Source organism: Pleurodeles waltl, chromosome 7, assembly GCF_031143425.1.
Source record: "Pleurodeles waltl isolate 20211129_DDA chromosome 7, aPleWal1.hap1.20221129, whole genome shotgun sequence".
Taxonomy (NCBI): domain Eukaryota; kingdom Metazoa; phylum Chordata; class Amphibia; order Caudata; family Salamandridae; genus Pleurodeles; species Pleurodeles waltl.
In genome coordinates, this window is record NC_090446.1 from 502,799,054 (window position 1) to 502,871,142 (window position 72,089).

A 72,089-nucleotide genomic window follows, 5' to 3' on the forward strand; every position below is an offset into this window, starting at 1 on the left:
ACGGCAGGCTGACAGTCTCGCTCTCGTCGCGTTTCCCCGGCAACGGGGAGACGCGGAAATGACGTATCGGCACTGTCCGATACGTCATTGGGAGCGTTCTGTGCCGGGGACACCCGGTCACACAGTGACATAAGGCCTACTCTCGGTCTGACCTTTGCATACTTTGAAGTTGAATAATATGTATCTAGTTAGTCGTACGATTTCCACCCGTTTAACTTTGATGCCTCTATCTACCGCTCTGACTTGGTTGTCACACATGCATCTACGCATGAACACCAAACTACTCCAAACACACAAGCTCAAGCATTTATTTCCTTTTCTTACCCCCTGCTACAAATGAGCACTTCTGTGTTTGGCTGGCTTTTTGGGCAACCTGGCACTGCCAGGTGGGCCATCTTGCAAGGGCCAGTGCATGAGAAGGTATTTTTGGTCCCAATATGGAGCAATGGGTCGAACAAAAGGGTCCTACACACTGGACCTTTGAAGGTGGTCCTTCTGGGAGACTGCTCAAAAAGCTTGCTAACCCCAGAGGCAGTGCAAGAAAATGCTTTGAATCCCCTGCTACCATATTCAGGCATGACACCAAGGTTCCATACTCTATGCATATTTTTTGCATACTCTGGTGTGGAAGCCTCTACCAAAGTCATTGCAAAGTATTTTTTCAGAGAAAGCTTTTGTGCCTTCATCAAAATTCATAATTATTAACAATGTGTAGAATAGTAATTTACACTCAAAGCCACATGTGTACAGTTATTTGATGGCATTGCATTTGAAACAATTTTGATGTTACATGTTAAAATGCTTTTTCCTGGCTTAGGCTAACTAGGCCTCAGCTAGGACTCAACACCATCTTGTTCAAAGAGGATGTCTCATTGTGCTTGTACTCTGTTTATTATTTCTGTTGCACGAAGAAAATAATGTTTTGTTATTTCCGAGTGATACATTGTCCTTGAAGTAGGCTCTCTACCATCGACTAATGCTTAATTTCTTCAAGGTTTTGCAGCCTTGTTAGAAACGGGGTTCCTGGTTGATTGAGTATCGACCTTGTACAAGCAGGAAAGCCTACTCTAGTCAGGATAGGTCAGATATACACTTTAATTTAACCTGTGCTCACCCTCTGGTAGCTTGACACAGATCAGCAGACTTAAGAGGCAATGTGTAAGGTATTTGTGCAACACTCCCACAGTACCTCAATGAAAACACCACAAAAAGACTCCACGCAGGTTTAGAACACTAGCAAATACTTATCTAAGTAAAACAAGACCGAAACAGAAAAAATCCAATCAATAGAAGTTTACATAATAATGTTCAAGCAAATAAACTTAGTGCTTAGAAGTCACCAATGGTCAAAAGGTTACTTGAGAACACAATGGACTGGTGCAAATCCAAAGTTCAGGCCGACCGCAATGGAGGGTAGTCCCGCTACAGTACTCAGACAGGTCCAGCTGACAAAGTACCTTCGATGGAGCAATTGTTGATTTCGAAGGCTTTATGCGAGGAGTTGATGAGGCTTCGTTGTCGATCATGTGGATGTAGGTGAACATCGGTGCTGATCCACACAGTTGATGAAGGCTTCAGCATTGAATCCTTTTACAATGCAGCACTGTATTGATCTTGAGCTGCCGTGGCTCCAATGTTGGAGGATGATGCATCCGGTCCAGTCAGCGCAAAGCCCCTGCTACGCTGAGGTAGAAAGAAATCTGCATAATCCCACTTCTGAGTCCGTGGACTTGAGGGGGTACCTCAGGCAAGGGAGGGACTCACAGAGAGCAGATTCTAGAAGCATCAGGAGGGTTGCAGGCAGTCTTTAATGCCCCTCAAACTGAAAAAGAACAGGGGCAAGCCATTGGGGTCATTCTGGGTTCAAATGAGATGGATCCAACCATTGTCTTCAGCAGGGCAACAGTTTTTACTCCAGCAGAGTTCTTCCCAGGTATATTTTTGATCTGATTTTAGGGAGTCCGAGACCCAGTACATATACCCAAAAGTGTCTTTAATGTAGGGGATGACTTCAAAGGAACACTCTGAAGTGCACAAGGATTCCTATCAGCCAAGCACTGTCTGCTGGGCTATCTGTGGGAGGTAATCAGTCCTTTATGTGGTGTCAGGCCACTACCCTTTATAGTGTAAGTGTGAGCCCCTGTCATCCTTGCTGACCTGGAAGACCTATCAGTATGCAGATGCATGCAGATGCAGTGGAGTGTCCTGTGTTGTGGCTGTCTAGAGAGAATGCACAAATGTAGCTGTCACCCAGCCCAACCCAGACATGTATTGGAGACAGACTGTTACACACACAGAGCAGTAAGAACAGAGAAATGCCCACTTTGTAAAATAGCAGTGTTAAAGCCAACTTTACCAGTAAAGAGGATTGATCATTACCATTCCAATGATATGAAACATGATATAGCTACTTAAGAAATTCCCAGTACTTACCTACGGAGAGGAGTAGGCCTCACAATAGTGAGAAATGACTTTGGGACTTTTTCACTACCAGGACGTGTACAACTTTAAAGTACATGTCCTGCCTTTTACTTACATAGCACCCTGACCTTAGCGTTACTGAGCGCCTACCTTAGAGGTGACGTATATGTAATAAAAGGAGAGTTTAAGGCTTGACAAGAAGGTTTAAATACCAAGTGGTAGTGAAACTGCACACACAGGATGTACAGTGGTAAGCCTGAAACATGTTTACAGGGCTACAGTCAGTGCTGCAGGCCCACTAGTAGCATTTAATTTACATGCTCTGGGTGTATGGGATACCACTTAACAGGGGACTTACAAGTAAATTAAATATGCCTATTGTGGATACACCAATGTTACCATGTTTGGGGAAGCAGTGCATGCAATTTAGCACTGGCCAGCAATGGTAATGTGTTTACAGTCCTAAGGCCACCAAAAAGCTACAGCAAATCCAGGAGGTGAAAGTCAAAAGGTCTGGGGTAAGACCACCCTAAGGATGCCAGATCTAGCGAGCCTGCACACAGTATTGCATTAATTCACAATGGTTCACTCTTGTTTTGTACCTAATTTGTTAAGAAACATCTGAATGACATTAGTACATAGGGAGCTGCATAAATACTCACGTAGTGAGATTGTGCTTAGGTGGTAAGCGTATACAATGCTCTTTAATTGAGTGCCCTGATTTGGTGAAAATGCTTTTCCCTCACACCATGATAAATCTGCAGTTTTCATTCTATTCTGTAAGTAGATGTCATATATAACCACATATAACCCTCAAATTTGAGGTGAGCCATGATGACTTTCTGATGCTACTGGGGATGCTGTCAGATTTCTTACTTATTTTGCTGCTCATTGGGACTTCAACTATTTTTAATTTTGCCTATTGCTCTGGAGGTTCCTAAAGCTGAAAGCCTTCATGGTAGCAACTGTATACGTTTGCAGTTCACAGTTTCTGTAATGTACCTTTAATTTTTTTTAAATAAATCTTCGTGTATTTTCTAATTCCACCCTAGAAATCACTTATTGAGTCTGTCCTTCCATATGTGTCTCTGGGACACATTGCATCCTGAAATTGAGATGTACATCATCCCTGATCCACCCACCCCCTGGGTGCACTATTGAGGTGACCTGAGGGGTGTACACCCACTAATGTTTAGCAGCAGAAGATGGGTGTAGACATAAGGGGTGGTTTTAGCCATGTCCCTAGATGGGTTTTCTGTCTACATTTGTGAGTCCACTTTTGGATTATCTACTGTTCCTTAATATTAGTAGGGTGGAATGATTCTTGAGATTGAGTGTGTTTAGTGTGTTAGTGATCCTCTTTGGGATATATATTGAGGGTGCGGTTGGTATAGAGTGATGGACTGTTATGCCGCATGTGAAGTTTTTGGTTAGACGCTATTGATTCATAGTTCAGTTGGTGGTTTGACCACTGTGATTTTTATATACTTGTCAAATATGAGATTGGTGTTGAAAATATGTTAGTTTTATTATTTGTGGATTAGGTAATTGGGTTAATCGTAATCCAAGAGCTCAATTTACTCTGATATTATTGCTGAAGTTATCTGCAGGGTAATGTGATTTGTGCAGCACCGCATTTACACAGGTAGGGATTTTCTGAAATAAACAAATTATTTCCAGGTTTCATGCATCTAATTAGGTCGGTGTTATTTGATCCTTGGTGTACATGAGTAAATGCACTAATCAGATGTGGATTACTGCTGGACGGAGTCTGCTTTAATGTGAATTGTGTTTGACAAGTACTGCAAAGGTACTAGTCTTCTTTCTTTTGATTGTGAGATTATTTTTATCTAACATGCTTATTTTGAGCTGTTTAAGTTGAGCAGACAAGAATTATTTTGTTTTCCTGTCTATGTTCAGTGACAGACAAGACCTGTGTGTTGTGTTCTCGTTCATGGGAAAGCCGAGCTAAAATTTCTTAGCTGATACTGAGAGTTGCACTTTGATTAGTGAGATGTCACCACTGAGTCCTCCTGTCATGAGTTGATTGCTTCTAAGTTGCACCATGATTTGTTGACCTTTGGCATAGCGGCACTGGGATTGGTTGTTTTTCATTTACTTTTTTAAAATCTGTTTATTGTATAACATAAAGTGTGAAAAAAGAGAGTACAATAACACACCCTATTTCACCACCGTCACAGCAGTCGGGCAGCAGGCACATTTGGTAAGAAAATTATACAGAACTCCAGGCATTTGCCATACTTCGTAGTACATGTAAGAGGAGGAGAGGGGAGGAGATAGGATATATACACATAACTATGGGTTCTTTAGTAGAACCAACCATCTCTGTTAGTGTCTGTCATATATTCTTCCTTGGGCTTCATATTACGGTTTTATCAATGAATTGGTATCCCATTAAAAGGATGTCCATGTAGCGCGTTTGTGTTTTTAAATGCCATAAAGTTTGTTTCTGGTTGATCGTAATTATTCCTCTGCCGTTTTTCTATTGATAAATGATGCTGCTGCTACATATTGTGATTTATGGCAGCGCAGTATGGGGCAATCCTCACTGCTGTGTTATACACACTTCCACTACGACCCAGGTACTGTGCCTATTCTGTGTGGGTTGCGTGTCCTGATGTCCAACCTCCCACGTTCATGGGGGTTTAATGTCATCTTTAGTTTCTATTGATACTATGTATGCGTCCCAAATGTCAGCCCCTTTTACTTGTATTCCCTTGCCCTGCAGCGCATGGAGACCCTGTGCTTCTGCCCTGGCCCACTTTAATAGGTCACACAACCAGCGCTGTGTATCTGGTACTGCTGGCGCCTTCCACTGCATCTCCAACAGGCGCTTGTATAGTATAAACGCTAAATCACAACACTTGGGTAATTGCTTTCCTTTAGGTGGCCTCTTGCGAACTCCCAGAAGGCAAAACTCTGGCGTGGTTAACAGCGAGCATCCCACCAGTTCAGCCGTCACAGAGGTGATGGTGTGCCAGGAGCGAAGGACCCGTGGGCATTCCCATTTCATATGATAAAAAAGTGCTTCTTTCTTCCCACATCTAGGACATTCGTGTTTATTCTGAGGGAACATGCGTGATAACCTATGCGGGGATAAGTAGGTTTGGTGCAAGTAATTAAATTGGGTATAGCGGAAGCGCGGATTGCGTGATGCCATTTTGATCATGCTAGGCGCCATGGTCCATTCCGGCTGTGTCAGCGGTTTCCCAAGAACCTGATCCCATCTAGCACGCGTCTTGACATATACGTCTGCAGTGTTCCCCAGTAAGGCCCTATATAATTGGGAGATAGTATATTGTAGTCCTAAGGTCGCTAGTAGTGTGTGTAGTAGATGGTGAACTGTGGGTTCGCTATCACCGTTATTCCATATCCTGCGTGTGAGTTGTTGCAATGCATTATAGGTTAAAAATCGCCCTGGGCCGGCATCATGAGTCAATGCAAGCTCAGAATAGGACATCTGTTTGCCATCCTTGTATATGTCACCTATTGCTTGTATGCCTAACATGGTCCAAAATTCTAGATCATGATGTACGCTCAGTTGCCCTATTCCCTGGATGGCCAATAATGGGATTCTGGGAGTGTAGGGAGGGGTAGGTCTCTGTAAGGAAATGCCTCCTTGGCATGGTTACCCCCTGAACTTTTGCCTTTGCTGATGCCAAGTTATGATTTGAAAGTGTGCTGAGGCCTGCTAACCAGGCCCCAGCACCAGTGTTCTTTCCCTAACCTGTACCTTTGTTTCCACAATTGGCACACCCTGGCATCCAGGTAAGTCCCTGGTAACTGGTACCCCTGGTACCAAGGGCCCTGATGCCAGGGAAGGTCTCTAAGGGCTTCAGCATGTCTTATGCCACCCTGGAGACCCCTCACTCAGCACAGACACACTGCTTGCCAGCTTGTGTGTGCTGGTGGGGATAAAATGACTAAGTCGACATGACACTCCCCTCAGGGTGCCATGCCAATTTCACACTGCCTATAGGTATAGATAAGTCACCCCTCTAGCAGGCCTTACAGCCCTAAGGCAGGGTGCACTGTACCATAGGTGAGGGCACAAGTGCATGAGCACTATGCCCCTACAGTGTCTAAGCAAAGCCTTAGACATTGTAAGTGCAGGGTAGCCATAAGAGTATATGGTCTGGGAGTATGTCATACACGAACTCCACAGCACCATAATGGCTACACTGAAAACTGGGAAGTTTGGTATCAAACTTCTCAGCACAATATATGCACACTGATGCCAGTGTACATTTTATTGTAAAATACATCCCAGAGGGCATCTTAGAGATGCCCCCTGAAACCATACCCGACTACCAGTGTGGGCTGGCTAGTTTTAGCAGCCTGCCACACACCAGACATGTTGCTGGCCACATGGGGAGAGTGCCTTTGTCACTCTGTGGCTAGTAACAAAGTCTGTACTGGGTGGAGGTGCTTCTCACCTCCCCCTGCAGGAACTGTAATACCTGGCGGTGAGCCTCAAAGGCTCACCCCCTTTGTTACAGCACCCCAGGGCACTCCAGCTAGTGGAGTTGCCCGCCCCCTCCGGCCACGGCCCCACTTTTGGCAGCAAGGCCGGAGGAGATAATGAGAAAAACAAGGAGGAGTCACTGGCCAGTCAGGACAGCCCCTAAGGTGTCCTGAGCTGAGGTGACTCTGACTTTTTAGAAATCCTCCTCCTTGCAGATGGAGGATTCCCCCAAAAGAATTAGGGATGTGCCCCCCTCCCCTCAGGGAGGAGGCACAAAGAGGGTGTAGCCACCCTTAGGGCTAGTAGCCATTGGCTACTAACCCCCCAGACCTAAACACACCCCTATATCGAGTATTTAGGGACTCCCAGAACCTAGGTAACTAGATTCCTGCAACCTAAGACAAAGAAGGACTGCTGAGCTGAAAAACCTGTAGAGAAGACGGAGACACCAACTGCTTTGGCCCCAGCTCTACCGGCCTGTCTCCCCACTTCAAAAGAACTGCTCCAGCGAAGTGTTCCACAGGGTCCAGCAATCTCTGAAGCCTCAGAGGACTACCCTGCACCTAAAAGGACCAAGAACTCCAGAGGACAGCGGCTCTGCTCCAAGGAAGAAGCATCTTTGCAACAAAGAAGCAACTTTGAAAGAACAACGTTTCCCGCCAGAAGCGTGAGACTTTGCACTCTGCACCCGACGCCCCCGGCTTGACTTGTGGAGAACCAATGCTACAGGGAGGACTCCCCGGCGACTGCGAGCCCGTGAGTAGCCAGAGTTGACCCCCCTGAGCCCCCACAGCGACGCCTGCAGAGGGAATCCAGAGGCTCCCCCTGACCTGCCTGCTTCTAAGAACCCAACGCCTGGTAAGGACACTGCACCCGCAGCCCCCAGGACCTGAAGGATCCGACCTCCAGTGCAGGAGGGACCCCCAGATGGCCCTCTCCTTTGCCCAGGTGGTGGCTACCCCGAGGAGCCCCCCCCTTGCCTGCTTGCATCACTGAAGAGACCCCTAGGTTTCCCATTGAACTCCATTGCAAACCCGACACCTGTTTGCACACTGCACCCGGCCGCCCCGTGCCGCTGAGGGTGTACTTTTTGTGCTGAATGGTGTCCCCCCCGGTGCCCTACAAAACCCCCCCCGGTCTGCCCACCGAAGACGCAGGTACTTACCTGCTGGCAGACTGGAACCGGGGCACCCCCTTCTCCATTGAAGCCTATGCGTTTTGGGCACCACTTTGACCTCTGCACCTGACCGGCCCTGAGCTGCTGGTGTGGTAACTTTGGGGTTGCTCTGAACCCCCAACGGTGGGCTACCTTGGACCCAACTTTGAACCCTGTAGGTGGTTTACTTACCTACAAAACTAACAAACATTTACCTCCCCTAGGAACTGTTGAAAATTGCACTGTGTCCAGTTTTAAAATAGCTTATTGCCATTTGTGTGGAAACTGTATATGCTATTTTGCTGATTCAAAGTTCCTAAAGGTCCTAAGTGAAATACCTTTCATTTAAAGTATTGTTTGTAAATCTTGAACCTGTGGCTCTTAAAATAAACTAAGAAAATATATTTTTCTATATAAAAACCTATTGGCCTGGAATTGTCTGGGAGTGTGTGTTCCCCATTTATTGCCTGTGTGTGTACAACAAATGCTTAACACTACCCTCTGATAGGCCTACTGCTCGACCACACTACCATAAAATAGAGCATTAGAGTTATCTCTTTTTGCCACTATCTTACCTCTAAGGGGAACTCTTGGACTCTGTGCATGCTAATTCTTACTTTGAAATAGTACATACAGAGCCAACTTCCTACAGTCTCCCTTTAAGGACATAGCAGTGCCAACAGCGTCTTGCCACTACTAACAAGATATTTGTGTGACATGGAAGCTTTGTGTTGTCTTGTAGCCAACCTAATATACTTGTGTGCCCCAGTGTTTCGCGTATCGGCATAAGTTCTATGTTAGGAAGGTTTTGCATCCACATTAATGGCCATTTGAGTTGCGCTGCCGCATAGTAGAGCTCGTAATTTGGTGCCCTCAGTCCACCCTGCGATGGCGGCATATATGTGGCAGTAAGAGCCACGCAGCTACGACCTCCTTTCCATATTAAATCCAACAATAGGCCATTCAAGAGTTTGAAAAAAGATCGAGCAATAATGATTGGAAGAGCCATAAAATAGTAGAAGAGTCTGGGTAGCACTAGCATCTTTGCTATGGCCATCCTGCCCATTGGTGATAATGGTAGTGACTTCCAAAATGTTAATGGGCCTTTTATGGATCGGGCTGCACGTCCTAGGTTGCCTTCCCTCAGATCAATTAGTTTATGTTATACATGAATACCAAGGTATTTGAATGTCGAGTAGCACCAGGTCATTCCGCAAACACTGGAATGAACTCGTAGGTGCACTGGAATCACTGTCATCGGGAAGACACAGGACTTTGACCAGTTCACACGTAATCCAGATATGTCTCCGAAGCGCTCCAGGAGCTTTAGTAAGCCTGGAAGCGAAACTGTACCTTTACGTAGGTATACTAGCGCATCATCTGCATTTAGAGATACTATCTGGTATCGATCCAGTTCATATACACCGGGCCAAATCCCATGGACTTCAAGGCTGCTCCTAGGAATGACCAACCAAGAGTGTTGAATGCTTTCTCAATATCTAATGATACTGCAGCCCTGTCATAGTCCGATTCCGGGGTGGCTGAAATAAGCCGCATTAACTTGCGGATATTCAGAAAAGTGCTCCGACCAGGGATGAATGCCGACTGGTCTTCATGTATGAAGTGGGACATTAGCGGCAGCAGCCAGTTTGCCAGTATCTTGCCTAATATCTTGCAGTCTAGATTTAGTAGTGATAAGGGCCTGTAGGATCGTATATCTAGTGGGTCTCGGCCCCGCTTGTGCAGGACCACTATTAACGCTTCGCGTTGGGAGTCTGGCAATCGCCTCCTTTTTTGGGCTTCTCAAAGCATCTCTTTGTTCGGCTTGATCAACTGTGGCGCAAAAGTCTGATAGTATTCCACAGGCAAGCTATTGCTGCCTGTTGCCTTATTGTGTGCTATTTGTTGCAGAGCAGACTTTATCTCCTCAGCATCAATGGGTCTTTCCTATACTCGCTGTTGCAGTGGAGATAATTATGTGAGAGGGAGTGAATTAAAAAATCCCCCATCTGTGAGTCAGAAGGATCAGGAGTCGCCTCATATAGTGTGCTATTGTACTGTCTGAGCGCATCATTTACGTCCTCCTGTGAATTGACTATTGTCCCATTACTGAATTGAATAGCCCCAATAGGTGTGCGTGGCATATCACCCCTAACCAACCACGCTAGCAATCTCCCTGACCAGTCACCTTAGGAGTGCAATGTAGCTGTGTAGTGACGATAATCAAAGTTCAGCAAGCGCATGTCTGCTTAAGTCCTGTGTTTGCGTGATCGAGGGAGGGTGTCAGGTACTGCCATACCCTGTGCCACTGCGCATTTAGTGTCACGCAAGTCTGATTCTGCTTGCATCAGTTCCCTTGATAGTGTGCGGCGCAGTCCCCCCGATGCTGATAAACAACAGCCTCTTACCACAACTTTATGTGCATCCCACTCTGTTTCTCGATCTGCCGCTGTTCCTGCATTTGCATTTAAATCAGAGTATGAGGATATATGCCTTGCCATTTCAGCACTAAAAGGAAGATCCTGCAGTGGCTCTGGCTGCATCCTACATGTGGGTATGCGGGTGCGTAGTCCCCCCCATTGTTCAGTGATCTGAAGTAGATTTTGCTAAATAGGCTGTCTTACAAAAAGCGCCAACCAACTCTGTTGAGCTAAGCAATAAGTCAATGCGAGTGTATTGTCTGTGTACTGGGGAGCAGAAGGAGTATTCCCTATCCAGGGGGTGAGTAAGGCACCAAACATCCCCTAATCCTCTTTCGGATATCCACTTCTGGAGCACCTTTGTGGTTTGCCTACTGGGAGCTCCCACTAATGGCGGATGAGATCTGTCCATATCAATGTCTGGTACACAGTTTAAATCTCCGCCCCATATTATGGTGGACATTGGATCATTAAATAGGGTAGGTTGAATCAACAGCAAGAATTTGCTTTGCTTTATGTTGGGGGCGTATAATCCCGCTATAGAAAGTGGTTTACCTTCTAATGTGCCCTCCAACAATACCTACCTACCATCAGTGTCTACCTTACGGTGCTCTATGACATATGGGACTGTTGGTGCCACCCATATCATTACTCCTCTAGCGTATGAGGACCTGGTTGTACCGTGTAATTGCCAACGCCATTTATTCTCCAGAATATGTAAGTACGTTGCAGTGAGGTGCGTCTCTTGTAATATTGCTATTTGTATTTTGTAGCGCTTGAAGTAGGTATAAACCCGATGGCGTTTAGTGGGATTAGCCATGCCCCTCACATTCCATGGTAATATGTTATAAGTATCAATACCCATGTAATGTAATTATAACGACTAAATATATGAGAGATATTACACATAGCTTATGATGCATCCTACCTCCCCACTGTGGCTGTTACAATGCCATGTGGCGTGTATAAATATCAGAACAACAAATTAAATGCGAACTCGCCAGGTAACACCTAGCACATTGAATATATGCACAACAGGTGCAACTTAGGGCAATGGTGCCAAACTTGTCTCTAAGGGAACCCATAGGTTGTGGGGTGTAGTGGGGGCGTATGTAAAGGGAACAGAAGTAGCGTGATCCTATGGCCCCATCTGTTACGTACTGCGCTGGACTTCTCATCTCTGGATTTCAGATTGGCAAATACACCAAGGCCCTCATTCTGACCCTGGCGGTCGGCGGAGAGACGGCGGTCGGACCGCGAACAGACCGGCGGTATTAAAAATGGCATTCTGACCGCGGCGGTCCCCGCCGCGACCGACCGCCACTTCTCCACTCCGACCGCCACGGCGGTCATGACCGCCGGGCTGGAGTTTGCGCACTCCGGCCCGGCGGTCGTCCCAAGACCGCCAAGGGTATTATGACCCTGCCTACCGCCGCGGTTTCTTGCGGGCGGGAACCGCCATGCGAACCATGGCGGTAAGCACTATCGGGGCCAGGGAATTCCTTCCCTGGCACTGATAGGGGTCTCCCCCACCCCCCACTACCCACCCAAGTCCTCCCCCCACACCCTCCACCCCCCTGCCACCCCCCAGAGGTGGTACGAACCCCCTCCCCACCCCCACCCCGACATGCACATACATGCACCCCGACATGCACACACCCCCAACATGCACATATACACACCCCCTACACACACATACACAACGGGGACACATACCCGCACACATACATGCAGACACGCGCACCTGCCGAACAGCACACATTACCCATAGACACAGCAGCACCCCCCGCCCGCATACACGCACTCACACACCCCCTCTACACACTCACACGCACACCCCCATGCACGCCCACATCACACAACACCCCCCCACCCCCTCCCCTCACGGACGATCAACTTACCTTGTGCGTTGGTCCTCCGGGAGGCGACGGGAGCCATGGGGAGGTGACCGCCAACAGAAGACCGCCACACAGAAATGTGGGTCGTAATTCTGTGGGCGGTGTTCTGCTGGCGTGGCGGTGGAGGTTGACCAGTCTCCACTTTCCCGCCGACCGCCAGTGTGGCTGCTGGCGGTTTCCCGGCGGAACGCTCCCAGCGGTCAGAATGCGCACAGCGGCATACCGCCGCGGTCGGCGGTCTTCACCGCGGCGGTAACTCGGCGGTCTCGCGAAAAGACCGCCAAGGTCAGAATGAGGGCCCAAGTCTTCTACAGGTCGTGGATACTCCCAGATAAGGGCGACCCCTTCTAGTAGCCACGGTGCCGCTTGACAGGCTACGCCAAAGCAGACCTACCCTCCAGAAGGAGTCCCAGAGGGAAAAAACCCCAACACTGGGGAAAAAACCTCTAACAGGAACTCCTGAAGGAAAACAAGAAAAAACAGGACTTGACAACAGGAAACGAAAATAGGCAATATCCAGGGTAAAAGGCAGGAAAAAAGGAACAGGCAAAAATATCCCAAGGCAAAAGCAGGAACAAAGAACAGGCAAAAATCTCCCAAGGCAAAAAAGCAGGAACAAAGAACAGGAGGGAACAGCACAACCAGAAGGAAGTGTTTGCAACGCAAGGAGGAACAAGACTGACTGACTTATATACTGAGAAAAGGGAAGTGACATCACAGGAAAAGGAAGTAACACCATCTTGGATTGGGAAAAGCCCATAGACCAGTATAGGAAAAAGAAAGTAGTGTAAAAGAAAAACAGAGCATGCTGGGACAAAAACACAAAGAAGACAAGATGGACACAACATGGATAGAGACAGGGAAAAGGACCAACAAAAACCCATCACCAACAACAAAAGAAGAAAAAAGGGCTACAAGTAAGTGTAGCGTGACCGGGAGCGAAATATATGCTTCCCAGAAAGCATAGTCAAGAAACGCGTGGAACGGCGCTCCGAATATCAGTAGCGCGTTCCACCCGCGAGGACAGAAAGAGACGCTGCGTCAGAGCGCGGCGTTACACCATCTACTGGTCCATACTCCTGCACCATCCTGTCTACTGTATATAATTGATCATCAAGCATGCGGCTCGGTGGTGGACCTCCTGGGGAACAACAGGTGAGCTGATGGCAAGGCAACACTGATGGGAGATCGCGTCCACTGCAACAGACCCCCGTAGAGCTTTACTGCTGCACTTGCAATGACTTAGTCAGAGAGCCCATGAGACGATAATCCAGGTTTGGCTAGCCCAGCTAGGCCTATAAGGCCACTCATGACACTCATCACTACAAATCGTCCGCTACACGTGGGGTAAGTTCAGGGCCAAGAACCTACGGGGATGCTGGCAAGCTGGAGCCACCCAGCGACGAGCCCGAGCTGGCGGATGCATTGTCCTGGAAAGGGGCGTAGTGATTGAAGGAAAACTGGTTGGCTTCCCTCAGGGCCTTCGCTTGGTTCGCAGCTCCTTGCTCCCTGAATGGTCTTGCTGTGAATCCGTTTTATTTTTGGCGACGAGGTTGATGTTTGATCCATTCATTAGTTTTGGTTTCGTCATTTAGTGAGGATACCAATCCTTTAGCATGCCCCCAGGTCCATGCGTCTTCCATTGAGGAAACAATGTGTGTCTTTCACCCGTCCACTACTCAGAGGCGTGCCGGGAATAACAGTGAATAATTGATACTGCAGTTACGTTGTTTAATCTTCACAAAGGAAGCATGCTTACGTTGTACCTCCATGGTGTAGTCAGGGTATGCAGTGATGGCGGTATTTTCAAATTGCCAAGGGCCTTGCGATCTGAACCTCTGAAGGACCTGGTCTCGGTCACGAAAATTAAGGAACCGTGCTATCAGGGGGCAGACTGGAGCCCCCGGACGCGGCGGTCTGCCCGGAATCCGATGGGCACGTTTGATCACCATGTAGGGCAATGTTTGGTCTGTGAGCACTGTGTCCTTTAGCCATCTCTCCAGAAATTCCTCCGCAGTAGGCAGTTCAGTTTGCTCCAGAAATCCTACAAAGCGAATGTTGTTCCTCTGTGACCTGCCCTCTGCATCTTCTGCCCTGCGTTTCAGCATTGTTACTTCTGCTTCCAGGCTTTGTTGTTGACTTTGCATTGCAGTAATATCTGGTCGAACCAGTGCAATAGAGGTTTCATTAGTTGACACTCTGTCTGCTAGCTTCCGTTGATCCACTCTCAAAAGATTCACCTCAAGTGTCAGTGAGTCAATCTTACCTTCCAGTGTTGTCTTAGTGTCTAAGATAGCTTGTAGAAGTTTGTCAAATTGAGATGAGTGAGATCGCAGTGTATTGCTCAGTTGTTGGAGAGACGATGTTTGATTCAAGGTTGCATGTTTAGCGCTTAGCATATCCTCTGGAGCAGTCGTTGATGGTCGCGCCTGTTTTGGCTTGACCATGGTGGTGAGTGGCCGTGTTGTTGAATTGTGCTGTGCCTTGACGTAGGGGACCACTGCTGTCCTTCACCACTTTGCAAGCCGTATACCCACACCTGTCCACATGCGTGCTGCTCCGTCCAGCGTTGTGAGCGCCAGTACCAGCATCTGGGTAGTGCTTTAAAGTTTATGGTAAATACCCTATGGGCTGACCAGATTAAATTTGCGCAGGCTGCTCTCTACGCTACACGGTTAAAACTGCTCTACGTTGTGAGGTCTAGAGCTCGTAGTATTACCACCCCGAGATGCTTCCCAGTGTTGGCCTGTCCTCTCCAGCGCCTCGTCAACAGTAACCAGTTCCAGGTTCAGTAGGTTGACACGTACAGTGCACTGCCACTTGTTAATTAGTGTGTCCTTGCGCTATAATGCGATGCCAGTAAAGGTCCCTCGTAGCACTCCTTCATCCGCTCACCTCGTTTATGTGTATAGTAACTTCGGCCTTGCAGGTCCAGCATCTGGGGTCGCCGCGTCAGAGGAGGGCCACGTCCCACTGCTGCTGTGTGGTGGGCAGCACCACGTGGGTGGATCACACAGCGGCACCACTCTGTATCTCACGGGGTCTCACCCGCCACACAGCCGATCATGCGCCATTTACGTCCAAATGTAGAGACACGCCTCCTCCAAGGCCCAAATCACCGGCCGCTGCACTCCTCCTTCGAGAGACACGTCGCTCTGCCAGGCCTCACAGCTGCGTATTCACCGCCCCAGCCTGCGTGCAATGTGTGTGCACTTCAATCTCCTGCTCGATTCCTCAAGAGCCACCCCGAATCTCTGCGGAGGTGTCAGGAGAGTACTGGCGATGGTATAACCAGAATTATTGAAGGGTCGAGAGCGGAGCGCACTATCGAGCGCGCACTCCGGTCGCCATCTTAGCCACGTCCCCTCCGTGTTTTTCATTTACTTGTTTGTGAGATTTTTATATTATTTTAAATGAGAATAATGGGTGCAGTATTGAAAAAGCCTAAAATCCTTTGATTACCTGCAATGAAGGTACCGAAGATTCCTCCTGCATGCGAGAAGTTGATGGGCTTTTTACTTGTACATGGAATCAAGTCTGGCATAAGTATATCCCTGGTGACAAGGATCTGCAATTAACTTCAGAGGGTGTCTTTAATATTAGAAAGCTAGATTTCCTAAGATCTAAAATGAATAAGAGAAATCTACTACATAGACCTACACAATTTAAAGCATTGAATAAATAGGACTGAATGGCCACAAAGAAGGAGGGGAAAAAAAAGAAACAGTTAAATGGTTTACTGAGACAGTGGTTAGAGTACAAGTTGGTTAATCACGGGAGATTTTAGTGGGAGGATATCGTGAAGGAGTGAGAGCTTTCCTTGTAACAGTTAGTGAGACAGCCAACAGAAGCAAAGGTGATGGTGCTGTAGATGACACAGAGAAATAAAATAAGGAAAAAGATTCAGATTAGAAAATAACTTTTAAATTACATTTTTTTATTTTAGACCACTTGTTTGCCCACATAGCACAGAAACACAGGCTCAAGTGGTCTCTATGCTTGCGGTAGCTTGCACAAGCACAACAGTGAGGGCAAGCGCACACCTGAGAATGCAGTGCTAGTTTTGCCCAGCACTAGTAGGGAAACTACTACTGTTCCTATTGCTGGCTGCACTGCTGTGTCTACTGCTAAGTCTGATGCTAAATCTACTCCTGCCCCTGCTGAGGTTACTGCACTTCCTACAGAGAGGAAGATTAATATTCAAACCTAAAGATTGAATTTGTTGATAATTTTCAGAGAAAAGGGAATAATGGCATATCATGTGGATGAAATGGAATACCCCATCAGGGAAGTAGCAAGTTGTGCCAATGAAGCAAGTAATAAACTTGAGGCATTAGCTGAAAAATAGGAGGTTGATATAAGCAAGACAAAAGGTTTCCAGAGGAAATACAGAATGATTTTGAGTGAAGCAGAAATAACGGAGATGGATTTAGCAACTTTGCAAGCAAACATTAAAGAATTGCATTAAGGACTAGTGAAGTTTGAAGAAATGTAAGGAAAAGGAGAAACAGCAAGTTAAAAAGAAGAATGCAGTCAAGGAAATTGGACACAGTTTTGAAGGTGCTTTGGTTTGATTTGGATACATTATTTGGCATTGTTTTTCCTACTTATTTATAGACAGAATGCAAGACTACAGTTGCTTGGCTAATGGACGGACCGGCTGGAGCTCCACCTACCAGTGTTCCAGCTGAAGTGGGTATTAAAAAATTCGGAGCGGTGACAGAGCATTTGTAAAAGAAAGTGGAAACAAAGGACGTGAACTAGGCACAAATGAAAGCTACACAAGAACTGAAGGAGTCAGTACATGCTTATTATGAAAGATGTATGCAGATTTACAGCAAGTAAGGCAAAGTTAAAGAGCCCGAAAAAGAAGGCATGGTGGATTTGTATTGGCTTTCATTTTTGGTTTGTGCCCAGAGCTTAGTCCTCATATTTAGCAGATTGTAATGTGCTGGCAGGCTAAGAGTGTTAATGACATCATGAGGTATGCCAAATATTGCTGTAATTGTTTTGATGCACAGCAGAAAAAGAAAAAGTGGAAATTGCTGATTGCACAGATGAAGCAGACTCACGGAAACAAAATAAATCAGACAGTGAGTTCAAATTCAGATTTTGTACAGTCTCAAAAGTTTGAAATGAATCAGACACATGAAATGCAAGGTGTTGGAATGAGAAATGAGGTGGTACAGGGTCCTGAAAGATGGAATGTGAATAATTCTCTAATGAAAGGCAAATAACAATTTGCTGAAGAAAAGCATTGCTTGTCATATCTGTGGTAAAAGTGGCCAATTGAACCATGAATGTAGACCAAATCCAGATCTAATCCAGAATTGTTTCTTTCCCCGGATGCAGCGAAACACAAATCAAATGCAGATGATATATCCTGCCCCAATCCAACAAACTCCTGTGCTGAATGTGCCATAAGAGTATGCGTGTAGGTCCAGTGATGCAACATAACATGAGAAACACTACACAATATAACCCAAATGCCAACAGAATTCACAGGTTTTAAACAATGATTTTCACAACAGACAAATTCACAATGACTGTGTCTGAGGGGGAGAAAGATTACAAGCTTGATGCAGTTGTAAATGTAGACCAGAGTGGCACATATGTAGATGGTGATGTGAATGGTCCACCAGTATCATTTCTGATCGACACGGGTGCTACCCGTTCTATGGTAGTTCTGGGGTGGTGCCAAACCTACCCCTCCATGAAAAGCAAGACCAATCAATCAATCAATCAGCATTTGTAAAGCATGACTTATCACCTGGGGGTCTCAAGGTGCTAAGTCCAAGTTGTAGGCATTAGCAATAAACATAGTATTAACAAAATACTCCAAATCCGTGGTTTCCAGTTCTTACAAAAAAGAACCTGCCTCTGGATGTAAGACATAATTGTAGGAAAGTCCCCTCTTTTTGGCATGGTTACCTCTACTTTTTGCCTGTTGTCAGTGTGCTTAGACTGCTTGCACTGGGATCATTCTAGCCACAACCCTAGTGATTGTGCCCTCTCCTATAAATTTGGTTGTCTTGGTACCACATATACCCCTGATTTGGCATACTGGTGCACCCCTGTAAGTCCACTATAGATGGTAATTAGGTACCCATGGCACTGGGACACCAGGGATCTCCCTTGGGCTGCAGCATGTATTATGCCACCCATGGGAGCCCATGCAAAATGGGTCTGCAGGACTGCTATTTGCAGCCTGCTTGAAAAGGTGCATGGCTGTTTTCACTACTGGTCACCATACCAGATCACTGTAAGTCACTCCTATATTAGGCCCTTTCATCCCAAAGGGCAGGGTGAAGGTCCCTGTGTGCGTGGGAACCCCTGCATGAGCAATTGGCGCCCCTACAAACATTAGTTCCAATTCCTTGCATTTCATAAGTGCGGGGAAGCCATTTTAGACATGTACTGGCCACAGATCACTAAATGTGGTCCAGCTACATAATGGTTAATCCGAACCTAGGCATGTTTGCTATCAAACATGTCGGAATCATACCCCAATACTGATGCCAGTATTGGTGGCATGATTCCATGTACTCTGGGGGCTTCTAAGAGGACCCCCCAGTACTCCTCCTACCAGTCTTTCAGGGACTATGGGCTGCCCACGCTGTAGCAGCTCCTCAGACAGGATTCTGCCCTCCTGCTGCATGACCAGCTCAAGCAGGGAAAGGCAAAACTAAGGATTTCTTGTGGGAGTGGGATACAACCCCTTCTCCCTTGGAAACAGGTGTTACTCGACTGGGGAAGGGTGGCCTTCCTACGCCGCCGGACTGCTTTGAAGGGCACATTTGGTGCCCTCCTTGCATAATCCAATTTGTGCCAGTCCAGGGACCTCCGGTCCCCACTCTAGCGCAAATCTGCACAAAGGAAAGAGGAGTGACCACTCCCCTGTCCATCACCTCCCTAGGTAGGGGCAGTGCCCAGAGCTCCTCCAGGTGGCCAATTGATTCTGCCATCTTGGAAACAAGATGTGTAGTGGCCCCTGGGAGCATCTGAATGGTCAGGATAGGTAGCTGATGTCAATGACCCCCTCTAATAGGTGGTCACCTCAGAGAGTGACCAAGCCCCTTTTGGGCTATGGAGGGACTCCCATGTGGATGGGTCCCCAGATTCGTCATCCAACACTCCACCAGGACCTCTCTGCAAAGACATCTCCTGCTCCTGGCCACCAGAACCACTGCTGGACTCCACAGGAACCAAACAAGATTGAAACGCCTGAGACGACTTCTACTTGTAACATTATTTCCGCGGCTCCTGTCAGCAAATTGCACCATTTCCATGTCTGTGCATCCTCTGGGCTTGGCAAGACTTCAGCCTCACCAAAGAAGCAAGAAGGAATCACTCCCCTGCATCCGCAGGCACCTAAGGCAACATCGTCCGGCTGCTTGGATCTGATGTCCTCCCGGCCTGCAAAGATCCTCCAACACAGGTGGTGGTTTTTAAGGGTCCTCTGAATTCTCTCTGCCTTCTGCCCAACATGGGAGACGGTGAGTCCTTGTCTCTTCCTCCAAGACAGAACCCATGTGCACCATGACTGTTGTAGCAACCAAGGCTTGTTGACCCCTGTTCTGAGGGATCTTCAGGTTCCCAGTGAACCCAGCCCCCAGTACTCTACCTTTCCAAGGACAGTCTCCTCTCTGCTGCTCCAGCAATGTGGTACCCTTCCCGCAGGTGTGCTGACTGGGCCTCACTGTGACTTACTGTGCTTGCTCCCAGTGGGTTCATCGTGGGGGTTTTGACTGCTTCTGCTGGCATTCCCATATCCTGAGGATCAGCTGGGATTCTCCTCCAATGGTCAAGTCCACAGGACCTTGCTGATCCTCTTCAGCTTTGCAAAGCTCCAACAGCTCCATTTGCATTTGCTTGTGCTTGTTTGCAGTCCTCCTGACCACTGACCCATCTGCAATCCAGCAATCAACAAGGGACAGCTCCTTGGTGACTTCAGGGTCTCCACTGCAGCTCCTGGACTCCTCACTTGGACTTCTTCCATCACCGTCAACCAGGATCTTAACCCACATAAGGGTGGGCATTGCCTCTTGCCCCATCTGGACACTCCTGTGCGGACTGGACTCTGTCCCCTTCTTTTGCAGGTCCTCTTCATCTAAAATCCACTATTGGGTTCCACTGGCCTTGTATTGTTTTTGCAATATTCTATTTACGAGTCCGCCTTGTTAGCCTATGGGACGACCAGGTAACTTACCTCTCTTCTCCTGGTCGCTGAGGATCTTCTAAATACTTACCTCTTGGGGTACTCCCAGCCCTTGGCTAACTACTCCATATCCTCTGGTGGGGTACCCATTTCTACATTATACTTTTTTAGTATATGGTTGCCCCCCAACCCTTATAGGGGACTTGCTATTTTATGCTGTTTATTAGAACTTACCTCTGTATATTTTGTGTGTACCTACCTCCAGAAGGGAGTTTTCCTATAGTAATCTAGTTGGTGTTCCTGTAATAAAGTACCTTTATTTTTGCAACACTATGTGGTTCCTTTCATGTGTGATAAGTTACTGTGTGATTACTGTGCTTCACATGCCTCTCAGACAAGTCTTGGCTGCTCACCACAGCTACCACTAGAGAGCCCTGGCTTACTTGACACTGTAAGACTATCTAATAAGGGTTGCCTGGACCCAGTAAAAGGTATAACACCATAGTTGTCCACCACACACTGGGCCAGCCTCCTACAATACTGTCAAAGAAGAGGTATTACATTTTACATGTAAAGAGATGGGACTGAAAGAAAGAGCAGGAAATGTGAAAATACATGTCATACTAAATGCAGTTTACCCCATAGTTCTCCAATACAAAATTTCAAGAGAAACAAAAGAGGGAATGAAGCCTAGCAAAGAAATAAAGTTAGAACTAGGGATTACAGGGGAGGTGTTTGGTAGTCCTTGCAATTCTTCTGCAAAGGGCATTACAAAAATGAACAATAGGTAGGGGATTGTGCAGGACCATAAAAAAGTTAATCAGATAGCAGTTCCATGTCGTCAGGTGGTACTAAATCCTGTTTTACTCTTGTTCCAGATTCCTGTGGATGCATAATGGCATAGAGTCACTGACTTATGCCAAGCCTCCTTTTCTGTTCCTCTTCATGGAGACAACCAATGTATTATGTTTTCCGGTTCCAAAATAAAATCCTCGTTTGGTGTAGGATTCCAAAAGGGAATGCTGAAAGTCCCTCAATCGTTAGTCAGATCCTAACAAAAGATTTGTTGGAAGGTGTGCATCTACCTTGTAACCCAGTTTTGGTTCTGTACATTGATGACCTATTGGTGGCATGAAGTTCAAAAGAAGTCTACAGATTATATACATTTGCAATCATAAATCATCTTGCTGACAAGGTTTCTCCTACAAAGAAGTAATAAGATAACAGAACATTGATTTATCTTGGTCATCACATTAAAAAAGGGACAAGGGAAATATTAAAAGAACTTGTTTCTGCAGTCTTGAAAATGAACTCTCCAACCACCCAGACGTAGTTGAGGATATTCCAGGGAATAGTTGGCTACAGTTACCAGTGGATTTCAAACTTTTGCATGAATTTAAAGCCTTTTAAAAGACTTACTCAAAGTGATATGAAGGATCTAGTACTGTTGTAAAGAAATGGCTCCCTGTTGCAGTTACCCCCCACTTTTTGCCTGATACTGATGCTGACTTGACTGAGAAGTGTGCTGGGACCCTGCTAACCAGGCCCCAGCACCAGTGTTCCTTCACCTAAAATGTACCATTGTATCCACAATTGGCACACCCTGGCATTCAGATAAGTCCCTTGTAACTGGTACTTCTAGTACCAAGGGCCCTGATGCCAAGAAAGGTCTCTAAGGGCTGCAGCATGTCTTATGCCACCCTAGAGACCCCTCACTCAGCACAGACACACTGCTTACCAGCCTGTGTGTGCTAGTGAGAACAAAATGAGTAAGTCGACATGGCACTCCCCTCAGGGTGCCATGCCAGCCTCTCACTGCCTATGCAGTATAGGTAAGACACCCCTCTAGCAGGCCTTACAGCCCTAAGGCAGGGTGCACTATACCATAGGTGAGGGTACCAGTGCATGAGCACTGTGCCCCTACAGTGTCTAAACAAAACCTTAGACATTGTAAGTGCAGGGTAGCCATAAGAGTATATGGTCTGGGAGTCTGTTTTACACGAACTCCACAGCACCATAATGGCTACACTGAAAACTGGGAAGTTTGGTATCAAACTTCTCAGCACAATAAATGCACACTGATGCCAGTGTACATTTTATTGTAAAATACACCACAGAGGGCACCTTAGAGGTGCCCCCTGAAACTTAACCGACTATCTGTGTAGGCTGACTGGTTCCAGCAGCCTGCCACACTAGAGACATGTTGCTGGCCCCATGGGGAGAGTGCCTTTGTCGCTCTGAGGCCGGTAACAAAGCCTGCACTGGGTGGAGATGCTAACACCTCCCCCAGGCAGGAGCTGTGACACCTGGCGGTGAGCCTCAAAGGCTCACCCCTTTGTCACAGCCCAGCAGGGCACTCCAGCTTAGTGTAGTTGCCCGCCCCCTCCGGCCACGGCCCCCACTTTTGGCGGCAAGGCTGGAGGGAACAAAGAAAGCAACAAGGAGGAGTCACTGGCCAGTCAGGACAGCCCCTAAGGTGTCCTGAGCTGAAGTGACTCTAACTTTTAGAAATCCTCCATCTTGCAGATGGAGGATTCCCCCAATAGGGTTAGGATTGTGACCCCCTCCCCTTGGGAGGAGGCACAAAGAGGGTGTACCCACCCTCAGGGCTAGTAGCCATTGGCTACTAACCCCCCAGACCTAAACACGCCCTTAAATTTAGTATTTAAGGGCTACCCTGAACCCTAGAAAATTAGATTCCTGCAACTACAAGAAGAAGGACTGCCCAGCTGAAAACCCCTGCAGCGGAAGACCAGAAGACGACAACTGCCTTGGCTCCAGAAACTCACCGGCCTGTCTCCTGCCTTCCAAAGATCCTGCTCCAGCGACGCCTTCCAAAGGGACCAGCGACCTCGACATCCTCTGAGGACTGCCCCTGCTTCGAAAAGACAAGAAACTCCCGAGGACAGCGGACCTGCTCCAAGAAAAGCTGCAACTTTGTTTCCAGCAGCGTTAAAGAACCCTGCAAGCTCCCCGCAAGAAGCGTGAGACTTGCAACACTGCACCCGGCGACCCCGACTCGGCTGGTGGCGATCCAACACCTCAGGAGGGACCCCAGGACTACTCTGATACTGTGAGTACCAAAACCTGTCCCCCCTGAGCCCCCACAGGGCCGCCTGCAGAGGGAATCCCGAGGCTTCCCCTGACCGCGACTCTTTGAACCTAAAGTCCCGACGCCTGGGAGAGACCCTGCACCCGCAGCCCCCAGGACCTGAAGGACCGGACTTTCACTGGAGGAGTGACCCCCAGGAGTCCCTCTCCCTCGCCCAAGTGGAGGTTTCCCCGAGGAATCCCCCCCTTGCCTGCCTGCAGCGCTGAAGAGATCCCGAGATCTCTCATAGACTAACATTGCAAACCCGACGCCTGTTTCTACACTGCACCCGGCCGCCCCCGCGCTGCTGAGGGTGAAATTTCTGTGTGGACTTGTGTCCCCCCCGGTGCCCTACAAAACCCCCCTGGTCTGCCCTCCGAAGACGCGGGTACTTACCTGCAAGCAGACCGGAACCGGGGCACCCCCTTCTCTCCATTCTAGCCTATGTGTTCTGGGCACCACTTTGAACTCTGCACCTGACCGGCCCTGAGCTGCTGGTGTGGTGACTTTGGGGTTGCTCTGAACCCCCAACGGTGGGCTACCTTGGACCAAGAACTAAGCCCTGTAAGTGTCTTACTTACCTGGTTAACCTAACAAAAACTTACCTCCCCTAGGAACTGTGAAAATTGCACTGTGTCCACTTTTAAAACAGCTATTTGTGAATAACTTGAAAAGTATACATGCAATTTTGATGATTTGAAGTTCCTAAAGTACTTACCTGCAATACCTTTCGAATGAGATATTACATGTAGAATTTGAACCTGTGGTTCTTAAAATAAACTAAGAAAAGATATTTTTCTATATAAAAACCTATTGGCTGGATTTGTCTCTGAGTGTGTGTACCTCATTTATTGTCTATGTGTATGTGCAACAAATGCTTAACACTACTCCTTGGATAAGCCTACTGCTCGACCACACTACCACAAAATAGAGCATTAGTATTATCTATTTTTACCACTATTTTACCTCTAAGGGGAACCCTTGGACTCTGTGCATGCTATTCCTTACTTTGAAATAGCACATACAGAGCCAACTTCCTACATTGGTGGATCAGCGGTGGGGTACAAGACTTTGCATTTGCTGGACTACTCAGCCAATACCTGATCACACGACAAATTCCAAAATTGTCATTAGAAATTCATTTTTGCAATTTAAAATTTTTCTAAATTCTTAAAAGTCCTGCTAGGGCCTTGTGTGTTAAGTCCCTGTTTAGCATTGTCTTTTAGAGTTTAAAAGTTTGTTAAAAGTTTGAATTAGATTCTAGAAACAGTTTTAGATTCTTAAAAAAGTATTCCATCTCTTAGCAGAATAATGTCTGATACAGAGATGCAGGTGGTGGAACTCGACACCACACCTTACCTCCATCTTAAGATGAGGGAGCTAAGGTCTCTCTGTAATATAAAGAAAATAACCATTGGCTCCAGACCTACCAAAATTCAGCTCCAGGAGCTGTTGGCAGAGTTTGAAAAAGCCAACCCCTCTGAGGATGACTTCACAGAGGAAGAAATTAGTGACTTGGAGGGCAATTCCCCCCTTCCAGTCCTAAATAGGGAGACCAGGGCCTCTCAAGCCCTGTCTCCAAAAATGATAGTCAGAAATGTTGCTTCCCTCACAGGAGGGTCCAGCATTTCTGAAATCACTGAGGATGCTCTCAGTGAAGATGACCCCCTGTTAGCCAGGATGGTCAAAAGATTGGCTTTGGAAAAGCAGCTCCTAGCCATAGAAAGGGAAAGAAAAGAGATGGGCCTAGGTCCCATCAATGGTGGCAGCAACTTAAATAGGGTCAGAGATTCTCCTGACATCCTAAAAATCCCCAAAGGGATTGTAACAAAATATGAAGATGGTGATGACATCACCAAATGGTTCACAGCTTTTGAGAGGGCTTGTGTAACCAGAAAAGTGAACAGATCTCACTGGGGTGCTCTCCTTTGGGAAATGTTCACTGGAAAGTGTAGGGATAGACTCCTCACACTCTCTGGAAAAGATGCAGAATCTTATGACCTCATGAAGGGTACCCTGATTGAGGGCTTTGGATTCTCCACTGAGGAGTATAGAATTAGATTCAGGGGGGCTCAAAAATCCTCGAGCCAGACCTGGGTTGATTTTGTAGACTACTCAGTAAAAACACTGGATGGTTGGTTAACTGGAAATGAAGTGTGTGACTATGTTGGGCTTTATAATTTGTTTATGAAAGAACACATTTTAAGTAACTGCTTCAATGAAAAGTTGCATCAGTATCTGGTAGACCTAGGTCCAATTTCTCCCCAAGAATTGGGAAAGAAGGCAGACCACTGGGTCAAGACTAGGGTAACCAAAACTTCCACTGGGGGTGACCAAAAGAAAGGGGTTACAAAAACTCCCCAGGAGAAAGTGGGTGACACTAGAAACAAAGAAAAAGAGTCCTCTGTAGGCCCCCAAAAACCAGAACAGGTGGGTGGGCCCCAAGACACAACCCAAAACAAAGGTGGGTACCAGGGTAAGAACTGGGATGCCACTAAGGCATGGTGCCACAACTGTAAACAGTCTGGGCACCACACCAAGGACACTTCTTGTCCCAAAAACAAACCCCAGAACAAAATTCCAGGGGTAACCAGTGTAGCCATGGGAGATGACTCCTCAGATGAGGAGGTCTTCCTAGCCTTCAACTGGAAACAGGGCCCAACAGGTGAGTTGGAGATTCCAGAGGGAAGTAGACACTTCCACCACCTACTGGTGAATGGAATCCCAACCACTGCCCTGAGAGACACTTGTGCCAGTCACACTATTGTGCATGACAGGCTGGTGCTCTCAAACCAGTACATCCCAGGTGAGACTGCCAGGGTAAGAGTTAGCCTAGACAGGGTCACTAAGAGGCCTGTGGCTTTAGTGCCCATAGAAGTGGGTGGCACTCTTAGCTGGAGAAGGGTAGTAGTCAGTACAGACCTCCCCCTTGATTGTCTCCTTGGAAATGACTACCCAGAGGTTAGTCAGAGCCCAAGAGAGAAACTGGTCCAGTGCCAGTCCTCTCCCAAGGATTCTGGAAGTCCTGCCTCTGCAGTAAATGCAAGCAGGCCCCAGAAGAAGAAGAAAAGAAAACAGAGTAGGAAGGGTGGACAACCTTTAGCCAAGGTTACAGCAAGCCAAGGAGATTCTGCTCCAGTAGGGGAGAACTCCAAAAATGGCCCTGATAAAGTCCAACCTGACCCACAAGAAGTCCTGGCTAGTCAGGCAACTGTTAAACCTGAGTGGGTGGCTCCTCAGCTAACAGAAGGAAGAGTGGAAGAAGGGTGTTTACTACAAGATGTGGTAACCCCCCACTCCAATACAGCAGACAGGCAACCTGAACCCAAAGAAGCCTGTAACTTAGCCCCTCCCCTTTTAGGTGAAGAGCTAAAGGTGTGGTTCTGGGCACTGACAGCTGTCAGTGGCCTCTGCTGGGTGTTAGCCTTTATGGCTGCACTATCCTTAGCATGGTGGTCTGACCCCATGCCAAATAGCAAGTTAGGCCCCCTGACCATATTGGTCATGGTGGGGTTACTCCAGCTCTGGGTAACCTCTCTGGGTAAGCTAGGGGTGACCCTGGCCAAGATAAGGTTAGCAGAGGTGGACACCTCTAAGACCAAAATAGAAAGAATGGGTGGAGACATTGAAGAGGCAGACAAGAGGCAATTCAGACTAGGTCCTATCACTGTGGAAGTGGGTCAGTTCCCCAAAGGGAATGACCTGAACAGAAGGATGTAAGGCAGAGTAGGCCCTGCAACTAACCAGCCTATTTCTCCTACTCTTCCTCGCCTGACAGACTAGGAAGACTCTCCCAGCTTGGGCTGAGTCTCCTGGCCTGTGGGCTGGGGGGGGCTTGTGTAAAGAAATGGCTCCCTGTTGCAGTTACCCCCCACTTTTTGCCTGATACTGATGCTGACTTGACTGAGAAGTGTGCTGGGACCCTGCTAACCAGGCCCCAGCACCAGTGTTCCTTCACCTAAAATGTACCATTGTATCCACAATTGGCACACCCTGGCATTCAGATAAGTCCCTTGTAACTGGTACTTCTAGTACCAAGGGCCCTGATGCCAAGAAAGGTCTCTAAGGGCTGCAGCATGTCTTATGCCACCCTAGAGACCCCTCACTCAGCACAGACACACTGCTTACCAGCCTGTGTGTGCTAGTGAGAACAAAATGAGTAAGTCGACATGGCACTCCCCTCAGGGTGCCATGCCAGCCTCTCACTGCCTATGCAGTATAGGTAAGACACCCCTCTAGCAGGCCTTACAGCCCTAAGGCAGGGTGCACTATACCATAGGTGAGGGTACCAGTGCATGAGCACTGTGCCCCTACAGTGTCTAAACAAAACCTTAGACATTGTAAGTGCAGGGTAGCCATAAGAGTATATGGTCTGGGAGTCTGTTTTACACGAACTCCACAGCACCATAATGGCTACACTGAAAACTGGGAAGTTTGGTATCAAACTTCTCAGCACAATAAATGCACACTGATGCCAGTGTACATTTTATTGTAAAATACACCACAGAGGGCACCTTAGAGGTGCCCCCTGAAACTTAACCGACTATCTGTGTAGGCTGACTGGTTCCAGCAGCCTGCCACACTAGAGACATGTTGCTGGCCCCATGGGGAGAGTGCCTTTGTCGCTCTGAGGCCGGTAACAAAGCCTGCACTGGGTGGAGATGCTAACACCTCCCCCAGGCAGGAGCTGTGACACCTGGCGGTGAGCCTCAAAGGCTCACCCCTTTGTCACAGCCCAGCAGGGCACTCCAGCTTAGTGGAGTTGCCCGCCCCCTCCGGCCACGGCCCCCACTTTTGGCGGCAAGGCTGGAGGGAACAAAGAAAGCAACAAGGAGGAGTCACTGGCCAGTCAGGACAGCCCCTAAGGTGTCCTGAGCTGAAGTGACTCTAACTTTTAGAAATCCTCCATCTTGCAGATGGAGGATTCCCCCAATAGGGTTAGGATTGTGACCCCCTCCCCTTGGGAGGAGGCACAAAGAGGGTGTACCCACCCTCAGGGCTAGTAGCCATTGGCTACTAACCCCCCAGACCTAAACACGCCCTTAAATTTAGTATTTAAGGGCTACCCTGAACCCTAGAAAATTAGATTCCTGCAACTACAAGAAGAAGGACTGCCCAGCTGAAAACCCCTGCAGCGGAAGACCAGAAGACGACAACTGCCTTGGCTCCAGAAACTCACCGGCCTGTCTCCTGCCTTCCAAAGATCCTGCTCCAGCGACGCCTTCCAAAGGGACCAGCGACCTCGACATCCTCTGAGGACTGCCCCTGCTTCGAAAAGACAAGAAACTCCCGAGGACAGCGGACCTGCTCCAAGAAAAGCTGCAACTTTGTTTCCAGCAGCGTTAAAGAACCCTGCAAGCTCCCCGCAAGAAGCGTGAGACTTGCAACACTGCACCCGGCGACCCCGACTCGGCTGGTGGCGATCCAACACCTCAGGAGGGACCCGAGGACTACTCTGATACTGTGAGTACCAAAACCTGTCCCCCCTGAGCCCCCACAGCGCCGCCTGCAGAGGGAATCCCGAGGCTTCCCCTGACCGCGACTCTTTGAACCTAAAGTCCCGACGCCTGGGAGAGACCCTGCACCCGCAGCCCCCAGGACCTGAAGGACCGGACTTTCACTGGAGGAGTGACCCCCAGGAGTCCCTCTCCCTCGCCTAAGTGGAGGTTTCCCCGAGGAATCCCCCCCTTGCCTGCCTGCAGCGCTGAAGAGATCCCGAGATCTCTCATAGACTAACATTGCAAACCCGACGCCTGTTTCTACACTGCACCCGGCCGCCCCCGCGCTGCTGAGGGTGAAATTTCTGTGTGGACTTGTGTCCCCCCCGGTGCCCTACAAAACCCCCCTGGTCTGCCCTCCGAAGACGCGGGTACTTACCTGCAAGCAGACCGGAACCGGGGCACCCCCTTCTCTCCATTCTAGCCTATGTGTTCTGGGCACCACTTTGAACTCTGCACCTGACCGGCCCTGAGCTGCTGGTGTGGTGACTTTGGGGTTGCTCTGAACCCCCAACGGTGGGCTACCTTGGACCAAGAACTAAGCCCTGTAAGTGTCTTACTTACCTGGTTAACCTAACAAAAACTTACCTCCCCTAGGAACTGTGAAAATTGCACTGTGTCCACTTTTAAAACAGCTATTTGTGAATAACTTGAAAAGTATACATGCAATTTTGATGATTTGAAGTTCCTAAAGTACTTACCTGCAATACCTTTCGAATGAGATATTACATGTAGAATTTGAACCTGTGGTTCTTAAAATAAACTAAGAAAAGATATTTTTCTATATAAAAACCTATTGGCTGGATTTGTCTCTGAGTGTGTGTACCTCATTTATTGTCTATGTGTATGTGCAACAAATGCTTAACACTACTCCTTGGATAAGCCTACTGCTCGACCACACTACCACAAAATAGAGCATTAGTATTATCTATTTTTACCACTATTTTACCTCTAAGGGGAACCCTTGGACTCTGTGCATGCTATTCCTTACTTTGAAATAGCACATACAGAGCCAACTTCCTACAACTGTTTGATGACAAATGCATGGAGGCCTCCTAAGAATTAAGAGAAAGTTTACCTAGTGCACCCACCCATGGATGCCTGGTTAAGACAAGGAATTTTATCTTTTCTGCCATGAGTAGAGTGGGTGTGCTTTGTCTATGTTAACCCAAAAACATAGAGGAGTAATGCAACAGTGCCAATACAGTGCTGCTCACGTATGCACCTCAAGTAGATTTTCTACTCGAGAAGCAGGTTAATCTACTCAAAAAGAGGTTTTCGAGGGGATTTTCTTCTACAATGGACCGTTCGAGTTTGGTTTAGTGCGTAAAGCCATTTAAAAAAAAAATTCCCAACTGGAAGGAAGTACCCCAGAAACTCCAACTTACTGTTTCTGTCCAGCAGGCTCCTCCCACTGCTTTGTCCATCTACTGGTAGCTTTTCTCTCTTGGATTTCGAGGTGAAAGGAGCACTCTTTGTCTGCTGGATATATACCTTTAGATTTAAGGACTTTGTAAGAAAGTTCAAAAACTATTGTATAACGGTGTTGTTTGTATGATAGGGCATGCACCAGTATTTCTCTGTACTTTTATATGATTTTTAAATTTCATTGTGGTGGGTGGCCTGTAGTTTTAGTAGGGGCCTAGTTATTTTTTTTGCATTTCATTTTTCATCTTATGTAAAGGGAAAATGTAGCACAGTTCAATACCTTTACTCCATGTTTCATACATTTGCAATATTCATTTGTTTTGACATTTGGCCTAGAGTTCTAACAGGCCATCTAGTCAGTAGGCTGAGTACTAGTAGTAGTCATCAGTGCATGAAAGAAATGTTCCTGTGGTATATGTGTTTAAAATTTAATTTAGGACAGGGATGGCATTAGATTAAATAAAAAATGTTGGTTGTTGTTTGCATTTCATTTTTTTCTGCAAAAAGTGTATATGTGGGGTACTATTGAATGCCATAGGAGGATGTGTATTGTTGTAAAATGTTTGGAGCTCAGTTCATGTTCATGTTTTGCATCACTGGATAATTGGTATTATTTTCCTCAGGGTTACCACCATGCCTCCTTTTTCTGGCCTGTGTGTGTATAAGCGAGTCAAAGATTTGTGCAGAAAGACTGCTGCATGTCGAAGAGGCTTGGTCTACTAAAAGGTAGTGTGTAGTGGGGAACTAGTTGTTTAGGGGGGCAGCTCTATATACAGGAGACCCAGCCTAATAAAAGTAGGTATATGTCGCATGGGACAGATCTCTTAGTATTGATCTTTGTTTAGGGGACAGCTATATGTAGAAGAGCATTTACATACTAAAAGGTGGAATATGTGGTGGTGGACTGTCCACTTAATACACAGCTTTGTTTAAGGAGCCAGCTCCATGTGGAAGAGGTTTGGCCTACCGGTATATGACATATGTGCTGGGAGAATCAGAGTTTTCAGGTTGAGCTGTGTTCATGAAAACATTGTATGTAGAAGAGACTAGGCCCATTACTAGGTAGTATTTCTGGTGGAGAACTGCTCTCCTGATGCACAGGGTTGTTTAGGGGGACAGCTGTATGTAGGAAAGGCTTGGCCGTTACAGTACGTGCTATGTGTGGCAGGGGATTTGAGTCTTCATGCTGAGGTTTGTTCACTGAGGAAGTTGTATGAAGAGGGAACGTCAATCAATCAATCAATCAATCAATCAAAGCACTTGTAAAGCGCCATACTCACCCGTGAGGGTCTCAAGGCGCTGATGGGGGGGGCTGCTACTGATCGAACAGCCAAGTCTTCAGGTGTCTCCTGAAGGTAAGTAGGTCCTGTGGCTGTCATAGGTGGGTGGGAAGAGTGTTCCATATCTTGGCAGCGAGGTGGGAGAACAATCTGTATGCGTGAGATGGTGGTGAGGGCAAGGTCAGCGGAGCGAAGCTGTCAGGTCGGGCTGTAGAAGGAGAGCCGTCTGTTGAGGTATTCTGGTCCGGCATTGTGTAGTGCCTTGTGAGCATAGGTGAGGAGTTTGAACGTGATTCTCTTGTTGACGGGGAGCCAGTGCAAGCCTCTAAGGTGGGCTGTGATGTGGCTGGGGATGTACAGGATGAGACGTGTGGAGGCGTTCTGTACGTGTTGCAGTCTTTTCTGGAGCTTGGCCGTCTTTCCTGCGTAGAGGGTGTTGCTGTAGTCCAGTTTGAGGCTTATGAGGGCTCGGGTGACCATCCTTCTAGTTTCAGTGGGGGATCCATTTGTAGATCTTCCAAAGCATGCAGAGGGTGTTGAAGCAGGAGGAAGAGACAGCGTTGACTTGCTGGGTCATCAATAGCGATGAGTCCAGGATGAATCCCAGGTTGCGTGCGTGGTCGGTGGGTGTCGTCGCGGTTCCTAGTGTGGCCGGCCACCAGGAGTCATCCCAGGCAGTTGGGGTGGCGCAGAGGATGAGGACCTCAGTTTTGTCAGAATTAAGTTTCAGGCATCTGTTCTTCATCCATTTGGTGATGGCCTACATTCCTTCGTGGAGGTTGGCTATAGCTGTGGTAGGGTCCTTGGTGAGGGAAAGGATCAGCTGGGTGTCAGCAGTGTATGAGACGATGTTTAGGTTGTGAGATCGGGTGATGTTTGCGAGCGGCGCCATGTAGATGTTAAAGAAGGTCAAGCTGAGGGACAATCCCTGGGGGACGCCGCAGATGATTTTGGTGGCTTCAGAGCAGAATGGAGGGAGGCGGACTCTCTGAGTTCTGCAGGCGAGGAAGGAGGTGATCCAGTCCAGGGCTCTGTTGCGGATCCCTGCGTCACTGAGGCGTGTGTGTACGGTGTGGTGGCAGACAGTGTCGAACGTGGCCGAGAGGTCCAGGAGGATGAGGGCCACGGTTTCCCCTTTGTCAAGTATGCTCCTGATATCGTCGTGGCAGTGATAAGGGAAGTTTTGGTGCTGTGGTTGCTGCAGAGTCGGGATTTGGATGGGTCCAGAGTGTTGTTCTCCTAGAGGAAGCAGGTCAGTTGTTTGTTGACAATTTTTTCAATGACTTTTGCCGGGAAGGGGAGCAGGGATATGGGCCGGAAGTTCTTGAGGTCTTTTGGGTCAGCCTTGGGTTTCTTGAAGAGGGCGTTGATCTCTGCGTGTTTCCAGCACCCCGGGAAGTTGGTGGTGTTGAAGTAACTGTTAATGATCTTCCGGAGTTGGGGTGCGATGACGGAGCTCGCTTTGTTGAAGATGTGGTGAGGGCAGGGGTCAGATGGTGAGCCGGAGTGGATGGTGTTCATGGTTTTGATGGTGTTGTCGTTGTTGATGCGGGTCCAGGAGAGCAGGAGGCTGGTGGGCGGTGAGACGGGAGGGTCTGGGTATTAAAGCTGTTGAGGATGTCTGCGATCTTGCAGTAAAAGGAGGTGGCTAGGGAGTCGCATTGGTCTTGATGTCGTTGATGTTGGAGCCAGGGTTGGAGAGTTCCTTCATGAAGTTGAAGAGCTCCTTGTAGCTGTGTGCGTTGTTGTTGATGCGTTCTTTGATGGTGGTTCTTTTGGCAGTTCAGATGAGTTGGTGGTGTCTGCTGATGGCGTTCTTGAAGGCTGTGTGGTTGTCAGGTGTCCGTTCTTGGTGACACTTTTTCTCTAGTCTTCGGCATGTTTGCTTGGTGTAAGGAAATGCCTCCTTGGCATGGTTTCCCCCTGACTTTTTGCCTTTGCTGATGCCAAGTTATGATTTGAAAGTGTGCTGAGGCCTGCTAACCAGGCCCCAGCACGAGCGTTCTTTCCCTAACCTGTACCTTTGTTTCCACAATTGGCACACCCTGGCATCCAGGTAAGTCCCTTGTAACTGGTACCCCTGGTACCAAGGGCCCTGATGCCAGGGAAGGTCTCTAAGGGCTGAAGCATGTCTTATGCCACCCTGGAGACCCCTCACTCAGCACAGACACACTGCTTGCCAGCTTGTGTGTGCTGGTGGGGATAAAATGAGTAAGTCGACATGGCACTCCCCTCAGGGTGCCATGCCAACCACACACTGCCTACAGATATTGATAAGTCACCCCTCTAGCAGGCCTTACAGCCCTAAGGCAGGGTGCACAATACCATAGGTGAGGGCATAAGTGCATGAGCACTATGCCCCTACAGTGTCTAAGCAAAACCCTAGACATTGTAAGTGCAGGGTAGCCATAAGAGTATATGGTCTGGGAGTCTGTCATACACGAACTCCACAGCACCATAATGGCTACACCGAAAACTGTGAAGTTTGGTATCAAACTTCTCAGCACAATAAATGCACACTCATGCCAGTGTACATTTTGTTGTGAAATACACCCCAGAGGGCATCTTAGAGATGCCCCCTGAAACCATACCGACTACAAGTGGGGGCTGACTAGTTTTAGCAGCCTGCCGCACACCAGACATGTTGCCGGCCACATGGGGAGAGTGCCTTTGTCACTCTGTGGCTAGTAACAAAGCCTGTACTGGGTGGAGGTGACTCTCACCTCCCCCTGCAGGAACTGTAACACCTGGCGGTGAGCCTCAAAGGCTCACCCCCTTTGTTACAGCACCCCAGGGCACTCCAGCTAGTGGAGTTGCCCGCCCCCTCCGGCCACGGCCCCACTTTTGGCGGCAAGGCCGGAGGAGATAATGAGAAAAACAAGGAGGAGTCACTGGCCAATCAGGACAGCCCCTAAGGTGTCCTGAGCTGAGGTGACTCTGACTTTTTAGAAATCCTCCTCCTTGCAGATGGAGGATTCCCCCAAAAGGATTAGGGATGTGCCCCCCTCCCCTCAGGGAGGAGGCACAAAGAGGGTGTAGCCACCCTCAGGGCTAGTAGCCATTGGCTACTAACCCCCCAGACCTAAACACACCTAAATTGAGTATTTAGGGGCTCCCAGAACACAGCAAGATAGATTCCTGCAACCTAAGACGAAGAAGGACTGCTGAGCTGAAAAACCTGCAGAGAAGACGGAGACACCAACTGCTTCGGCCCCAGCTCTACCGGCCTGTCTCCCCACTTCAAGAGAACTGCTACAGCGATGCGTTCCCCAGGGTCCAGCGACCTCTGAAGCCTCAGAGGACTACCCTGCATCTAAAAGGACCAAGAACTCCCGAGGACAGCGGCTCTGTTCCCCAAAGACTGCAACTTTGCAACAAAGAAGCAACTTTTAAAAACAACACGTTTCCCGCCGGAAGCGTGAGGCTTGGCACTCTGCACCCGATGCCCGCGGCTCGACTTGTGGAGAAAAAACACTACAGGGAGGACTCCACGGCGACTGCGAGCCCGTGAGTAGCCAGAGTTGACCCCCCTGAGACCTCACAGCGACGCCTGCAGAGGGAATCCAGAGGCACCCCCGGACCGCGACTGCCTGCTTCAAAGACCCGGCGCCAGGTAAGGACACTACACCCGCAGCCCCCAGGACCTGAAGGATCCGACCCCAGTGCAGGAGCGACCCCCAGGTGGCCCTCTCCCTTGCCCAGGTGGTGGCTACCCAGAGGAGCACCCCCCCTTGGCTGCCTGCATCGCTGAAGAGACCCCTTGGTCTCCCATTGAATCCTATTGCGAACCCGACGCCTGTTTGCACACTGCACCCGGCCGCCCCGTGCCGCTAAGGGTGTACTTTCTGTGCTGACTTGTGTCCCCCCCGGTGCCCTACAAAACCCCCCTGGTCTGCCCTCCGAAGACGCGGGTACTTACCTGCTGGCAGACTGGAACCGGGGCACCCCCTTCTCCATTGAAGCCTATGCGTTTTGGGCACCACTTTGACCTCTGCACCTGACTGGCCCTGAGCTGCTGGTGTGGTAACTTTGGGGTTGCTCTTAACCCCCAACGGTGGGCTACCTTGGACCCAACTTTGAACCCTGTAGGTGGTTTACTTACCTGCAAAACTAACAGAAACTTACCTCCCCCAGGAACTGTTGAAAATTGCACTGTGACCAGTTTTAAAATAGCTTATTGCCATTTGTGTGAAAACTATATATGCTATTTTGCTAATTCAAAGTTCCTAAAGATCCTACGTGAAATACCTTTCATTTAAAGTATTGTTTGTAAATCTTGAACCTGTGGTTCTTAAAATAAACTAAGAAAATATATTTTTCTATATAAAAACCTAATGGCTTGGAATTGTCTTTGAGTGTGTGTTCCTCATTTATTGCCAGTGTGTGTACAACAGATGCTTAACACTACCCTCTGATAAGCCTACTGCTCGACCACACTACCACAAAATAGAGCATTAGAATTATCTCTTTTTGCCACTATCTTACATCTAAGGGGAACCCTTGGACTCTGTGCAAGCTATTTCTTACTTTGAAATAGTGCATACAGAGCCAACTTCCTACATTGGTGGATCAGCGGTGGGGTACAAGACTTTGCATTTGCTGGACTACTCAGCCAATACCTGATCACACGACTAAATTCAAAAAATTGTCATTAGAAACTGATTTTTGACATTTGAGCTATTTTTCTAAATTTTTAAAAGTCCTGCAAGGGCCTTGTGTTAGTCCCTGTTAGCATTTCTTTTAGAGTTTAATAGTGTTTGAAAAGTTTGAATTAAGTTCGAGAGCTAGTTTTAGATTCTTAAAAAGCATTCCAACTTTTAGAAACATAGGGGTTCATTACAACCTTGGCGATCTTTTCACACGACCGCCGAGGGACTGCCGTGCTGAAGACCGCCAGTGGTGGCGGTTTTCCGCTCGGCATATTATGACTATTGGCAGCTCTCCCTCGTTTTTTCGACGTAGAGCCGCCAACAGCCATAGTGGCGGGCGGCGGGGAAGTGGAGGTTGCTCCACCACCACCGCCACGGCAACAGAACACCGCCCAGAGAATCAGGTCCTGTGATTCGGCGCGGCAGTGTTCTGTTGGCGGTGTGGTGTCGGCGCAGCTGCTCTCATGGCTCCCGTCCCCTCCTGGAGGATCGACGGAACAGGTAAGTCGATCATCCATTAGGGGAAGGGGGTGTTGTGTGTTGTGTGTGTGCATGGGGGTGTGCATGGGTGTATGTAGAGGGGGTGTGTGAGTGCGTGTATGCTTGCGGGGGTGTTGCGTGTTTTGGGAATGAGTGCGTGTATGTCTGTGGGTATGTCTGTATGGATGTGTGCGTGTATATTTGAATGTGGTGTGAGTGTCTGACTGTGTGTGTGGATGTTGGCATGTATGTCGGGTGTGTGCGTATATGTGTGTTGGTGGTGCCTGCGTGCGTGTCGGGTGTGTATGTGTAAGGTAGTGTCGGGGGTCGGGTGGGGAGGGGGGTCCTGCCACCTTTGGGGGTTGGCAGGAGCGGTGGGGGGTGTATGGGAGGGAGTCGGGGTGGGGATGGGGGAGACCCCTATCAGTGCCAGGGAAAGATTCCCTGGCCCTGATAGTGCTTACCGCCATGGATTTCATGGCGGTTCCTACCGCTGGAAATCTACGGCGGTAAGCCGGGTCAAAATACCGGCAGCGGTATTGTCGCGGCCGGCGGGCTGGAGACCCAGGTCTCCAGCCCAGCGATTGTCTCCGCCCTGGCGGGCGGAACAGAGAAGCGGCGGATGACCATGGCGGTAACCGCCATGGTCATAATCCTCAAAAAAAGACTGCCAGCCTGTTGGCGGTCTTACCGCCGCTTTCACACCGTCCGCCAGGGTTGTAATGACCCCCATAATGTCTAATGCAGAAGAGATTGTGATGGAACTCAACCTCACCCCTTACCTGCATCTTAGGATGTCAGAGTTAAGGTCTCTCTGCAAAATCAGAAAGATTAAAACTGGTTCAAACTCAACCAAAGTACAGCTCCAGGAGCTTTTGGCAGAGTTTGCTAAAAGCAACACCTCTGATGATGGCCTCACAGAGGGGGAACCTAGTGAACTGGAGGATTTCCCACCCCCAGTCCTAGATAGGGAGCCCAGGGTTTCTCAAACCCTGACTCCAAATATGATAGTCAGAGATGCTGCTTCTCTCACAGGAGAGTCCCGCAACTCTGGAAGCATTGAGGGCAGCCTCAATGAAGAGGACCTCCTGCTAGCCAGGATGGCCAAAAGATTGGCTTTAGAGAGACAGCTCCTAGCCATAGAAAGGGAAAGACAAGAGATGGGTTTTGGTCCCATCAATGGTGGCAGCAACATAAATAGGGTCAGAGATTCTCCTGACATGTTGAAAATCCCAAAAGAGATTGTAACTAAATATGAAGATGGTGATGACATCACCAAATGGTTCACAGCTTTTGAGAGGGCGTGTGCAACCAGAAAAGTAAACAGATCTCACTGGGGTGGTCTCCTTTGGGAAATGTTCACTGGAAAGTGTAGGTATAGACTCCTCCCACTCTATGGAAAAGATGCAGAATCCTATGACCTCATGAAGGCTACCCTGATTGAGGGCTTTGGATTCTCCACTGAGGAGTATAGAATTAGGTTCAGGGGGGCTCAAAAATCCTCGAGCCAGACCTGGGTTGATTTTGTAGACTACTCAGTAAAAACACTGGATGGTTGGATTCATGGCAGTGGTGTAAATGATTATGATGGGCTGTACAATTTATTTGTGAAAGAACACCTGTTAAGCAATTGTTTCAATGATAAACTGCATCAGCATCTGGTAGACCTAAGGCCAATTTCTCCCCAAGAATTGGGAAAGAAGGCGGACCATTGGGTCAAGACTAGGGAGACCAAAACTTCCACAGGGGATGACCAAAAGAAAGGGGTCACAAAGACTCCCCAGGGGAAGCGTGTTGAGACATCCAAGGTAAAAAGTAAAGAGTCTTCTATAGGGCCCCAAAAACCTGCTCAGGAGGGAGGGTCCAGAGCCTCTTCACAATCCAATTTTGGGTACAAAGGTAAACACTTTGATCCCAAAATGGCCTGGTGTTGTAGCTGTAATCAGCAAGGACACCAAACTGGAGACAAGGCCTGTCCCAAGAAAAGTTCCACTTCTAACTCTACTCCAGCTCACACTGGAGTGGCCAGTCTCCAAGTGGGATCAACAGTGTGCCCAGAGCAAATCAGGGTTCACACTGAAGCTACATTAGTCTCTGACAGTGGGGTGGGTTTAGCCACTCTGGATGCCTGGCCCCCTAATATGCCAAAATACAGGCAGCAGCTCTTAATTAATGGGAAAAGTCTAGAAGGCCTAATGGATACAGGTGCCAGTGTCACCATGGTGACAGAGAAACTGGTTTCCCCTGGTCAAAACCTGGCTGGACAAACTTATCCAGTCACCAACGCTGACAATCAGACTAAAGTACATCCCATGGCTATGGTAACTTTAGAGTGGGGAGGGGTCAATGGCCTGAAACAGGTGGTGGTCTCCTCAAATATCCCTGTAGACTGTTTGCTTGGAAATGACCTGGAGCCCTCAGCATGGGCTGAGGTAGAACTCAAAACCCATGCAGCCATGCTGGGTATCCCTGAACTGGTGTGTGTCAAGACAAGGGCACAGTGCAAGGCTCAGGGTGAAAAAGTGGTGTTGGAGCCTGGAAAAAGGGCCCAACCCTCCAAGAGAAAAGGAAAGAAAACTGGGGAACCAGTTTCAACACAACAAGAAAAAGAGAACCTCTCTTCCCAGGAAGACGTTCTGCCCTCTGAGGGAACTGAGCCCCTGGAGTTGGAACCTTATCATGTTGAGTTCCTAGGCCCAGGGGGACCCTCAAGAGAACAGTTGTGTAAGGGGCAAGAAACCTGTCCCTCTCTTGAAGGCCTTAGGCAGCAAGTTGCTGAAGAGTCCAAAGGAAAAATAACAGGAACACATAGAGTCTATTGGGAAGATGGACTCCTTTACACTGAGGCAAGAGATCCCAAACCTGGTGCCACTAGGAGAGTGGTAGTGCCTCAGAAGTTTAGGGAGTTCATTTTGACCTTAGCTCATGATATTCCTCTTGCTGGGCATTTGGGACAGACCAAGACGTGGGAGAGATTAGTCAACCACTTCTATTGGCCCAACATGTCCCAGAGGGTCAAGGAGTTTTGTGTCTCCTGTGCCACCTGTCAAGCCAGTGGTAAGACAGGTGGACACCCAAAGGCCCCCCTCATTCCACTCTCAGTGGTGGGGGTCCCCTTTGAAAGAGTGGGTGTGGACATAGTCCGCTCGGCATATTATGACTATTGGCAGCTCTCCATCGTTTTTCCGACGGAGAGCCGCCAACAGCCATAGTGACGGGCGGCGGAGAAGTGGAGGTTGCTCCACCTCCACCGCCACGGCAACAGAACACCGCCCAGAGAATCACGTCCTGTGATTCGGCGCGGCGGTGTTCTGTTGGCGGTGTGGTGTCGGCAGAGCTGCCCCCATGGCTCCCGTCCCCTCCTGAAGGATCGACGGAACAGGTAAGTCGATCATCCATTAAGGGAAGGGGGTGGGGGTGTTGTGTGTTGTGTGGGTGCATGGGGGTGTGCATGGGTGTATGTAGAGGGGGTGTGTGAGAGCGTGTATGCTTGCGGGGGTGTTGCGTGTTTTGGGAATTAGTGCGTGTATGTCTGTGGGTATGTTTGTATGGATGTGTGCGTGTATGTTTGAATGTGGTGTGCATGTCTGACTGTGTGTGTGGATGTTGGCATGTATGTCGGTGTGTGTGCGTATATGTGTGTTGGTGGTGCCTGCGTGCGTGTCGGGTGTGTATGTGTAAGGTAGTGTCGGGGTCGGGTGGGGAGGGGGGTCCTGCCACCTTTGGGGGTTGGCAGGAGTGGTGGGGGGTGTAGGGGAGGGAGTCGGGGTGGGGGTGGGGGAGACCCCTATCAGTGCCAGGGAAGGAATTCCCTGGCACTGATAGTGCTTACCGCCATGGATTTCATGGCGGTTCCTACCGCTGGAAATCTACGGCGGTAAGCCGGGTCAAAATACCGGTGGCGGTATTGTCACGGCCGGCGGGCTGGAGACCCAGGTCTCCAGCCCAGCAGTTGTCTCCGCCCTGGCGGGCGGAACAGAGAAGCGGCGGATGACCATGGCGGTAACTGCCATGGTCATAATCCTCAAAAAAAGACCGCCAGCCTGTTGCCGGTCTTACCGCCGCTTTAACACCGTCCGCCAGGGTTGTAATGACCCCCATAATGTCTAATGCAGAAGAGATTGTGATGGAACTCAACCTCACCCCTTACCTGCATCTTAGGATGTTAGAGTTAAGGTCTCTCTGCAAAATCAGAAAGATTAAAACTGGTTCAAACTCTACCAAAGTACAGCTCCATGAGCTTTTGGCAGAGTTTGCTAAAAACAACACCTCTGATGATGGCCTCACAGAGGGGGAACCTAGTGAACTGGAGGATTTCCCACCCGCAGTCCTAGATAGGGAGCCCAGTGTCTCTCAAACCCTTACTCCAAATGTGATAGTCAGAGATGCTGCTTCTCTCACAGGAGAGTCCCGCAACTCTGGAAGCATTGAGGGCAGCCTCAATGAAGAGGACCTCCTGCTAGCCAGGATGGCCAAAAGATTGGCTTTAGAGAGACAGCTCATAGCCATAGAAAGGGAAATACAAGAGATGGGTTTTGGTCCCATCAATGGTGGCAGCAACATAAATAGGGTCAGAGATTCTCCTGACATGTTGAAAATCCCAAAAGGGATTGTAACTAAATATGAAGATGGTGATGACATCACCAAATGGTTCACAGCTTTTGAGAGGGCTTGTGCAACCAGAAAAGTAAACAGATCTCACTGGGGTGGTCTCCTTTGGGAAATGTTCACTGGAAAGTGTAGGGATAGACTCCTCACACTCTCTATAAAAGATACAGAATCCTATGACCTCATGAAGGCTACCCTGATTGAGGGCTTTGGATTCTCCACTGAGGAGTATAGAATTAGGTTCAGGGGGGCTCAAAAATCCTCTAGCCAGACCTGGGTTGATTTTGTAGACTACTCAGTAAAAACACTGGATGGTTGGATTCATGGCAGTGGTGTAAATGATTATGATGGGCTGTACAATTTATTTGTGAAAGAACACCTGTTAAGCAATTGTTTCAATGATAAACTGCATCAGCATTTGGTAGACCTAGGGCCAATTTCTCCCCAAGAATTGGGAAAGAAGGCGGACCATTGGGTCAAGACTAGGGAGACCAAAACTTCCACAGGGGGTGACCAAAAGAAAGGGGTCACAAAGACTCCCCAGGGGAAGCGTGTTGAGACATCCAAGGGAAAAAGTAAAGAGTCTTCTATAGGGCCCCAAAAACCTGCTCAGGATGGAGGGTCCAGAGCCTCTTCACAATCCAATTTTGGGTACAAAGGTAAACACTTTGATCCCAAAATGGCCTGGTGTTGTAGCTGTAATCAGCAAGGACACCAAACTGGAGACAAGGCCTGTCCCAAGAAAAGTTCCACTTCTAACTCTACTCCAGCTCACACTGGAGTGGCCAGTCTCCAAGTGGGATCAACAGTGTGCCCAGAGCAAATCAGGGTTCACACTGAAGCTACATTAGTCTCTGACGGTGGGGAGGATTTAGCCACTCTGGCTGCCTGGCCCCCTAATATGCCAAAATACAGGCAGCAGCTCTTAATTGATGGGAAAAGTCTAGAAGGCCTAATGGATACAGGTGTCAGTGTCACCATGGTGACAGAGAAACTGTTTTCCCCTGGTCAATACCTGGCTGGACAAACTTATCCAGTCACCAACGCTGACAATCAGACTAAAGTACATCCCATGGCTATGGTAACTTTAGAGTGGGGAGGGATCAATGGCCTGAAACAGGTGGTGGTCTCCTCAAATATCCCTGTAGACTGTTTGCTTGGAAATGACCTGGAGTCCTCAGCATGGGCTGAGGTAGAACTCAAAACCCATTCAGCCATGCTGGGTTCCCTGAACTGGTGTGTGTCAAGACAAGGGCACAGTGCAAGGCTCAGGGTGAAAAAGTGGTGTTGGAGCCTGGAAAAAGGGCCCAACCCTCCAAGAGAAAAGGAAAGAAAACTGGGGAACCAGTTTCAACACAACAAGAAAAAGAGAACCTCTCTTCCCAGGAAGACGTTCTGCCCTCTGAGGGAACTGAGCCCATGGAGTTAGAACCTTATCATGTTGAGTTCCTAGGCCCAGGGGGACCCTCAAGAGAACAGTTGTGTAAGGGGCAAGAAACCTGTCCCTCTCTTGAAGGCCTTAGGCAGCAAGCTGCTGAAGAGTCCAAAGGAAAAATAACAGGAACACATAGAGTCTATTGGGAAGATGGACTCCTTTACACTGAGGCAAGAGATCCCAAACCTGGTGCCACTAGGAGAGTGGTAGTGCCTCAGGAGTTTAGGGAGTTCATTTTGACCTTAGCTCATGATATTCCTCTTGCTGGGCATTTGGGACAGACCAAGACGTGGGAGAGATTAGTCAACCACTTCTATTGGCCCAACATGTCCCAGAGGGTCAAGGAGGTTTGTGTCTCCTGTGCCACCTGTCAAGCCAGTGGTAAGACAGGTGGACACCCAAAGGCCCCCCTCATTCCACTCTCAGTGGTGGGGGTCCCCTTTGAAAGAGTGGGTGTGGACATAGTGGGTCCACTTGAACCTCCCACAGCCTCAGGGAACCAATACATACTAGTAGTAGTGGATCATGCTACTAGATACCCTGAAGCAATTCCCCTTAGGTCGACTACTGCCCCTGCAGTAGCCAAAGCACTCATTGGCATTTTTACCAGAGTGGGATTTCCTAAGGAGGTGGTGTCTGACAGAGGTACCAACCTCATGTCAGCATACCTGAAGCATATGTGGAATGAGTGTGGGGTGACTTACAAATTCACCACACCATACCATCCACAAACCAATGGTCTTGTAGAAAGGTTTAGCAAGATATTGAAAGGCATGATCATGGGGCTCCCTGAAAAGCTCAAAAGGAGATGGGATGTCCTCTTGCCATGTCTGCTTTTCGCCTACAGAGCGGTGCCTCAGAAGGGAGTAGAGTTTTCGCCCTTTGAACTTCTGTTTGGCCATCCTGAAGGGGACCACTAGCTCTTGTAAAAGAAGGCTGGGAGAGACCTCTTCATGAGCCTAAACAAGATATAGTGGACTATGTACTAGGCCTACGTTCAAGGATGGCAGAGTACATGGAAAAGGCAAGCAAAAACCTTGAGGCCAGCCAACAACTCCAGAAGATGTGGTTTGACCAAAAGGCTGCTATGGTTGAGTTTCAGCCAGGGCAGAAAGCCTGGGTTCTGGACCCTGTGGCTCCCAGGGCACTTCAGGACAGATGGAGTGGCCCTTACCCAGTGCTAGAAAGGAAGAGTCAGGTCACCTACCTGGTGGACCTAGGCACTAGCAGGACCCCCAAAAGGGTGATCCATGTGAACCGCCTCAAACTCTTCCATGACAGGGCAGATGTGAATCTGTTGATATTAACAGATGAGGACCAGGAAGCTGAGAGTGAACCTCTCCCTGATCTCCTCTCCACAGACCCTAAAGATGGTTCAGTTGATGGAGTGATCTATCCAGACACTCTCTCTGGCCAACAGCAACCTGACTGTAGGAAGGTCCTGCAACAGTTTGCTGAGCTCTTTTCCCTAACCCCTGGTCAGACACACCTGTGTACCCATGATATGGACCCAGGAGACAGCATGCCTGTCAAAAACAAAATATTCAGACAGTCTGACCAAGTTAAGGAAAGCATTAAAGTGGAAGTCCACAAGATGCTGGAATTGGGAGTCATTGAGCACTCTGACAGCCCCTGGGCTAGCCCAGTGGTCTTAGTCCCCAAACCTCACACCAAAGATGGAAAGAGAGAGATGAAGTTTTGTGTGGACTACAGAGGACTTAATTCTGTCACCAAGACAGATGCCCATCCCATTCCAAGGGCAGATGAATTGATAGTCAAACTAGGTGCTGCCAAATACTTAAGTACCTTGACAGCAGGGTACTGGCAAATCAAAATGGCACCGGAAGCAAAAGAAAACACAGCATTCTCCACACCTGATGGGCATTATCAGTTTACTGTTATGCCTTTAGGTTTAAAGAATGCCCCTGCCACCTTCCAAAGGTTGGTGAATCAAGTCCTTGCTGGCTTGGAGTCCCTTAGTGCAGCTTATCTTGACAATATTGCTGTCTTTATCTCCAGCTGGCAGGATCACCTGGTCCACCTGAAGAAGGTTTTGAAGGCCCTGCAATCTGCAGGCCTCTCTATCAAGGCATTCAAATGACAGATAGGGCAGGGAACTGTGGTTTACTTGGGACACCTTGTAGGTGGAGGCCAAGTTCAGCCACTCCAGCCCAAGATCCAGACTATTCTGGACTGGGCAGCTCCAAAAACCCAGACTCAAGTCAGGGCATTCCTTGGCTTGACTGGGTACTACAGGAGGTTTGTGAAGGAATATGGATCTATAGTGACACCCCTCACAGAACTTACCTCCAAGAAAATGCCCAAGAAGGTAAAATGGACTGTAGAATGCCAACAGGCCTTTGACACCCTGAAACAAGCTGTGTGCACAGCACCAGTTCTCAAAGCTCCAGATTACTCCAAGCAGTTCATTGTGCAGACTGATGCCTCTGAACATGGGATAGGATCAGTTTTGTCCCAAACAAATGATGATGACCTTGACCAGCCTGTTGCTTTCATTAGCAGGAGGTTACTCCCCAGGGAGCAGCATTGGAGTGCCATTGAGAGGGAGGCCTTTGCTGTGGTTTGGTCCCTGAAGAAGCTGAGACCATACCTCTTTGGTACTCACTTTGTAGTTCAAACTGACCACAGACCTCTCAGATGGCTAGTGCAAATGAAAGGTGAAAATCCAAAACTGTTGAGGTGGTCCATCTCCCTACAGGGAATAGACTTTATAGTGGAACACAGACCTAGGACTGCCCATGCCAATGCAGATGGCCTTTCCAGGTTCTTCCACTTAGAAAATTAAGACTCTCTTGGGAAAGGTTAGTCTCATCCACTTTCATTTGGGGGATGGGGGTTGTGTAAGGAAATGCCTCCTCGGCATGGTTACCCCCTGACTTTTTGCCTTTGCTGATGCCAAATTACGATTTGAAAGTGTGCTGAGGCCTGCTAACCAGGCCCAAGCACCAGTGTTCTTTCCCTAATCTGTACCTTTGTTTCCACAATTGGCACACCCTGGCATCCAGGTAAGTCCCTTGTAACTGGTACCCTTGGTACCAAGGGTCCTGATGCCAGAGAAGGTCTCTAAGGGCTGCAGCATGTCTTATGCCACCCTGGAGACCCGTCACTCAGCACAGACAGACTGCTTGCCAGCTTGTGTGTGCTGGTGGGGATAAAATGACTACGTCGACATGGCACTCCCCTCAGGGTGCCATGCCAACCTCACATTGCCTACAGGTATAGATAAGTCACCCCTCTAGCAGGCCTTACAGCCCTAAGGCAGGATGCACTATACCATAGGTGAGGGCATAAGTGCATGAGCACTATGCCCCTACAGTGTCTAAGCAAAACCTTAGACATTGTAAGTGTAGGGTAGCCATAAGAGTATATGGTCTGGGAGTCTGTCATACACGAACTCCACAGCACCATAATGGCTACACTGAAAACTGGGAAGTTTGGTATCAAACTTCTCAGCACAATAAATGATGCCAGTGTACATTTTATTGTGAAATACACCCCAGAGGGCATCTTAGAGATGCCCCCTGAAACCATACTGACTACCAGTGTGGGCTGACTAGTTTTAGCAGCCTGACACACACTAGACATGTTGCTGGCCACATGGGGAGAGTACCTTTGTCACTCTGTGGCTAGTAACAAAGCCTGTACTGGGTGGAGGTGACTCTCACCTCCCCCTGCAGGAACTGTAACACCTGGCGATGAGCCTCAAAGGCTCACCCCCTTTGTTACAGCACCCCAGGGCACTCCAGCTAGAGTTGCCTGCCCCCTCCGGCCAGGGCCCCACTTTTGGCGGCAAGGCCGGAAGAGATAATGACAAAAACAAGGAGGAGTCACTGGCTAGTCAGGACAGCCCCTGAGGTGCCTCTGACTTTTAGAAATCTTGCAGATGGAGGATTCCCCCAATAGGGATAGGGATGTGCCCCCCTCCCCTCTGGGAGGAGGCACAAAGAGGGTGTATCCACCCTCAGGGCTAGTAGCCAATGGCTACTAACCCCCCAGACCTAAACACACCCCTAAATTGAGTATTTAGGGGCTACCAGAACACAGCAAGATAGATTCCTGCAAGCTAAGATGAAGAAGGACTGCTGAGCTGAAAAACCTGCAGAGAAGACAGAGACACCAACTGCTTTGGCCCCAGCTCTACGGGCCTGTCTCCCCACTTCAAGAGAACTGCTACAGCGATGCGTTCCCCATGGTCCAGCGACCTCTGAAGCCTCAGAGGACTACCCTGCATCTAAAAGGACCAAGAACTCCAGAGGACAGCGGCTCTGTTCCCCAAAGACTGCAACTTTGCAACAAAGAAGCAACTTTTAAAAACAACACGTTTCCCGCCGGAAGCGTGAGACTTGGCACTCTGCACCCGACACCCCCGGCTCGACTTGTGGAGACCAAACACTACAGGGAGGACTCCCCAGCGACTGCGAGCCCGTGAGTAGCCAGAGTTGACCCCCCTGAGCCCTCACAGCGACGCCTGCAGAGGGAATCCAGAGGCTCCCCCTGACCGCGACTGCCTGCTTCAAAGACCCGATGCCTGGTAAGGACACTGCACCCGCAGCCCCCAGGACCTGAAGGATCCGACCTCCAGTGCAGGAGCGACCCCCAGGTGGCCCTCTCCCTTGTCCAGGTGGTGGCTCCCCCAAGGAGCCCCCCCCCATGCTTGCCTGCCTGCATCGCTGAAGAGACCCCTTGGTCTCCCATTGAATCCTATTGCGAACCCGATGCCTGTTTGCACACTGCACCCGGCCACCCCCGTGCCGCTGAGGGTGTACTTTCTGTGCTGACTTGTGTCCCCCCCGGTGCCCTACAAAACCCCCCTGGTCTGCCCTCCGAAGACGCGGGTACTTACCTGCTGGCAGACTGGAACCGGGGCACCCCCTTCTCCATTGAAGCCTATGCGTTATGGGCACCACTTTGACTTCTGCACCTGACCGGCCCAGAGCTGCTGGTGTGGTAACTTTGGGGTTGCTCTGAACCCCCAACGGTGGGCTACCTTGGACCCAACTTTGTTAGATTTGCAGGTAAGTAAACCACCTACAGGGTTCAAACACTTACCCCCCCCAGGAACTGTTGAAAATGGCACTGTCTAGTTTTAAAATAGCTTATTGCCATTTGTGTGAAAACTGTATGTGCTATTTTGCTAATTCAATGTTCCTAAAGTTCCTACGTGAAATACCTTTCATTTAAAGTATTGTTTGTAAATCTTGAACCTGTGGTTCTTAAAAAAAACTAAGAAAAGATAATTTTCTATATAAAAACCTATTGGCCTGGAATTGTCTTTGAGTGTGTGTTCCCCATTTATTGCCTGTGTGTGTTCAACAAATGCTTAACACTACCCTCTGATAAGCCTACTGCTCGACCACACTACCACAAAATAGAGCATTAGAATTATCTCTTTTTGCCACTATCTTACCTCTAAGGGGAACCCATGGACTCTGTGCATGCTATTTCTTACTTTGAAATAGTGCATACAGAGCCAACTTCCTACACTTGGATTTTTGGAGGTCGGCAGTGAACCAGAAGACCTTTCTGTCGGTGCGTCTGTTAGAGGGTTTCTTCATCGGGATGAGAGTGTTGGCACAGTCGTCGATCCATTGCCTGAGGTTGCAGGCTGCTGCATCGGTGTCGGTGGTGTCAATAGCTGGGTTCCAGGAGAGGGTGGTGATCAGCTGGTCTTCGGTGACCTTGTTCCATCTGCGGTGGGGAATCCATTGCAGGTGATGGTGTGTTGTGGGTTTCTTGAAGGAGAAGTGGATGCAGCGGTGGTCGGTCGGTGGTGTGGCTGAAGGAGTCGTGTTTGCTGGCGGAGAAAATGGGGTTGAGCGTGTGTCCTGTGGAGTGGGTGGGTGTCATGACGAGCTGCTTAAGGTCGAGGTTGTCGAGCAGGGTGGTGGAGTTGTTGTCATTGGTGTTCTCGAGGTAGAAGTTCAGGTACCAGACGAGTATGTAGTCTTTGGATGTGAGGGCGTGTGTGCTGATGATGTTGGAGATGGAGTCGCTGAGCTGCTGTCAGGGTCCGAGGGTCTGTAAATTAGGGTCCCTCCGAGGGTGGTGTTTGGATTGGTGTGGATCTGGTAGTGCAGGTGTTTGGTGGTGCTGAGGGTGTCTTTGGTGCTGGTCGTGATTCTGAGGGTATTCCTGTGGACGATGGTGATGCCTCCTCCTGATCTGTTGGTGCGGTCCCTGCAGGTGATCTTGCAGCCGTCTGGGATGTCGATGGTGAAGTCGGGCGCTGAGGAGGGGTTCATCCAGGTTTCGGTCACGAAGGCAACGTCTGGGGAGGCTGAGTCAAGTAGGTTCCAGAGTTTGAAGGCGTGTTTGTGGACAAAGCGGGTGTTGAGTAGGATGCATCTGAGATGGTTGTGTCCTGCCTGGGCAGGTGGGTCGTTGGCGTGGAGGCTGGTGAAGGTGCAGTTCCAGCAGGAGAAAGGTCCGTGGGTGAGCTGTGCGGTGATGAGCAGCCGGCATTGAGGGCATGGAGGGTGGTGACGTCGTAGCGGAGTCAAGTGTAGTGGCGGTGGTGGAGTGAGAACCAGGGGTTCTGGTGCTGGGCACGGTCCAAGCATGGATGGGCGCAGCGACCACCATTAATTAGGGAGGCGGGGAGGAGAGGACAGCTGGGAGGCAGGAGAGGGGGCAGAGAACGGCAAAAAAAGGGCGCTGGCTGTGGGTGAAGCAGCAACAGGACTGCCCCGTGAGAGAAAGGAGGGGGGCGGGGCCGCAGGGGGAGCAGATGCGGGAGAGAGAGAGAGGAGCTAGAGAGAGAGAGAGAGAGAGAATGGAGTGAGGGGAGAGAAATACAAGAAAAGAGTGTAACACAGAAGCGAGGGAAAAAGGCAAAAGGAGCACTGTGGAGAGCAAAAGGCAAAAGGAGCACAAAAGGGACAGACACAGGAGAGAAGGCACACACAGAGCGAAGCAGGAAAAAGGAGGAGAGAGTCAGAGGGCAGCCTTGTAGGAAAGCAGAGTACCCAAGTAGACACCAGGGACGAGGTGCAGGCAGAAGCCTGCGGGTAAAGGAGGGCCTCAAGCTCCTGACAGAGGTCAGGAGTTCAGAGAAACAAGGGCTCTACTTACCAGTGGAGCTACGGGAGGCAGAGCAGTTCACTGACTAGGCCAGACTTGGCCTAGTAACAGCTAATGTATTGAGAAGGGGGCTGAGCTCTTGATTCAGAGCTTTGGTAAGGGCACAGCTGTATGTGGAATCAATCAATCAGTATTTATAGAGTGCTGTACAATAACCCTTGGGTTATCTGTGCGCTGGGGTGCAAGGTCTCAGTTGAAAAGCCAGGTCTTGAGTTTCTTTCTGAAGTCTGCAAGTGAGAGTGCTGTTTGGATGTGGAAGGGGAGGTTGCTACAGGTCTTGGCGGTGATGTAAGAGAAGGAATGGCCACCACTGCGACTGATTTGTGGTCTGTGTGTGAGGGCTAGTGAGGAGGAGCGGATTGGTGAAAATTCAGTTGGTGGTTGATGTAGGCTGGTCCTTGATCATGGAAGGTTTTATAGGCAAGCATGAGGATATTAAACTACCATCTCTTCTGAATGGGGAGTCAGTGGAGGTTTATGAGGTGGGGGTGATGTGGGCACATTTGGAGTCTTTTGAGGAGCTGGGTGGAGATTCCAGTGTAGAGTGTGTTGCCGTAGAAAACATTTGGCTTCCTCAAAAGATGCAGTTTGTGGTGAAGAACAGTCCAAGTGAAGCAGACCTTGGTACAGATACACAGCTGCATGTAAAAGAGGCTTGGCCTACTAAAAAGTAGTATATGTGGTGGGAAACTGGTCTCTTGATGCAAAGCTTTGGTTTGGCGATCAGCTATATGCAGAAGAAGTGTGGCCTATAAGTACATGATATGTGTGCTGGGGGACTGTATTTCAGAATGAGTCCTGTTCAGAGAGAAAGTTGTATGTAGAATGGACTAGGCCTAGTAGTAAGTAATATGTCAGGTGTGAAACTGGTTTCTTGATGCAGAGTTTCGTTTAGGGGGACAGCTCAATATAGAAGTGGCTTGGCCTTCCAGTACATGATATGTGTGGTGGTGCAATTGAGTCTTGAGCGTGAGCTTTGTTCAGTGAGAAAGATGTATGTAGAAGAGGCTCAGACTTTTAATTGGTTATGTGTCTTGTGGGGAACTGGGATTTTGAAGGACAGCTTTCCTCAGGAGGACAAGTGTATGCAGAAGAGGCTCAGCCTACTAATAGATGATACGTCTGGAGGAGGACTGGGGTCTTGATGCACACCTTTGTTCAAGGAGACAGCTGAATATAGAAAGATCTTGGCATATTAATAGGTGAGGTGTCTAGTGGGAGATTGCCCTCTTGATGCACAGCTTTGTTCAGGGTGAAAAGTGTTTGTAGAAGAGGCTTGGTTTATGACTACATGATATTTGTGGTGGATGACTGAAGTACACACTACAAACAAAGTACACTCCAATTTTTGCTGCCTGGGACTGGCAATCCTATTGTTTCCCTTACTATAGCAAATGTAGCTTTAATAAATGAGAAATGCTTGACCCTGTAAGAAAACTGCAATCATGTTTTTATATTTGAACCCCACCCATTCTATTAGTGGCATGCTTCATCATTACATCTCATCCTGGTCCCTGAAAACCAGGATGAGGTCCACCATTTTGCAGGGAGCACTTTGGATAATCTCCAGCTGAGGTCTTCTAGGAAATAAAAAGAAGCTAGAATACCTAGATATCCTTTTCTTAGTGGTGTCCTTGGTAGGATTAAAACATTCAATTAATGGGGTTATTTATGGGGAATGGAAGCCTTACGCCCTCTGTACCGTCGACATCTTTCAGCCCTTTTTAATGGCGTATCCGGTCGTGGGCTTTCATTGGGACTATTCTTCTTGTAGAAAAATGACAAAATGCTGGTAAAAAATGTTTTTGACTGAACTTTGCTTGTTCCTGAAATCTGGGAAGATGGTGATTCTAGCACAGCAAACCCTTTATTAATGTAAGTTTTAGGAAAAAAACAAGCACTTTTTTCCTTATTTTGTCCCCAAGAAAACCCAACTCAATTTAGCTATATTTTAGCTATTTTCTCAGTCCCTTCCAGGTAAGCCCACAAACCCTTGGAACCTTAAGAGTCTCCATTATGTTGGTAAAAAAAGAATACAAATTTGCAAGGATACTATGGGGGTCATTACAACCTTACTGCTGGGCGGCCGCCAATGCAGCCACACTCACGCCACGGCCATTATGAGATCCCCGGTTTCCGCCCGCCGGTCCAGCGGGGATCTCGGCCGCAACACTGGAGCCAGCTCCAGATGGCAGTTGCACCCGTCGCGCTTTTCACTGTCTGCATAGCACAGAGTGAAAAGCTGCGCGGGCCATGGCAGGGGCCCCCAGGGGCCCAGCAACTCCCCTTTCCGCCAGCCTTTTCATGGCAGTGAAAACCGACATGAAAAGGCTGGCGGGAGGGGGACTCGTAATCCCCTGGGCTGCCCTGGAGGATTACTCCAGCCGAGACAAAAGTGGTGGGAAACCGCCAGGACAAAAGTGGCGGGAAACCGCCGGTCCCAGCGGTGCGACCGCGGCGCTTCCGCTGTAGTCGTAATCCCCAGGATTTCACCGCCAGCCTGTTGGTGGGGAAATCCGTCAAAACAGCCCTGGCGGTCAGAGACCGCCAGGGTTGTAATGACCCCCAATATGTGGAAAAAAGCTATAGCGGCCAAAGTACAAAGTAGCGTAAATATCCCAAAAAGCTCAACAGCAGTGAAAAATGCCTAAGCAGTTAAGGGGTTAATCTGAACATGATGTTTACCAACATCATCAGCAGAGTCTGCTACTCACCTGCAACGCCTTACTTATCCACCTTGTTTCCTCTTCCCAGTTAGCCCCAGCAAAGTTGGTCTAAGTTTGCCTCAAGTGGTTCCTGGATGCTGTCAGCACTGCTACTGGCACCTCTTTTAGGGAAGTAGCATCAAAGGAAGGTCTCCCGACAGTAGTAAGCGCTTGCTCAAGGCGTATACTTCACATCACTGCACAACACTAGGAAGAGCAACAGCGACTAGGAATAAAAGATGTTACTGTCTATGTTGCCAGAATCTGAAAGCTGATACCACCTTCAAAGGGGAGAACAATGTGAGCTGCTCAAAACTGTAGAGGCCAACCTGCCGAAATTGTAGGGAATCAATGAACTGAAAAGCTGCCTTCTTCCATAAGTTGTGTTCGTCAATTATCTATAACAATTCTGTTTTCTCCTGCGAGGCACCAGTGTGTCTGGCTGGAAGTTGTTGAGCACCCAGAAGTCACATGAGCGCTTTATAAAATCATATAGGAAATAAATAACAAATTATGGGTGCAAACATTTTCAGTAGTACAGGAATTATAAGGAAAGTGAGTATAAGTGATCAGGTATGAATGTATGTACGATTGACCTGACAAAGTTTACCTTGAGTTTTCCATTGGCCATGGTAATACGGCAAATGTGTATAAGCCTCTCCCTGACAGCTCTGGTAGCAAGTGAATTACATATTCAAGATTACTAAACACAACACGCAGCCTGGATCATTATTTAAAAAAATACCCGCCTCTTAGACTTTGGTGGTCATTATGAACACGGCGGGAAATACCGCCGACCGCCGTGACGGCAGAAAACTGAAGGTGAATGGAAACCCACCATATAATGAACGAAAATTCCGACCCCGTAAAAAATCACCAGACCACCACTCCTCGCCATGACCCTGTCGGCGGGAATCCCAGACCTCCCCACCCCATGACCACCAAGCACACCCACATCCCACCCTCCAAATAATGATGCACAAATCACCTTGGCAGACAGTGGACAAGTGGACTGAACAGCAAGAAGTGCACACATTGGATAAGCGTGCAACCCACACACCTGACATACATCCATAACCCCATAAAACACCTCTAGACATACCCCACAATCCCTTGCAATGAAACCAGGCCAAGAAGACGGAGAGCACCAGAGGCAGACACCGAACGTCACCATACACGAGACGCACACCGACCCACAGAAGAGCACCCTCACTGCGTTCCCAGCCCCAACACCATTCACCACACTCACCATGTCACCCCCCCAAACATCTACGCTTCACAGAAAGGGAGTTAAGGACCATGGTGGACGAGATCCTGAAGTTGGAGCCACAAATATTCGGGCCGAGGTGCAGCACACACCCATCGCAAGGAAGCTGGAGCTATGGCAGACCATTGTGAACAGGGTCAATGCAGTGGGACACCATCCACGCACCAGGGGCGACATCCGGGAGAGAAGGGGGAAGGTCAGGGGCATTGCATCAAGGCACCACATTGCAGTCCAGAAGACTGGAGGAGGACCACCCCCAACACCACCAGAACACACAGACTGGGAGGAAAATGTACTGGCCATCCTGTACCCTAAGGGACTCACTGGGCTCACTGAAGGAATGGACTCGGGCAAGTCATCAACATTTACCCCATATACACCATACCTGTAATGCATGCACCACCCCACCCCACCCCACCCACACCCACCAGGACTAATACCCCACCCAGGCAACAGCCACTGAATTCACCCCCCTGCATGACCACAAACCCACTAACAGGCCCACATCCCTCCCCCTGTGCAAAGCCACCTACCCCTGCAAGTACCCACAATGGAACGACACCCCCCACCACAATACAACCCCACAGTTTAAGCAAAATGCAGTGTAAACCTCACAAAGGCACCCTGTAAGGCCACTGAAAGTAACCCCAGCACAAAATAGCCCAGTCCTGTGCACCCCAAACCTTCATGCATCTGTAACAGAAATGTTTATGTCCCCCAACAGGCACCACCATCCATGCCACCCTAACGGACGGGAAAAGGAGTGCCAGTGCCCCCCAGGGAGACAGAGGCACCTCACAGGACACTGGTGAAGGATCCCTGGACACTGATGAGGAGGCAGGCCCCTCACACAATCCTGGACTGTCACCATGCAGCAGCCCCACCCAGGAAACCACTGTCACCTCTACCACCCAGTCAAGACCAGCAGCCCAGGGCAAGCGTCCCCACACCAGTGTATTCAGGCCACAGACTGGTGGAACACAGGTACAGAGGCCACAGTCTCCCACTCCCAACATCCAAGAAGGCGAGGGCCCCAGTACAAGTGGTACTGCCAGACCTGTGCAGGGGACACAGGCACAGAGATCTAGGGCAAGGGTGTCAGTGGGCCAGGGGGGAGGCCACAGGATGGATGCAGCAACCCAGGACATGATATCAGAGGTATTGAGGGCCTACCAGCATACCCATGACAGGTTGGCACAGATAGTGTCCACCGTGGAGCACAGTCAGGGGATGCAGCAGGAACACCGCCAACAGGCCATGGAGCAGTGGAAACAGCACAACGCCACAATGGTCACCATAGCAGGATCACTGGTACAAACCCAGTCTGAGACCCACACAGGACAGGAGGCCCCCACTACAGCACTGGACACCCACCGTGAAATTACACCATCAGCAGAAACATCCCAGGAACTTCCCTCACAGGAAACCCAAGGGCCTACCATGTCATCCCCTGAAGATCCACAGCAGGTGCCCAAATGGACCATCAGGCCAAGATATGGCACTGGAACCCCAGCAAAGAACAAGGCCCCCTTCAAGAAGTAACTCAGCAACAATCTGCACAGCAACCATCCCACTCAATCGGCCACCACACATTGCTAAGAGGCAATATGAACCACTGTAAGAAATGATGGACCCATCAATACTACCAACAAGGCTGCCACCATGCTGGCTTTGAGGACACCCACCCCTTATGACTTGCCATCACTGTAAATAGCCCTATTCACTCCCTGCAACCAATAAAACACATATCACACCTGTAACACTGTCCCCTGTGTTAAAATGTGAACAAAGTGACGTATGGATGCAATTGGCTGATAACCACTTTATTGTCAAATCATTGCACGAAGAGAGTCCTGTGTGCCTAAATGTGGGCCCTAAGTAAATGCAGAAAATATCAATCTGTACCATGCAGAACTGGACCATGTTTCACATATCATTATCATGCCCCCCCCTTTATGACTGAGCACACTGACAGTATGTGTCACAAACCCCAATGTCATCCCAAAGTCCCACACAGTTACTGGAAGTAGGGTTGTGTCCTGGAATTGGCATCTTCCCCTTCAGCACCATCACTATCACTCTCCTCCCCTCTCTGAGGTAGCTGGTCAGGACATACAGCACCCTCCACCTCCAAGAGGGGGATAGAATGTCTCACTGCCACGTTGTGCAGCATGCAGCAGGCCACCACTATTCTACACACCTTTTCAGGCCCATAGGGCAGGGAACCCCCAGAGATATGTAGACAACGAAATCTAGCCTTCAGGAGACCTATTGTGCTCTTTATCACCCTCCTAGTACGTCCATGGGCCTCATTGTAATTCCTCTCTGCATCCGTCCTAGGATTCCTTACTGGTGTCAGGAGCCAACGCAAGTTTGGATAGCCAGAATCGCCTAAAAAAGGGTGCAATACAGAGTAGTCATTGTTGAGCCCCTTAGTCAGACAGCCTGGCTGTCTGCTATATGTCAGTTAGTGACAGACACCTTTACCTATGACCCACCCTCTGTCCTCTTGGAGTTGTTCCATCCTCTGTGGCACACTACTGTTCTTCAACACAAAGGAATCATGGACTGAACCTGGGAACATGGCATTCGCATGTGAGATGTTCTGGTCTGCAGTACATACTAATTGGATGTTCATGGAGTGAAAGTTATTTCTGTTTCTGTACACCTGTTCACTGACTCTTGGGGGGATGATCAGTATGTGGGTGCCATCGGTGGCACCTATGACATGGGGTATGTTGGAAAAGGCATAGAATTCAGACTAGATGGCAGGGAGGTCAGTACTTCGGGGAAACCTCATGTAGGACTGCAGATGTCGTACAAATGCATTTAGAAATCTCGTCAGTACCATGCTGAACATTGGCTGTGAAAATCCAGCACCCATGCCCACTGTCACTTGAAATGAGCCTATGGCCAGGAAATGGAGTACGGAGAGCACCTGCACTTCAGTAGGGATGGCATGCTGATTACGGTTTCTCGGAGTTAGTGCAGGATCCAGTAAAGCAAAAAGTTCCTGAATTGCTGCACGTGTGAGTCTGTAATTGATTATGATCTGATGCTCCACCATGGTCCTCATATCCACAAGTGGTCTATACACTGATGGTGCCCTTCCTCACCACAAGGGTCGGTACCTACAAGGGGTATCAAAACGGTGTGATGAACACACATACATAGGCACACATTGTCATCAATTGTGCACTGCATATTTCATTGTTGTGACTCAAAATTAACTGCTTCTTGACAGATTTACATCTATACCTCAATGAGGGAACAGTGTTTTTCATGTGTGGTATATGACGGAATGGTCACATGCATAGGTGCTTCATGTGGCTAGTAGGGCCTGCATTGTGCACATTTTTATTTATAGATGCGTAGATACTGCCAAAATGTCTGCCCACTGTAATCCAGGCCTTTTGTTGTGGAAGTGACCTTATACCGCTAGCGGTTGACGTCACAGCATAAGGCGGTGTTTACCGCCGTTCGCACCATCCTTGGTTAACATGGATGCCAATGGGGAATCCTGGCATATCATGATCGCCGCCGGTGGTGACGGTGCACACCGCCGCGGTACGTACGCAATTTGTCATCTATTATTCACTTGACTCCCTGATCTCGTGCGGACAGGTACTCCACTGTGTGTATTGCTGTGGCCTGCCTCTGGTCATGGATGTGGCTCGTGTTGCAGGGGAAAGGGCCCCGGCCTTCACGCAGGAGGAACTGGAGAGGCGAGTGGACGGGGTCCTGCCCCTGTACGCAAAAATCTACGGACGGCGAGAGGTACAGTTGAGTCTGGGTTTGGGGGGCACTGTTTGGGTGTAATGGATGGTGTTGAATGGACATATGTGTGCACCTCTGAGCCTGCATGGGTTGTGGTGCATGGCATGCTGCGTGCGTATGGCCTGTAAGTCTGAGAGTACTGTCCGTCCCATAGTGGATGAATAGCCAGCTGTACCTATCTTGCAAGTGCCTGACCTCTGTGTTCCATATCTGTGTCACCCTTTTAGGTCAGCACCCACCAGAAGAAGGCACTTTGGCAAGCCATCGCCAAGGAGGTGCAGACCCTGGGGGTCTACAACCGGTGTAGCACCCACTGCAGAAAGAGGTGGGAGGACCTGTGGCGCTGGGCGTCTAAGACCTATGAGGCCCAGCTGGGGAAGTCCTCCCAATGTGGAAGGGGTGCCTGTCGGGCACTGACCCCCTCATGCAACGTATCCTGGCGGTGGTGTACCCAGACCTGTATGGGGGCTTGAAAGCTGCACAGCAGTCACAAGGAGGTGAGTACTCATGTCACAAACTTCAGTCTGGAAGGATTTCTGTGTATGCATTAGGGTTCATGCTGCTTAGAGGCAGGGACTCTGACTGGTGTCCATGTACATGATGGTCCCCAAAGGGTGTAGGGGTGTCTTTGTCAGGTCTCCCACACGTCGCCTCCTTAGGTAGTCCAGGGGGTGGGTATAGAGCAGTATTCTGGTCAGTAGTCAGGGGCATGGCCATGGGCATAGTGAACGGTGCTGCCTTTTGGATGTGTCTTCTGGGTTGGTGTATGTATGGCCACTTTGTACCTCCATTCAGCTATTTACAAGTGTCTCTCCTGTTTTGTCTCCCCATCCCTGTTCTCTTGTGTTGGTTTGGTACAGCAGCAACATCTGGCGAGGGAGCTGAGGCACCGCCAAGTGGGGAAGCAGCGGCCCATGGATCCTCAGAGGAAGAGGCATACGACGCCAAGGGAACCAGTGGGTGGGAGGGCGAGGGGAGTACCACGGGGGAGGCAACTACCACTGGAGGTAGTGACTCCGAGACGTCCTCCGATGGGGGCTCCCCGGCAGTGGCAGATCCTAGTGGCCACACCACTACAGTGACATCTTCTGCCACCCCCATTCCATCACCGCCCTCCCTTCTGCTCCCCACCGAGTTGCCCGTGCCCGCTTACCCAGAAAGGTGAGCATCTCCTTCGCCCCAGGCACCTCCTCCCCTGCCCCATTCAGCCCTGCTGCCCTCACAGAGGAGGCTATTGACCTCCTGAGAACCATCTCTGTAGGGCAGACAACCATTGTTAATGCCATCCAGGGGCTAGCAACAGAGGTGCAGCAGACCAATGCCTATCTGGATGGCATTCACGGTGCCCTGTCTGCCCTACAGTGATCTTTTCAGGCTCTGGCCTCCTCTTGGACGGCAGCCAGTTTCCCTGGCCATTCTTTCCCCACTCCAACCTCCTCTACCCCTTCCAGCACCCCACTCCCTTCACCCATCCAAAGCACACATTCTGACACTCAGTCAAGCACATCAACACACAAGAAACACACTTCTAAACACAAGCACCACACCTCCCACCACAAGCATTCACACAGCCAACAGACACATGCACACACAACATCCACTTCCCCAAGTGTGCCCACCTCTTCCGCCTCCCTGTCTGTCCCCTCTACATCCACACCCTCATGCACTGCACCTTCAGTTATTGTTGCTGCTCTTCTTACTGCACTCACCACAATAGCAGACATCCATACATGGACCCCATACACCACACCTGCACTCACCACAACTACTGTAGTTGACACATGCAGCACACTCACCAGACTTGCAGTCACACACACAACATGCATCCACTCTAGCTGCCTATCTTCTCCCACTGTGTCCACCCCCCTCCTCCAAAAACACAAACGCACTAAGACACCCACCCATCACACATCCACCACACCACAGCATACTGTCCAGTCACCTGCACCCACTACACGCACCCCTACACCACATACATCCACTGTCTTTGCCTCCACTCCACCGCTCTCATCCAGGACCACCCCAATTGCTCAGAAGAAACTTTTCCTCTCCCGTGCTGACCTCTTCCAACCCACTGCCCACCCCGTCTTGTCCCTAAGCGTGCTCACATCCTTGCCCTTTCCACTCCTTCCATTTCACAGCCCACCCCTGTCCACCCTTCACATTCCCATGCCCCTTCCCCAGAGAAGAAAAAGGCCTGTGCAGAGCCAAGTCCATCTGGCTCCACCCGCTCAAAGCACCCCCCCACCTTCAAAGGAAAGTCCAAGCCCCACCCCGTCGCAACTCCCCACCACCTTCCCACGTTCCGTGAGGTGCCTGGACGCCCCTTTTTTGCCCCATTAGGTGGATTCCTGTGCACTTTTGGGAGTCAGGTTGGGTCAGTTGTGGCCCATGGCACTTGTAGCGCTACGGACTGGCCATTGGCCCTGTTTGTAGTAGTTGGCTCTGTGAGCTTTAAACAAAATATTCCTGTGTGGCCTGTGTTTTGGCTGCACACTGTTGAACCCTGGTCTTTCATTCCATTGTTTATGGGTGTGGGGTATTTGTATATACTATGGTCAAGTTGGATTTGCCTTGTGTCGGGTAAGTACCTCTTGCTGTGGGGTGTATGGGTTGTGCTGCTGTGAAGGTTTGTGGGGGCGTTGCAGGGTGGGTGGAGTGGGTGGGTATGTAACTGTGCCCTTTCCTCCCTTGTTTCGTAGGTTGCGGTACTTACCGTCGTAGTCTTCGTTGGCGGTCTCAGTTGTGGAGGTATATGGCAAGGAGCAGAGCTGGCATGATCTGCAGCTCTCTATCCATGTCTGCTTTGGCGCATTGTGTGGGCCTCCAGTGAGTGTTTCACTGGATTTGGTTCATTTACGCCTGGGTTTGCGTGGCGATGGTTCCCGCCCCGGAACTGGCGGTGGACTAGTGGTTCATAATTTGATAGGTGGGTTGGGCCTTTCCGACGGCCTGTGGGCAGACTCTGCCATCGTCGTCGGCACTCCTCTACTGGCGGTGGGTAGTTTTCTGGATGCCTGTGTTTCGTTTGGTTCTTTATTTGGCTGTCCGGACTGCTCCTCTGTTTGCGGTTTTTACCACCACCACCGGCGGCGCAGTACGGACCGCCGTGTTCATAATGAGGGCCTCTGTTTCCCCACCAGTTCCACTCCTCCATCTCTACGTCCAGTGAAATTCTACTTTTCTGATAGGACTCAATGTTCAGGTTTAACTTGGTGGAAGAGCGGGAGATCAGGAATTATTAGAGTGACCTTTGTCAACTGCCTCTTAACAAGCTGGTATTAACACTCATGCACTAGGGCGCAAACCCTGAAGAATACTCAAGTTTCTTAGGAATAATCCTTTAAACTCACAAACTTCTCATCCATATCCAAAGCACCTTAACCATTAGGACTAAATGCTACACCGCTAGAGATCCCCTATTCTGAGGTCCAAAACGCCTCCCAACCTCACCATTGCTTTAGTCATTTGTCCCACAATCCCTTGTTCCCCTGTCCGACCAATCACACCCTTGCCTTCTTCTCACCATTCTGCACTTTCTTACTTAACCCTTGGCAGGGAGCAGACTAGGACTCCCTTGGGACTCACCCTGCGCAGGGGTCGCAGAGATGCACCAGTGCTGCTAGCTCCGCCTTCCTGCTCAGCCGCAAGAGGCGTGGGACTCACTAGAGCAACGTCATCAGTCATTGAGACACCTGACCTCGTTTTCTTCATGATGCCCGGCCCTCTTGTGTGTCGGTAAATATGGCTCAGAGAAGATAAATGGAGAAACTACCTTTCTCCTTGGCTATCAGGGAAAAGCTGTTGCTAGGCAAACTTCACCCAAATGAACGTTGAGCATGTTAAGATGTGATCTTCCTCTGGGTCTTCTACCTACTCCCCAAATAGCCTGTATAGAAGATGTAGCGTACTCCGGCCTCCAGGGCCCCATTGGTGGAAAATCTCTCAAAAAAATCGACAAACACAATTCAATTTTCTACGATACGGAAGGGAGGAAAGTGATTCTCCTGTGCTACCACATTTTTCCTTCTAGAGGTGACTTGGGTGCTTGAGACAATGTTATCTGCCTAATGTACTGCATGTTCCAGCATTTTAATTATTATACATTGCTTCTCAAAGGTGCCCACATTAGGCAGCATTGGGGCAGTATAAGAAAGTCCTTTGGCTGAGACGTAGGTGTTAAGAAAAATGAAAACAAATTGTTTTTGCCTCTGCATTACCACTTACGACCCATACAAGATGCATCAGAAGAGGGCCCAGTCCTGTGTTAGTGCGGACAGTTCTACTGGGTTCTACCTGCAGGTAATTCCTCAATTAAAGCTGTGCACCAGAGGTATTAATCGGTGCAAATAAGGGCACCCTGTACACCAGTGCTTAATTTGTAAATAAAAACGTGCCGTTGCTGAAAGCCCTCTTCTTAAACACGTGGCTGCTGCAATTAAATGTGGGAACACGTATACTGAGGCAGCGTAATTCTGAAGCCATCTCGGGCCTCTTCAATCCATTTAAAGCCACTCCCTGCCCCTGACGCTTTTTCGTTTTCTCTTCCCCCGTCTTTCCCATAAGTGTTTTTTGCTCGCAGCAAATGCTTGGGGCAGAAGAATAAGTGCCGGCCCTCTAAAATAAGCACCGGAAACAACAAGCACAAATTAAGCACTGCGTACACCCTTTTCACAGTTTGTGTTTACATGTACATTTGGCTCATCTGTAACCTAAGTAAGCACTCACAATGTATACATGAATGTGAAGAGAGATCTCAGTAGAGGGCATGGTGTAGCAATCGAGAAGAAAATGTGACCATATGTGGTCGCATTTAATTTGTGGTCGACATGTTAGGTTCTGTTCGAGGCAGTGCTTTTAAGACGAGATACATCGTCCTGTGACACTTGATTTTCAGAGTGATGGGTCATGTTCATCTACCCCTGCTCAGTTCACTCCTAGTGCGTCACAAAGAACAGACCACGGCTTCGTTTGAAGAGCTGGAGAAGCAAAAACGGACAGAAGCACAATTGAGATAAACACAACTTAGGTAAAAGCACAAAGATGGTTATTTAGGATGCTACAAGATAAAAGTAGGGCTGAGCGAAGTTCATGTAATTTCCTTTCGCATAATTACACAAAAATTCCAAAAACAACGTGTAAAATTAAGCAAAACTTAAATCAGGCATTTAGCTCTATATTTTAGCATTGAATAGTGCTTGCATCTTTTTTCTGGTGGATGCATTGCAGACTAAAAAGCACAAAAAACATGAATGCCCTGAACAACTCATGCTCTCATTCTGTACGTTTCTGTTGCCCTTGTGCTGCCACATTCGTTTTTAAAGGTACAATGTTTCTCTACTATGTAGCCATCCACTGTCAGAACAGCAGTGAATATGTATCTGTCCAACAAAAAACAAGGAATTGTAACCGTTGTACGTACTTGACAGCCTGATAAAAAGATTCTAGATTTTTGGGCTGGTGACCTGATGGAGAAATTCCGTTTTATGATGGGATATCAGGAGATTTTGCAGTTTTTGCCAAGAACTTTTGATTTTACGAATATTATATGTATAATATATATAATTAAAGGGACGTTCGGCCAACTCTCTTCATCCATTGGTCTGTTGATGTGTTATTCACATTTTGCATCTTACAGTGTGCGATAATGGGTCAGCGTACTTCAGAAACTGTCTAACCTCACTTTGAGTGGCTGCATTTGCTCTTTTACAAGGAGCACATCCGCATACAACTAGTCCCCTTCAGCACCAGTGTGCTCGTTTTTACTTTATTATTAGTTTAGTGCTGCCTTTGTGATTATAGCGTGGTTTGAAAGTTGGATGCTTTCTACCAGCTCTTCATGTTCTTTTTATTGTAAGCACAGGGCACATTCCCACTTTATCAGTTACTGTAAATCAATTTAGTCTGTATTTTTTTTTTATATGGCTTGCTAGCAGGAGAGGCTCCCCCTTTAGGGCGGTGGAGCGTCGCCCCAGCCAAGAGCGGCAGCTGCAAGCCTCTAAAAAAAAAAAGGATAATAAACAACGTTTATTATCCTTTTCTTTCAAAGGGTGGGGCCACGGGGGTGACGTGCACTGAGGGGGAGTGCTCAGCACTCCCCCTCACAGAGCATGTATGTTTGGCCAGCCGTCTCGGGCTGGCCAAACATATATGTGCAGAAGGCTGTCTCCAGCCCAGCAACTGTGTTGTCAGGCTGGAGAGACCCTGCACAGGCTCCCAGTCTGCCTTGGAGCACCGTGGCTGGGCGCTCCCAGCCAATCCTGAAGCTGCTTTGAGCAACGTCGGGATTGGCCGGAGGGCAGTCTGGAAGCCTGTGCCTGCAGCAGCAAGATGGGAGAGGAGCAGCGCGGGTGCAGTGAGGAGCGAGGTAAGTATTTTTACATTTTTAAAAATGTATTATAATGTTTATTTCTCGCATGCCCCACTCCCTGCTCCTGCTTGCTAGTTTGCTTTCAGTGCTCTTGGATGATGTGATTATATTATATTATATTATATTATATTATATTATATTATATTATATTATATTATATTATATTATATTATAGTATAGTGTATTATATTATATCATATTATCTCATATTATATTATACTATATTAGATATAATTATTATACTACTATTTAAAGCTTTCAAGTTTACTTCAGTCTATCTATCTATCTATCTATCTATCTATCTATCTATCTATCTATCTATCTATCTATCTATCTATCTATCTATCTATCTATCTATCTATTATTGCAACTGTATCTATGGTTGTAACTCTGCCTATCTATTTATCTAGCTATCTAGGCAACCCTCTGTATGCAACCTCATCTTTGTATTGAACCCTCTCTATTTAGCTATCCATTTAACCATCTCTATTTCTACAACCATCCATCTATCTATGCAACTCTAATTATCAATACATCTTGTTCTTTTTTAGGTCTGACATAAGTCAATGCTTTTGGCTTTTACTAGAATTGTGTGTATAACATAATTAGTTATAAGGGGTAGCAGCCAGGCTTCATCCATTAGTCTGTTGTTGGCTCATTCACATTTCTCTTCCACCCACTCCAGCATGCACAGTGGGGGATTGGGTCAGACCACTTCAGCCATTGGTTGCCTTCAATGTGATTTGTGACATGCTGTCCTTTCACAAGGAGCACATCCATTCACAAATGAGTTTCTTTGAGTGCCAGGGACAATTATCATAATGAGTGTTTCTTTGAGACCTTTAGCCAATATTTTTAGATTGATAAGGGCCCAGCAGTTTTCCCAACAATAAAGTTTTACAAAAATAGGAGAGAACAAAACAAGAATTGCTAAAAGACTGGCAGCAAATGCCTGGCCTATTGGCTTTGCCAATGCTTGGTTTGATATGTAGTTAAGAGTGCAGCTCATTCTACAACTTTCAGCACTCCATGAAATTTGTGAATTTTGCCAAGCCCTAAACTTCATCAGTGAGCAAAGTTTCCTGCTTCAAAAATGGTCTGTGGGAGATGTATTATCGCACACGTAAGGATATAGGAGGTCATTACAACCCTGGTGGTACAAGACCGCCAGGGCTGTAATGACGGAAGCACTGCCAACAGGCTGGTGGTGCTTCCCAGGGCATTACGACCGTGGCGGAAGCGCCGCGGTCGCACCGCCGGGGCCGGCGGTTTCCCGCCACAATATCCCCGGCGGTAGTAATCCGCCAGGGCAGCGCTGCTAGCAGTGCTGCCCAGGGGATTACCAGTCCCCCTACCGCCAGCCTTTTCCTGGCGGTTTGAACCGCCAGGAAAAGGCTGGCGGTACGGGGAGTTGTGGGCCCCTGGGGGCCCCTGCACTGCCGATGCCACTGGCATGGGCAGTGCAGGGACCCCATGACAGGGCCCCGTGCAGCTTTTCACTGTCTGCATAGCAGACAGTGAAAAGCGCAACGGGTGCAACTGCACCCATCGCACGGCCGCAACACCGCCGGCTCCATTTGGAGCCGGCTCCTGGGTTGCGGCCGAGATCCCCACTGGGCCGGCAGGGGGAAACTAGGTTTCCACCCGCCGGCCCAGCGGGGATCTCCAAATGGCTGCGGCGGGGGTGCGGCTGCATTGGCGGCTGCCTGGCGGTCTGATCTTGCCGCCCGCCAAGGTCGTAATAAGGGCCATAATGTTGTCAGGGTTTTTTTCCTCACACAAAACACATTCTTTTGGGATTTGGAACTCCTGATTTTCTTTTTAAAGCTTTGTAAAATGTACACAAAGGTTGCAAAATTAAAAAAAAAACATCTTGAATTCCAAAGAGTCCAGCACTACACATGGCCACACACTGCTACTGTAACACACTACCAAAGAAATGTGTAGGTTACTACAAAAGTGCAGTTTATGAGCAACACTTTGTGGTAGGCTTATAGTATTTCTAGACTACTACAAATCGTACTACAGAGTGCAATTTGTGAATCAGACCCTGAATATCTAAACACATTTTTCACAAACAATTACTTTGATTCTCTGTAAAGTGAATTCTACATCATTCTGTGTCTAATATTTTTGACAATAATATAAAACAAATAAAAATGTAATATTACAGAAAATGTTCAGTGAATGTTAAACAAATCAATGCTTGCTTCTAAAGGCACATTAAGACAATGGCTGTTTCACAGTGCCAGGGCCTCCTTTTCAATGCTGCAAGGCAAAAAAAGAACAGAAAATAAAAGAACCACCTAAGTACAATGTATAATTGTTGGGACTGGAAAGTCCCTCACGTGGCGATGGACGTGTACCCCCGCCCTGATTATCTCAGCTGTAATGATATCTAAATCACTGAGGCTGATTTTTGTTGTTATGAGCTAACACTGATCATGCATGCACTCATGGATTGCGGTCTTGTTGGACCAGAAGGGATGCCCAAAGTGCTACCCTCATAGTGGAAGTGCTAATGCCTTTGACAGGAATAACATAGCACAAGTACGTGTAGAGCCATCTGGTGGGATACTTCAAGACGGAAGTCAGGCAAAAGATTCTGACCCAGCAGCACCTTTGATAGCAAGCAAGTTACACATGGGTGAAGGCACACAAGAGGGCCAGGTTGTGCTCAACCTGGTAGCTATGGAGATGTGGGAGAGGGACCCAGATGCTCTGAAGCACATTCATTCTAACCCGATGGGGATTGTGCAGGAAGTTAGTATAACTGGGAGGAAAGTGTGTACCCTAAGGGATATTGGAGCCTTCTGCCCTAGGGCTCAGAATAGATACCTTAAACCTGAGGAGATGCTCCTTGATACCAAGGGTACAGGTTTGGTAGCGAGTGGAGAGGACCTGGAATATCCCATATGTTAGCTTTACAATTAATAATTTACATAGACTTACATTTACAATGCATTTTTCATTTCGCATGTCAGTAACATAGAATTACACTTCACTTTTTTATAAATTTTTGTAAATTGTAAATGTGGGTCTATGTAGTTACGTGTTTTGTGTTCTTCATTACAGGTTCCGGTCGGAACAATCTGATAGGGCAAAGGGTGGGAAATAACTTTACTTGAAAAAATCAGCTAGAATAAGTTATTTTTCTTTATTCAAATTATATTTAATTTAAGATTGGGTTTTTAAAGTGATATAAGAAACTGATGATTAAATTCATATTTATTAAAATTTTGCGCAATTTAGAAATGGGTAAAAAAGTTGATATGGTGCAAATGGTGGGTAGTAATTAACTGAGAAAACATTAAATATAAGGAAATTCCTATAACATAAAAAGTTAATTTACAATAATTTAAAATATGTTTAATATATTTAAACAAATTACATTCTATTTGTAAATGGGTTGATTAGGTGACATAGGTGCAAAGGGTGGGTAGTAATTTAAATGAACTACATTTGGGAAATAAATTATTTTAAATAGAAAAAATACATTTGATTTATAAAATAAAATTCTATATTAAAGTTATTGTTATAAAGAATATTATTCAGTTTTAGATCGTGGTTAAAAATATATATCATTTGAAATAATGAATTAAGTTAGCATTGTATTTACAGTAAAAACCAGTAGATAGCAGGTTTCCTCTTTAAAAATCTATTTAATGCACAGCTACATTAACTGCAATGTAAATCTTTGTGTTCTAAATGTAATTTCCTTAGCGGTACATTACAATGTGATGTAAATGTTATCATTGTAATTGATGTATTGCAATGTACCTTTATGTAAATGTCTTCGTTCAAATGTCTGATAGCTGGAGTATCCATTTTCTAGAGTTCAGATAGAACTTGATAGGCAAGGAGGCCATGGGTGATGTTGGGCTATGGGAGAAGCAAGGTGCTGGCTGTCTCTTGGGCAATGTTCTGATTGGCCCGGCTTGGTGCCAAGACGAGAAGCCTTTATCGGTTGTACAACGTCAGCTGTTTTGACCAGAGCATAGGTTGTACATCAGACTCAGAGAGGGACTAGGATAGGTCCAGATTTGTAGGGACTATGACAAGGCCATTTGCAGGAAATGCTAGACTCTGGGAAGGCAAAAGCTGTGAAGGCTATCACTTCATCTCTAAAGGGAGAGGAGGATGAGGCTCTTGAATTGAATCAGAAGCTTGAGCCTGGGTGGCATCCAGAGCTCCAGAGTTTGTTATTTGCTCGAGGGCAACACAAGAAGATTGCCATAAGACACAGGACGAGTGCCCTACGCTTCAAAAGGAAGCCCAGAAACAGGTCAACTAAGGACTGGTTGAAAAACACTATGTTAGCTGGGAGGATGGCCTATTTTATAGTGAGTGGGTGAATCCTGAGCCAGGAACTATAAGGAGGTTAGTGGGTCCATTAGCACACATGAATTAATTGGTGTCACTGGCCCATGAAGTGTCCTTCACAGGACACTTGGGCATTAGAAAACCCCAGGACAGATTGCACCCTCTGTTCTGCTAGCCACTGATGCACAGAGACACAGAGAGGTTCTATAGAATCTGTCTTGCTTGCCAGATGAGTGTTGAAACATGATGGAGGACACAGGTACAGCCAGTGCCTCTACCAATAGCAGGTGTTCCATTTGAGGGAGTGGGAATATACATGATTGGTCACTTTGATGCCCTCTCAGAGCCAAGTATCAAGTATATCATGGGAGTTGTGGATCAGGCCACAAGGTACCCAGAAACTGAACGTCTGAAGAGCATGACTGCACAGGGAGTTATCCTGATGATGTTTTCTAGGGTTAGATTTCTGAGGATGGTAATATCTGGCCAATTTCATCTCCTGATGCCTGACAGATGAAGGAACAAGCTGGTAAGATATTCCACTTCACCACGGCTTACCACCACAAACCAATGGTTTGTGGAGCGGCTTAGCAACACACTGAAGAGCATGATGGGAACTCTTCCAGAGAACCTCAGGAAGAAGTCGGATCTTCTCCTGCCATGTCTCTTGTTTGCGTTCTGAGAGATTCCACAGAAGGGGATAGGGTTCAGTCCCTTTGAACTTCTGTATGGACACTTGGTGCCGGGTCCACTCATCTTTGCCAGAAAAGGCTGCAAAGGAACCTAAGAGTCTACACAGAATAATGTGGTGGACTACGCGATTGGCCTTGAGATGTTGATGCACATGGAAAACCTTCACGCTAGCCAGAGGTACTACAAGAAAGCTACTGTGACTAGGTATCAGGAAGGTCAGGAAGTGTTGGTGTGAAAGCCTATTTGTCCCAAGGCTTTGGGGGACAAATTATATGAGCCATACAAGGTAGTTCAGAAGGTTTCTGAGGTTAACTACTTGGGGGACAACAACAGGGTGTTCCATGTAAAAAGGCTGAATCCTTACCCCTGGAGAGAATACATGGTGAATATTATGGCCATGGCAGGAGAAGATAAAGAAGACAATGAGGGTCTTCCTGAGATGCTGCATAGTGACATGAGGGATGGCTCAGTGGAAGGGGTTCAGCCAGCTCCTGAGTTAACAACTGAGTAGCAGAGTTGTTAGAGTGGAGGGAGGTGTTGGGACGGGTTGCCAACCTTTTCTCGGTAGCCCCAGGGATGACTGTGTTCCAAAATGCTGTACCTGGAGATCATTGAAAGATCCTATAGTCTGTGGTCTAGTCCTGTGGTGCTAGTACCAAAGCAAAGGTCTACCTACTTGTGGTTCTGTGTTGACCACATAGCCCTCAAGGAGGTAACCAAAACCAATATCCATCCAACTCTAAGGGCAGATAAGTTTTTTGCTTTGTTGGATGCTGCCAATACTTAAGCACCTTGGATGTGACTAGTGAGTACTAGCAGATTGTCTTAGCTCCAGGTACCAAGGAGAAGACTGTGTTTTCTACACCAGAGGGCTGTTTACGGTGATCCCCTTTTGGTTGAAGAATGCCCCTGCCGCTTTTAGCACCTTGTGAGCCATGTTCTTGCAGGACTGGAAGAGTTCTGTATGGCCTACCTGAATAACATTATGGTGGCCAGCTATTCATGGCAAGACACCCTGTGACACCTACAACCCATGTTGGCTATAATTTAGGAGACAAAACTGACCATCAAGTTGACCAAGTTCCACATGAGGTTGTACTCTGTGGTCTACTGTTAGAAACTGAGTTACTGGTTGACTGCGGTATGACCCCCGATCAAGCAGCAACCACAATCCTAGTAAGGGTAAGGTCCATGCAAACCCTAAATTAACCTGTGCTCACCCTTTGGTAGCTTGGCACAGAGCAGTCCAGCTTAACTTAGAGGTGTGAAAAATATTTGTGCAAACACTTCAAAAAGTTGAACAATGAAAGCACTACACAAAAAGATCCACACCAAGTTAGAAAAATAGACCTGACTTTAATAAATAAACCAAGATCAAAATGATAGACCTCCAATAAGTAGAACTGGAGATATTAAATTTCAGAATTTATAAGTTAAATAGCACCAAAAAGCGTAAAGCGCCAACTGTGGAGATCTGGCCGTACCGGACTGGGGCAAAGCCAAAAGTTGAGGCTGACCACAATTGAGCATTACCCAACTGCACAGACTCAGCTAGGCCAGCTGAACCAAAATACTTTAAATTCTAGTTTGTGGAGAATTGTGTGGTTCTGTGTTGAAGATATGTCATGCAGCAGTGATGATCCGCCTCTTCTGAGGTACAGCGAGGCTGTGGCGTGAGGTCCTTTTTGTCAATGTTGAGGATCCTGCCGACAGGACATGCAATGTGAAAACTGGAGTCGAGGATGCATTTCGTAGTCGAGGTGATGCGTCGGTTTTGATGAGCAGTGAAGCTGCGATGCATAGTTTTGGTGTCGTAGTTGAGGCTGCAGTTGATGAAGGACTGAAGAGCTTGCAGTGAGAAAAGAATTGCACAGTGGTGATTGCAAATGTGATGCATCGGTCCCAAGATGTGGGTTATGGTGGCAATGCAAGTTTTTGAGATGGGTTCAATCCACTCAGCGATGTTGATGCACCAGTCCTGCTCTGGATTGTGCCACAAGGCAGAGGATGCATTGGTTCCAAAGAGTCCAAAGAGGCAATGCTCCTTAGGCCCATTTCCATAGATCCAGGACTGGGGTGGCACCACTAGGCAGGGCAGAGCTGAAGATAGCAGAGGCCAGTTACAGAAGCAGGGTGGATGGAAACCTGTTATGTCCCTGAGACCTCAGATCAGGGGGCCAGCCAACTAGCACTTGGAGTCACTCTGGATTGTGGCTTCAAGAGAGATACAGATCCAGTCCTTCTCACCCAGGCAAGATGGCAGCAGGCAGCAGGGCAGCACAGCAAGGCAGGAGTTCAGAAAAAAAGTGGCCCAACAGAGAGGCAGTCCTTCAGCAGCACAGCAGTCCTTCTTCCTGGCAGAGTATCCACAGGTCCAGAAGTGTACTGAAGTGATGGTGTCTGAGGTCCAGTACTTCTACCCAGTGCTGCCTTTGAAGATGTAGAGACTTCAAGACATGAGAACAGAACTGGGCAGCTATTGAGAAAGAGTACTTTGGCTAGGCCTGGGTGGAATTTTAATTCCGCAAGTGGAATTGGAGTAATTTGGCATCTCTGTGTTCCTCTTATAATGCAGAGTACCTGCCCAAATTCCACCAATTGCCACTTGGCAGATGTATTTTTGCCTTTCGAGTAATGCAGTGACAACAGGAACAACATGAGGCTCCAGAATACAAGCTGGTGAGTGCAAGAGAGATTTAGCATCTCCAAGGGCAATTTTCTATTGATAGGTAGACTTCCAGTTAAATTTTCGAATGAGGCCTGCTTCCAGAGTTGATTTTCCACTCAAGAGGGATGAAAATCAACTCAAATGTCAAAGTCTCTTGCACAATACGTCATGTCATCT